Source organism: Phragmites australis, chromosome 10 (assembly GCF_958298935.1).
Source record: "Phragmites australis chromosome 10, lpPhrAust1.1, whole genome shotgun sequence".
Lineage (NCBI taxonomy): Eukaryota > Viridiplantae > Streptophyta > Magnoliopsida > Poales > Poaceae > Phragmites > Phragmites australis.
Genome location: NC_084930.1, coordinates 25,146,370 through 25,205,270, shown reverse-complemented (window position 1 = coordinate 25,205,270; position 58,901 = coordinate 25,146,370). Strand labels below are relative to the sequence as shown.

At 43.2% G+C, this 58,901-nt stretch overlaps 2 protein-coding genes and 1 pseudogene across 5 annotated transcripts; all 3 read right to left on the bottom strand.

Annotated features, from left to right (window-relative positions):
• Positions 1-8,786: 8,786 nt before the first annotated feature.
• Positions 8,787-31,922, bottom strand: LOC133930445 (uncharacterized). 4 transcript variants are annotated; one of them, XM_062377095.1, is made up of 21 exons: positions 31,709-31,922; positions 29,729-30,780; positions 28,076-28,727; positions 27,881-27,967; positions 27,472-27,518; positions 26,981-27,090; positions 21,839-21,939; positions 20,961-21,053; positions 18,887-18,970; positions 18,675-18,758; positions 18,470-18,538; positions 16,885-16,944; positions 16,286-16,357; positions 14,932-15,039; positions 14,096-14,172; positions 13,812-13,895; positions 13,535-13,646; positions 10,017-10,106; positions 9,851-9,916; positions 9,682-9,777; positions 8,787-9,442 (listed from the first exon to the last, which is right to left on the bottom strand). In XM_062377095.1, the coding sequence occupies exons 1-21, from the start codon at positions 31,802-31,804 to the stop codon at positions 9,320-9,322; spliced, it is 3,363 nt and encodes a 1,120-aa protein (XP_062233079.1). In that variant the 5' UTR covers positions 31,805-31,922; the 3' UTR covers positions 8,787-9,319. The 4 variants fall into 4 exon arrangements, 2 of the variants coding, with proteins under 2 accessions (XP_062233079.1, XP_062233080.1); XM_062377096.1 differs by lacking the exon at positions 31,709-31,922 and having other exon boundaries at positions 29,782-29,948; XR_009911764.1 differs by lacking the exons at positions 8,787-9,442; positions 9,682-9,777 and having other exon boundaries at positions 9,858-9,916; positions 13,816-13,895.
• A 19,424-nt stretch (positions 31,923-51,346) lies between these two features.
• On the bottom strand, positions 51,347-53,231 carry LOC133930444 (UDP-glycosyltransferase 89B2-like). The gene has a single exon (XM_062377094.1). It carries the CDS (start codon positions 53,060-53,062, stop codon positions 51,608-51,610), a length of 1,455 nt encoding a protein of 484 aa, XP_062233078.1. The 5' UTR covers positions 53,063-53,231; the 3' UTR covers positions 51,347-51,607.
• A 3,228-nt stretch (positions 53,232-56,459) lies between these two features.
• Positions 56,460-58,139, bottom strand: LOC133930182 (UDP-glycosyltransferase 89B2-like; annotated as a pseudogene).
• Positions 58,140-58,901: the final 762 nt, after the last annotated feature.

Here is a 58,901-nt window from a genome sequence, read left to right as displayed (position 1 = left end):
GGTTCTTCTTATGAGAAAAGCAAGTTTGTTGTCGGAGTCATCATTATCATCTTCTTCATCGTTTTCACTTGATGATTGGAGCTTCATCTTTTTCTTCTTTTGTCAATCATATTTGCCTTGAGAACAAGATTCTTCTTGGATGAAGACTCATGATCTCCAAATAAGAACATCTCATGAGCACATATCTTCCCAATGGCGTCAATGATGGTCATGTCATTGTTGTCCCTTTCATTAACAAGAAAGATGATAATGTTGTATTGAGGCTTGGAAAGCACCATGAAGATCCTACGAATAACGTCTCCTTGAGACAATTGAGTGAGTTCAAAAGAATTGATTTCTTCCACAAGCATATTCATGCGAGAATAAATATCATTGCATAACTCATTAGGAAGCATCTTGAATTGATTAAAAGCATTCATAAGCACATGATATCTTTCCTCACGAATTTTCCTAGAATCCTCATGAATTTCACAAAGAGCGGTCTAAATCTCATTAGCGAATTCCTTGCTCCGAACTCTAAAAAAAATCTCTTCACTAATTCCCTCAAATAGCATTCTTTGCATTAGCATTCCACCTAACTTTTTGTTTGGTAAAAGGTTGATCAAACCCAATGGAGGCGGCTAGCCAAACTTCGGGGGAAATAGCCTCAAGATAGCTCGCTATGCGAACTTGCCAATAGACAAAGTTCTTTACCTCGAACTTTGGCACGCTACTTCCACTCCCCGGGGCCATTGCTCTAGGATTTTAAGCCTATCAAGAGCACGAGGCTCTGATACCAATTGAAAGTATCGAATGGCCCAAGGGGGGTTGAATTGGGCAATCAAAAAACTTCTTCCGAAAAACTAGAACAAAAGCAACCTAAGCCTGGAAGAAACGAAATGCGGCTACACGAATAAGCTAGGAGAAGGCAACTAAACAAGCAAGCAAAGACACTAAGAAAATGCGGAATTTAAATCTTGCAAGAATGTAAATGCTCAAATTAAATTGCGTAATAGTGAAGAGATGGACAAGAGAACACCAGATTTTTTCCCGAGGTATCGAGGAGTTGGCAGTCCCCCTAGTCCTTGTTGGAGCATTCACCAAGGATATCGCTCCCCCTTGAGTCACCAAGACTCAAGTACTCCCTCATGATTGCCACTTATCCATCTTCGGATTGGCTGGCATCAAACCAAGTACAAAGCTCTTCCCGAGGCTCCCACAAGAGCTCACCGAGAACACCACCAATCACCAAGACTGGCTAGATGTTGCATCTTGGATCTTGGAGTTGAGGCCGTTTACAAAGCGGTATTGCTTCTGCTCATCGGTGCTGACCTCATCCTGAGCATATTGTGCAAGGTGGTTGAACACCTGCTCGTACTCCATCACTGATCTACCTCCTTGCTTGAGGTCCATGAATTCCATTCTTTTGATCTTCATAAGACCCTTAGGAATATGGAAATCCCGGAATGCCTGGAGAACTCCGCCCAAGACACCCGATAATTGGCGGGGTGCATGGCCAAGTAGTTGGACCACCACGCGCCCACTGGGCCTTGAAGCTGATGAGCAGCGAAGAGCGCCCTCTCGTGATCTTTGCATCTGAGGAGGGCGAGCTTCTGCTCGATAGTCCGGAGCCAATGGTCGGCGTCCAGAGGATCCTCAGCCCATGTGAAAGTTGGCTGCTGAGTCCGTAGAAAATCCGAGAAGTCATCTCGGCGCTCAGCCCCGCCTCCTCCATGAGGGGCCGTGTTACACACGAAAGCTTCAAGAAGCGTTGTCTGAGCTTGACGGTTTTACTCAATTTGCATTAGCACCTCCGCCATGCTCGGCGGTGGAGGCGGGTTATTCTCATTACAACCTTCAGGAAGTTCACCCAAACTATCGCGGGTTCTCATCCTATTAATGACAACAAGATAGAAGAGGGAACATCAAAGTTTGACTTAGTATAAATTAGCCGAATATCATTACTTGGATCTCATAATACCCTAAACTGGGAAAAAAAGCATATGAGTTATAGAAAATGAAGGTATGCTCGATTCCTATCTACACGTTTCTTTCTCAAACGTGTCTCTCCATATCAAACATCAATGCATTACACTTAGGGGCATAATATAGTGGTTTCATACATATTAATCATGAAGAGGCATAAAAGAAACTTTAGTGGGTTGCTTAGTGGATTTGACATTTTACTAACCCACGCTCTAAGCATTGTTTAGGCTACTTCATTAAACCAAGCTCTGATACCACGCTGCGAGAAACTGTTCAAATAATATTCTAATTAATCATCAGGAGGATCATTATTCATAATCACAACATTGATAATTAACCAGAATATCATCCCGGTAGTCCCGGCACGTGTTTTGTGCCCAAGATCGGAACACATACCTTCCAACATTTAGCATCACAACATAGCTTAAGAAAGAGCAATTAATTAAAGTTATATTACAAGTTCTTAAGCATGCAACCATTTCCAATAATTTACATCAAAAGGTAACAACAACTATGCAGCGGAAACATAAACCTATACAACAAAAGAGAGTGGAGCCACATGCCCTTAGGCTCCACCCCAAAAGTACGACCTCTGAGAGTAGGATGCACTACTCTTGCCCGCCACCCTGATCGGCAAGCACGAAGTAGCCAAACACTGGCTCTTCCTCACCAGCAGCACCTGAAAACGCAGGCATGAGTACGAAGGTACTCGCAAGACTTAAACCATATAGAGCACATATACATAGCTTGATTCCAAGGATTATGCATTGAGCCATTAGCAAGGAAAAGCCACATGGTTAAGTTAAACATAAGCGGTAAGCAACCTAGACATATAGGTGTGAGCAACTAACTTAACCAACAACAACATAACTCTACCCTGCCATACCAAGTGAACATAAATAATTGGAACCATTATGAACATACATGTAACAAGGAACAACTCAACTATCTCCCACATATCCAACCATCAACCACAAGCGAAAACTCCACGACCGATGTAGATGGATAGAAGCATGCTCATGACCGAGAGCTCATCATTTTAAAATATTTTTACACCCTACAGGGGGATATTCCTGGACCCACACGACTTGAGGACCATACGGCTTGCATGACCACATAGATCCATACAAGGGGGTACTCATGTCAACCTTTCCCAATAAGCCTTAACCATTTGGATCATACATCGCTCGACGCGGAGGTACTAGAACTACTCTCGGAGCAAATTAGCACCGCTTACAAGTCCGCCTGCTCACACTGTCGATGTTCACGCCCAAATTATCATAGCTACAGAGGTATTTGGCTCGCCTTACTATTATATCGGTATGTGGTGAGTAAGGTAAGTGCAAAAGTTGACTACACCGATGATTGGTACTTAAACGACGCAAGCGGTCTACGGTGTCCGTTTTCCTCTTCCGACCTACCCAGGGGAACTCCACATCCGAGCAGGATAAACACCTCCTAGCACCGCCCATGTCTTGTCTCATACTCACCACTCATATAACCATCATCAACCCATATCCAATATTGTGATCATTACGAAAGTAAATAACACCCATGCTCGCGAACGATGAAACAATTCACCGCTCGACTTCTACCAAATGACCTATGCATTGCTAAGCATTTCGATTTAACTCGTAATCTAGACACCAATAACATACTCAAGTCGACAAGAAAAGGATGGACAACAATTCAAGGTAGAAGTAATGCATTCGACATAGGATCTACCCACTTGTACCTGATCTTGACTTGACACATGCAAACATACATAAGCATAGGTTTATCAATTTTAGACTTCATTCAATTGAACAAAAGTGCAATATGCTTAGTTGCTTGCCTTGCTGCTTTGGTGGCTGCCTAAAATTACCCAAGCGACACTCGCAGAAATCCAAAAGATTAGAGGCATCTTCAACCATGGTTGTATCACGCTCCGGCTCCTTGTTCACTAAAGAAAAGCGCATGCAATGATGAGTATGAGTGAAATGCAATAATGCATGCTACAATATGCATATGATGAATTTCCATAAAATATGCCATATAAAGCATGAAAACATTTTTCCTAGATAGAACAAGTCATAAGAAGACAAGCAAAATTAGTTTCACCCATTTTGGGCTTGCGATGAATTAACGGTGAATTAATGAAGATTTAACCTAATTAATAAATCTCAGAAAATTAATTAATCATTTAATGTCTGGTGACATTTTTAATAGGTAGATTAGGTTATTATGAAACCAATAAAATTAGTTTCATAATTTTTGGAGCTACAGAGAATTTACTATGAATTTACAAGTTTCAGCCAACAGAAAACTGTGCTAAAACAGCTGACAGCGGTCAGACCGCAGGCATATGAGCGATCAGACCGCCAAGAGTCATGGTCAGACCACCAGAAACATGGTCAGACCGCCCACGTACAGAGAGTTTGGCCCCTGGCGGTCTGACTGGCCTGAGCTGGCAGTCAGACCGTTGTATATAGCTGGGGAAACTTGGCGAGCTCGCCGGCGATGATTCTGGTGACCTTTGGGGTGGGGATTTGGACCTAGAGCATCACCTTGACCTCCTCTACTGCATAGGATCACACGCATACGTCAAAATTGACCAAAACTTGACTATTGCTATCAAAACATCAAGAACTCATGAACTTCAACCCTAACTCCAAATTCTTGGATTTCGACCAACCAATTCGCTCATCCATGCCATGGGAGCCTAGGAGACTCACCCAAGATGTTTTGCCGAGCTTGAGGACTATTGGTTGAAGGAGGAAAGGCTTGAAAGATGAAAAACCTGGTGTTCTTCACGTTTCAACCCTAAACACCAAAAGACATCAAATCCGGCCCAAATCCTTCGGGAAAGAGCAAACAAATTGGAGGGATGGGAAGCTTATGAGCTAAGGATCGCGTGAGTACCACATGCATACCTCGAATCCTTCTCTTGAGGTCGGATTTTGGGCGAGAGGGAGAAAGAGCTTGAGAGGGAGAGAGGGGGTAGCTCCCCTGTGCTTAGGCCGGTTGGGAGAGGAGAGAGGCACAAGAGTGGGAGTGAGGGAGCAGGTGGGGCTGCTGCTCAATTGGAGGGAGAGATGGTGGGGCCAGCCGATGGGCCCACGTACAAGAGATAGAAGTCCGTTTGACTATGAATTCAATTCCTTTCTCTCCCGAATTTTCTTCTCTCATCCAATTGACTTTTAACGAAGTGCACTAGTGTGCCAAAATAATTTTGCCTCGAGTTTAATCATGATGCTAATAACACACAATTAAGCTTAATCATACGATTATGGAATTTAGGATGTGACAATGACTAAGCAATACTACCCTTGATCTCACCAAAACCGAGGCGACAAGGTAGTTGCCTATCATAGGTTTTCCACCGATAACTATAACCATGCAGTTTCGTAGACAGAAACATTTAGAAACATAGGATCAAAATGCAATTTCGTAGACGACAACTTGCCTTCACCCTGGTAGTCAGCAGGATCTTTGAATTCCTAATCCTGGAAACCCGCAAAATCTTCTTTCGGGAGGGCGGTGTCTAATCGCAAAAGAAAACAAGGCAATAAACACCAAGAATCCAAAAAAGAGCTAAAACATATCAAATAATTCAATTTATTATTTTTATGAATTTTAATGAATTATTACCAGAGGAAACGATTATATCGGAGTTGCGATGGTGGAGATATTGCTTTGGAAGAGTGAAAAAAGAGCGTAGGAATTTTTGTGATTTTCCGGAGGCTCCTAGTATTTTCTAGGAATTTTAGGAATTAAAGAAACACAAAAAAGGATTAAAATAGATTAATTGAAGTTATTTACTAAATTAAACTCATTTTTTAATTTTTCATAATTATTTCCTAATTTCCAAGAATCAAAAACATTAAAGAAACATTATTTAAACTTCAAAACATTTTCTAGAATTTTATTTATTATTTTAACAATAAATAGAATTGAAACCTTTATTTAATCATTAAAAACATATATAAAATATTATCAGGTTAAATAAATATTATTCCCAAATTTTGTATTAAGAAAAACTATTTTTCGGATTTATGAATTATTTTTCTACAAAGAAAGAGAATTATTGCGCAAGTTGATGTCAGTAGAAGAATAAAGTAAATGGATTATACTGACGTGGCATACTGACTGGGCGGGGGCTGCTAACGAGGCTTGCGATGTCAGACAACGTGCCCACATGGTATGCCTACATGGACGACAAACGTGGCTTACTTAAGCTGATTGGGACGAGGCGAAGGGGTACGGGGTGTTCTAATCTTGGCCGCACGTTGTCGATCAGACGGTGGAGGGTGGGCCTACCTGTGTTTCGGTGTGAGGGGGACGGTGGTGAGCTCGGACGACAGCGAAGGGTCATCGGAGGTGGCGGAAACGGCGTGACGCAGCTCGAATGTCGACTATGAGCGGCGGACGAGCACCGAGAAACGAAAGCAAGCTCATTTGGGGCACTCGTTGGCATCGAAGAGCGGTGGTGTGGCCTGAAGATGGCGGTGGGAGAGCTCTCGGGCGGCGCTTGCGCACGGGTGAGCGAAGGGAAAAGGGGCAGAGGGCTCTGGGATGCAAGGGAGGTCTCGGAGTGGGCTATTTATACCTAGGGAGGCGCGAATCGGGGGTTGGTTCGGTGTGGGCCGCCGGCGAGATTTCCGCATGCACGTTCCTTGCATGGAGCTTCAATCCCGGCGCGGTTTCGATCTTCTTCCCTTATTCTTGCTTGGCTTTTCACGTATGCGTTCTCCGGGGCTCTCCTTCCTTTCTTCGGGCATGCGATTTGAGGACCGGTCGGATTCGGCTGCGCGCGCAGAGATGGAAAGGGGGCGGCGAGAGGAGGAAGACGACTGACAGGTGGGGTCGAGCAGGGGCGCAAGAGAGAGGGAGAGGGGCGCGGGACGGTCAGGCCGAGACGACACGATGCGCGGAGGGAGGTGGGTTGCACACGTGACTGGGTCAGGGGCGCGGGAGGGAGAGAGGGGGTGAGGAGCGGGTTGGCTGGGTCGGATCGGAGAAGAAAAAGAGAGGGGGAGGATGTGGGCAGCAGGGAGAGAGAGAGAGCCCAACATGTTCTTTTTCTTTTTATTTGATTTCTTTTCTTTACTCCTTTCTTTATTCCTTTTATTTCCTTACAAAAATTTCTGGGCACAAGATTTTGGGTCGTTACAATACATTTACATGATGAGGTGATTGCTCTTTAGTATATTTTTTCTAGTTTTAGTTGGCTGATTTTTTACAAAGGTATAAGTATAGCTCAGCATAGATTCTCTCTCCAAATTCAGTGTGGTTGATCCCTCATGAGTTTGAGTATTATGTTAGATATATTAAATATCTTCGTGTAATATCCCTAGTCTATAAGGGGTTTGTTGCATATTATCAAATATACATATGTATATATATTAACTTAGTGTCTATAGGGAATATAAGTTGCTATTCCTAACAGAAGAAACATTGATAACTCTCCGTCAAACGAGCGTTTGGGGTATGACCAAAATCATTCTTGAGTCTAATGCGTCGAATCTCGTTGTTGCTATGATTTTCTCCAAGTGTTTTGGTGATGGAAGCGTGAAGTATGCTACTAATGCACTTCATTAAAGTCGGGATCATTTACTACACCCATGATTGTAATTCGGTAGTAGATATTTTAGAAAATTATGATGCTAGCCTAGTTGAGGATAATTCTCATCCATGAAGGGGTCATTTTTCGGATTTTGTAACTAGCCATGTGGCCAGCAATTTAGCTGAGCCAGGTATAATGGAATCTGTTTCCACTCAACAAAAAACACAAGATGTTGCCTAGAGCGTAAGATCTAATTTCCGACTATTGGGCTTTCAGCCAGGCAACACTGCACTTGTCACGTCAAAGAATGAATTGCCATCTTCATTCATTCATTCATTCATCACTCACCAGTAGTGCCATGTGACTATTTTCTGTTACTTCATTCTCATCACTGTATATCTCTTTTCCCACTACCTCGAACACAGGCCACCGGACCACCATTGGCCCCTAGCGCCCAACTGAGACTGCACACTGCGGAACAGATAAAAGTGTAAGGTTTCAACCCAGAATTGAAATCCTGCTAGTTCAAATTTCAGACTTTCAACTCCCAAGTCCCAGCTTTCAAATCGCAGAATTTAACTTTTACATGCCGTTGCTCTAACATCCAACAGTCCGTGCTGTCTCTACGCCGGCGTCCGTTGGACAAGCGGTTCCTTTGCTCCGGTTGGTGAGTTTCAATTTTTCACGGCGGTTACTGGGGACCACTAAAGACTTGCTTGGTAATCTAAATTTGAATTTGATCAAAGCAACCTGTTCAAATATGAAATATGTACAAGGTAAAGCCTAGGACGTAAGCCCGCACATACGTCCCCACATATTGGGCCTTTTTGGATAGGTTTTTTTTTTCTTTTTTTGCCTTTTTCTTAAAAAAACCAAAAGCTATCTAACCAGCTGATTTTTAGTCTCATTTTTAGTCTCGACTTCTGATGGCTTTTGATTAACTGAGAAAATAACTAAAAGCTAAGAAACAAATTAAGATAAACTTTTCTAACTTTTAGTATGTTAAAAAACTAAAAATTTATTATACAAACCAATCATCAAAATTCAATAGTCACAACCACTTCCTTAAACACACTTCCTTAAACAGCCAGAAGCTTATAGCCACAGCGTATTCAAACGCTTCCTTAGCGAGCCAAACTGAGCACAAGAGTGCACGGGCAACACCGCCAGTAATACAGCAAGAAATGGGGTTCTTTCCGTTAAACATCTAAGCAATTCAGCTGCAACTCCTAAGTAGTATAAACCCAGCCAAGGTCCTTTTCGTCAGTGAGTTAAATAGAAGAACAAAAAATTTCGTTTCCAAAAAATATTACATCATTCACCCTGAAAGAAAAGGGGATATATTCCAAAGGAACAAAAATGGGTGATCAAACCACCCTCTGATCTTTGCGGCAACATTAGCAGCTTAAGTTCACTTTAAACTGCAATTCGTAAAAACAAAACCTATGGGTATATAGTCTGGTAAGTTGTGTTCATGTGTTCTATACAACTGTCGATGATGACTAAAGAAAAAGAATGAAATGAAGAGATATGACCCGCAGTTGCTTGCGTATGTATCTTCTTGGCCAATACGGAGAAGTCCACCTTTATTACCAAATCATAGGGCATCAGCTTGTGAGTACAAGTTCCATATGCTTGTCGACCAGCCGCCCTTCATGAGTGGATCCCTTTCTGCTCTCATAACAAAGCACACAGAAGGCCGAGCCACTTTATCGAACAAATATTGACTTATGCTTGATGCTGACCAACTCTGAATTTCATACATGGGTATAATTCTCTAACCAACTGCCAAGCACACATGGTAGGCAGCTAATGCCATTCAATGGGTTCTTTTTTCTTAGCTTTCCCCTTTGGTCGACCAATTTTTTTCACCTTTTTACCAGTCAGAAGCTTCAGCGCACGCTCAATCGTAATCTGCTTTGGGTCTGCATTCTGTGATCAGACATTTTCAATATATATTATCAGCCTAGCAAGGAAATTTTCCAATTGTACTGAATATGCTTAATACTGCATGCACATGAACTCAACGGTAGGAACTTATGTAATTTTTTTATGACAGCAACTGCTCTAACATAAAGAACTGAACAGTTACAGGTGATATGTTAATATGTATACAATGTTAGTCTCGTTTCTGATATAAAAAAGTATAATTAAAAATTTATAACATGTACCTTTGGAACTGGAGCAAGACTTCTCCTGTGCTTGACGTTAAATCCAGCTTTAGAGTGTGTCATAAGTACAGGATGACCATCATCAGGATGTTTTCCCTGTATGCAAATATAACATCATGGGACATCTCAACAAACAGTGCGAGTATTAAAAGTTCAGAAAAATGCATACCAGAATTTTGGGATACTGCAATAGCTCAATTGCATCTTCTATAGTGATAGAGTCTACATCTTTGACCTGGAACAAGCATTAAACAAAAGCTGTGCTGAGTTCCTGAGAGGACGGAAATTGCTGAGTAGAGGCTGTCTTTCCACATAGAAAATAATGTAATAATTACCTCAGAAAGGGAAGCCCTTTTCGGAAACAGTCCTTTTTTATCCTCTCCAACCTGGACGTAGTAACCATACGGACCTTGTTTCAAAAAGACCTGCCGAAAGAGTAGCAAACTTGTTATACATATTTATTGATTCGAGACAAAAAAAAAAGTTGCATATTGTTATGGGCTGGGCATTGGGCCTGAGATATAGCTTGTTTGGGTCGGAATTACTGTTCAAGGTACGCACTGTAGCTGCACAGTACTGTAGTCTGGATTAGAGATTAGTTTAGATAGATAAGATTAGATAAGTATTAGAGATAAGATTTGTTAGTTAGGACTGCTCCTACATAAGGAGAGCGTAGCACTCATTGTAATCAAGCAAAAAAATAGATAGAAAAGAAGGTTCAAAGCCTCCAGAAAGAGGGTACACTCATCTATCTATCTGCTATCCCTTCTCATAGTCAACATCCATATCATTTGGTATCAGAGCCATCTCCTTGCGACCACCACTACTCTTCCCTACCATCACAGTTCCACTAGCCAACTCCCATCATACCCACCCATCATGTGAGAGCCGATCACCAAAGAGCCCATGAAGTTCTTCCAGACCTACGCGGAGTTCCTCAACCATTTCCACTTCGGCGCAACGCAAAAGGTGGACCAAATGGTGGCGGACAACGAGGTGGACCTTGGCGATTCCTTCTTCTGCGCGGAGCAGCAGATAAAGGACGGCACCCGTGACGTTGAGCCAAACAACGAGGGCCCATTGATTCCTGTTGAGTTGGCTGTTGCAAGCATCCTTCGCCTCGCGCTGCCAGTCTACGCGGCGCTGGCCTCCCCTGCCTGCCACCCATCAGGCCATCTCCCGCCCTGCTTCGCAGGATCTCCACCGACTCCGACCACCGTCGTCTCTCCTCCGCCCGGCATCTTCCAGCGTCACCCACCTCGACCCCGGCCGATCTACTCCTCTTGGTGCGGGATCCGTCGCCTCCGGTCGCCTCCTCGCCACTCAACCCACACGGGGCCGCCGCTCCTCCATCCGCGCCACCCGCCCCGTCGCCGTGCTTGGATCCACCGATGCCGGCCCGATCCATGTGGGGCTGCCGCTCCTCCGTCACGCACCACCCTGCATCGCATGGCCATGCAGATCCACACGGCCGCGCCTCAGCGCCTTGCAACAGATCCGCCCAGCCGCTCCTCAGCGCCCCACCCTCTGCTTGACACCGACTGCGCCACCCGGCCACACGACTGCCAACCGGCACCGCCCACTCCGCTCTCAAGCGGATCCGCCCAATCTGCTCATGTCGCTACTCGAATCCGACCTCCTGCTCGCCGCCGCCGTCTGCCCGGCGTCACCGCCCCTCCGAACGGCGCCACCTCCCGCTCCACTCGCAGATCCAGCAGGCGCTCCTCCGCCCCAACATCTTCGGGCTTGTCTCGATGCCGGATCCGTCGCCTCTAGCCACCTACTTGGCCGCTATGTCCATGCGCACATGCCTCGGTCGCCTACGACCTCTGTGCAGCACCGACCGCCCACACGACCCCCTTCCGTCGGACCTCCCAGCCCCCACTTTCCTCCGCCTGGCGCCGCCTGCGAGATTTCCGACGCCATCCACCCCGACACGCCTTTTCTCCGCCGTCGCCAGCCAGTATCGCAAGGGGCTGCAGCTCCTTCGTCGTGCACCGCTTGCGCTGCAGGGCCGCATCTGCCTCCAATAGATGTCTCGGCCGAGTCAGCGAGATGCTCATTGACTTTGTGCCAAACGTGGCCTGTCTCTCGCTAGTTGAGTCTGGCGGTTTCGTTAAGGCCCCCGGCAGCGTGCCAGCCAACGTCGCTTGCACCATCTCCAAGCTCGGCGGTTCCTCTGCCTGCCTCGGCAAGTTCGGGCAGATGCAAGTTGACATCCCGAAGCAGGACGGCGTCAACTCGGAGGGCTGCCTGTACGACCATCACGCGCGCATGGTGCTAGCCTTCGTCACGCTCAAGCGCGCCGGCGAGCGCAGGTTAATGTTCTACCGCAACTCCATCGCGGATATGTTGCTTACCAAGGCGGAGCTCGACCTGGACCTCATCCACCGTGCCAAGGTCTTCCACTACGTCTCCAGTCTGCTAAGTGTTCGCTGGCTGGCCTTTGCCTCTCCTTCCCTGGCTCTCTTAGAGCCAACTCTTGCTACCGCACCTGACATATTCATCAATGGGAACAAGCACATGCTGGCTGTAGAGGCAACTTCTGCATACCAGAATCCTGACAAGATCCAGGAGGCTATGAAGATGTGTCTTGGAGTGCATCACAACCTGCAGCTTGTTATTAAGGAGTATGGGCAAGACGTCACTAATAGGGGTGATGAAGGTGGTTTTCCTCCAAGACATAAGAATTCCTGGTCCCATTCAAATATTGTTGCCCAGTAGCTTCCAATGTTCTTGGGTGTGCCAGGGCTGCGCACTTTGGGGCCACTTCATGTGTTCTAGGCAAGCCTTGCCCTCATCCCTGTGGCCATAATTTTCTCCAGCTTTAGCACGGTTCTGCACAACAGCGATGGCACTGTTGTGCCCTGGAGCATCGTAAGGATTTCACCATGCCCTGGCGACTCCCTGCAGTTCGTCACATCTGTGGTCAGTAGCAATCTTCCCTCCTGATAGGACTGGCCCTAGTGGTGGTTTGCTCCTCTTCGGCACGTGTTTGTGTCAGGATCTTGTCGACTCCGGCTCTACACACTCCCTCCTGGCAGCCACAAAGGTCCAGCAGCTCAGCCTGCTGCCTAGCGCTGAACCTGGCCTCAAGGTCCACATGGTCACCGACGACAACGTTCCAAGCCTTGGAGTGTGCCCATCTGTCCAAGTTTCCATCATCGGAAAGGAATGTGAAGCCGTCTTGGGCATTCCTTGGCTTCGCTCCTTAGGACCAATGCTTTGGGACTTCACTCAGCTCACTATGTCATTCTGCCACGCTGACAGCCAAAGAAGCATCATCCATACTGCACCTCAGCTCCTCTCCGGCTTTGGAGCCATACTGACCAAAGATGATGGTGCTCCGTGGCTCCAGCACGCCAAGCTTCCAGACACCTTTTCGCACATCTCGCCTTCTTCAATGTCACATGCCAAGTACAACGTATTCTACTATCTTCATCAAAACCTGGGCAACATCGACTTTCCTCGGCAGCCTACTGAGCACGCACAAGAGACATCACATCCGTCGCCGCCTTCAACGCCTACAGCTAGGGCCACCACCACAGCTCGAGGACGAGCTGTCTTCGAGGGCTGGTGTAATGTTATGGGTTAAGCATTGGGTCTGAGATATATCTTGTTTGGGCTGGAATTACTGTTTACGACGCGAGATTAGATTAGTTAGCGATAAGTATTAGAGATAAGATCTGTTTGTTAGGACCGCTCCTATATAAAGGAGAGCATAGCACCCATTGTAATCAAGCAGAAAATAGATAGAAAAGAAGGTTCAGATCCTCCAGAAAGAGGGTGAATTCATCTATCTATCTGCTACCCCTTCTCATAGTCAACATCCATATCACGTATCATAAAATACCTTTTCGCCGGAATCTGGCATGACACCAAGTAACCTGGGTGTAAAAGACCTCTGAGTTTCCTCGGAGGCTTCATTTTCGTCGTCTTCCTGTGACAATGTGCGAGCAATGTACCTACAGTAATTAGTGGTCATTTGGTATTAATAACACTCATCAACGATCAGGAAATCATCCTGGAACTCATAATGCATAGCAAGTGACAGTGAAGAATATGGCAGAAGTTAAACTTCAAGGCATTCATTATTTATAATTGGTATAATGGGGGTAACAGGGTCATACTTGCATTTTGGATGTCGATCACAGCCTATAAAATAGCCTTCACCGTACCTACTAACTTTAAATCTCAGGGTTCCTTCAGAACAACTGCAGATATGGCAAACATTAAAGAAACAAGTTAAGAAGAAATAACATGGTGAATGCATCGCTAGTAGGATGACATTGTACATTAGTCATGCGAAATAAATTTGAATGATTATTGCAAAAAATCTCAATTTGCCAAGTAATAAAAGATGTACTTTCGACATAAAAGAAGATACCTTAAAAGTAAATATGACATGCATTACCTAGGGCAAATCCTACTATCACTGTCAAGATCAGGAAAGAGGATAGAACCGAATTTTTCTTCAAGCATTCTTTCTACCTGCAACGACGTCAAATATAGTTTTAATACTTCAGCGATTGTGGGGCAATAAGAAGACAGTATCCTTGCTAATTACTAGCATCAAGGTACATCAGAAGGATTAAAAATGGGTTGAGCTCAGATGGTACTTAATGCTCTAATAGAGCTGCAGAAACTCAATGCCTAGCTAGGACCACTGGACCAGTGAGAAACATTCTGGAACCTCAGCCAGTTGACTGCATCTTTTTTTCCCTTGAGAAGCGCTTCAATGCTCTCCCATAAATGTTTTGTACCCAGTTTGTGCAAAAATATGAGCTCGACTAGAACTGTGTAGGGTAATACAAACAAATAGTTTTCCAATCCTAACATTCCAGATAGTTTTCAATCCTAATGTTCCAATGATGGCAATATACTAGTACCAATTTTAAAACATGCATCTGCAGGAACATGGAAGTTTATTATAGCTCGCCATTTCTCATTTATTTTCCATGAAGCAATGCAGATTTGACCAATTTCAAGTAGCACAGGGTTATGGCTAAGATCCTACCAAAATGAAATCCAGAATATATCAACCGCTACTTTATATTTGAGAAACGGGTCTGAAATATTGAATTCAGTGTCATTAACAAGGGATGTGATCATGTGACACAAGAAAACTTGAGAATTTGAATCATCTAGGAACCAGTGTCAGAGGCCACACAGTATGTCCTAGGAAATTGAATTTCTGGGTTCAAGGGTAAACAAAATTTGCAGGTACCTCAGAAATTATATAAACATTACCTTTCTGACATCCAATTGATTAGCATCTGCACAATATTTACTGAACCGTTCCCAGTAATCTTTCAGAAGGCCCTTCCATTCAGTTGACCCAGCAGAGATATTGTCTAGCTATTAATGAGAAAAAGAACATCAATATGAATATGGCAACCAAATATTTCTTGTATTACTGAAATATTTTTTTGAAAAAAAAGGATAAATAGTAATGCAGAAACGCTGCTGACAGAAATATAGAATTAACCAGATAAAGAAACTTCTATTAATTTGTTAATTCCAAGAGTCATGCAGATATCAGAACTAATAGGAAAAGCCTTGGAATAATATAAAATCATAAGGAAAGCATATTGCCTTGTTTTAGTCCCATGTTTTTTTTTTCTCATTCATTAGCTTCTTGTTAGGGAAGTAGTGTGATTAAGAAACCATCAAGCATACTGTTTTTCCCAGACATTGCATTGCAGCCTGAAGAAAAGACATCACGAGGGGCATTTCCCCCTGCCAAAACAGGCCCAAATTTGGATGTCTCCAAGTTATATTTATATAGTGCAGTTGTGAAGAGCTCTCATTGTACACACTACATTTGGTAGTGACCATCTCTCAAATCAGATTTAGCTCCAATGGAGAACTGGAAAATGAAAAGGTGAGAGAGATGACACATGAAATGTCAATAATGATGCCTAGCGAAATATCATAAGGTTCTAGGGCTAGTTTGTAGTTGCTGCACTGGGCTAAACAGTCTAGTGTAATCTCACTGCTACCCTCCTATGCTTCTATATCTCTGCCACCCTCTCTACTCTCTGCATCTACCCTTCTCTGCTGCTATTTACGCCTTTTAACTTGTATTTGGTTGTTTAACTTGTTATTAAAATAGTTAGACTTATGGCAATAGCAGTGTTTATCTTGGGACATAAGATTAATTTGAAACATTATTATCCTTCTGTATCTCTTAATTTGTTTTCCTCCGAGCTTTATTATTAAAATTGGTGCTATATGAGGCATTAGAAGCAAGGAGTTATCAATATAATCTTCATCGAGTCATCACCAACTGTCACTGAAGCCGCCTGTCTAGGTGTCCTGGAGTCCCTGGATTTTTGTGATAGGCTAGAGTGCCATGACAATTTTTTTTTTTTGAATCATTTCCACAGTTCTTGATAATATTGTTGCTGACTTCAGTACAAGGATACTCATGACTGTGGTTTCAACCTTTCCATATTGTCTATAAGTATTTGCTGATTTCCTGAATCCTCACATTGGTTTAGTCTCTAGCAGTAATCAGCTGGCTTAAGCAGGTTTTTGGAACTCTTGTAAAATCTGGAATGAAGATGCACACACAAACTATAAACTGAGAACTGTTTACTACCTCTGTCTCCATGTTCGCAGTAAAGCTGTAATCAGTGACCTCAGAGAAATGATGCAGAAGAAATGCTGAGACCTAAAATACAGATGGTATTGAGCAAACATCAAAATTAGACACATTCAAATTAAGTTAAAATAAGCAACCTCAGCTATGTAAACTGAGTGCTGAGACCTATAAGCAAATGGCATTGAGCTGGGGCATTAAACATACACAACAAAACTAAATAATACAAGAATGCAAGGGAAATTATTGGCAAAATGTAATCAGACATTAGGAAACCATGAAACATACACCCTTCTGATCATTACAGAAAAGGTTTAACTTTAGATCATTGGGTGGATAACTTGTTTGGTCTTCAGATGATAATAGGAGGCATGTGGAAGAGCCTAACAAAGATACAGTTAAGAACTGATGCATTAATGCAATGAATATAAGTGCACTGGCAGAAAAAAAAAATGATACCAAAACAATGTATATAGATGGAATTATTATCTTTATTTAAACAGAAGTACTGAAATTTCAGATGATATCAGAATTAAAGATGTTTTGACCAAAGGGGATCTTCCAACAGGGAGAACATGAAATCAGGAACAATAACATACCATTCGACCACGGAATTCAGGGTGCAGAACTCGGCCTTTTATTGTCAAGTAGTTCCGGTCCTGAACAGCACAAGTATGGTAGACACTCTTATCCGATTGGAACAGGTCATCGCTAATGTTAATGAATGAACATAATATTTAGTTCAACATGAATTTCTAAAACTTTGTTGTTTCAGCCATGCGTTATTACTATCAAAACTCAAAAGGCATTTATGTGTACCAACAAAAATGAATGTACGGCATGCTTGATCCATGATTAATATCATGCTTGTGTTTTTTGGATTTGGTACAAAAGAAATATAAATACATGATTTCTCTGAGATGGTCTGGGATCCTACCCAATCCCAGCTCACTCGAATTGGAACTGAGATGTTTCCCGAGCCTGTGCCATGAGATCATATATTGTCAGACTCCATTGCACAAGTAGATATCTGATTGGGCCAATGACAAGTATGCCTTTTTTATTGCCACCATCCAATCTCACCCTTACACATGGACCCCATATGCGGACCAACACAACTCAACTCCCACTGCAACCAATGTCAAAGATGATGTGTGCCTATAACCGTACACTACGAGACCACATTGCATGTATTACGCTTTGTGGCATATCCATGTTGAGGACTCTTTCTTAGGCAGAGTGCGCCCAAGGCAGAGCTGCCTCTTCTATTGGTCAATGGATTTGGGGCAAAAGCAACAGGGGCAGCAGATCAGCAACATCAGCAGTGAGTCGTGGCGGGGTCAGCCTGGGAATAGGGATGAAGGGAGAGAGGAAACGAAGCCCTTCTTGGGGAGGGAGAATGCGATGATGTGGCAGTCTCTGGAGCCGGGGCCACAGAAGATGCCGTTCCAGGCGCAGGGGTTAGCAGTGGAGGCAGCCCCATCAACAAGCACACCCGTGAGGTTGCACACGATGGCTTGCATGAAGGCCAGGGAGCACAATGAGTAGAGCATCTTTGTCAGACCACCGTTATTGGAATCGACGAGACCCTTGATTCCACTTGGGTGGCCGAATTAGCTCGAGATAGCCAGAATCAGCCAGAATTGTGACTGATACAAGGTGTAGCTTCTCCTGTGCTGGTTTGTATGGCGGAACGAGACATTCCTGCCATTTTGGCCAGTACCCGAACGGAGTTTACAACATTGATCAGGAAGCCCTATTATATAGGGCCTACTGTAAACCGTTTGGCATCAATGGGAATAATCCTTCCCTAAGAGAGAGGGGGGCTCAGAGAATCTGCTCTGTAGCAGGGGAGGAGCATCGCCGTGCCCAAGAGAGCAAGCCAGGACATCATTACCCCTTAAGATCAAACCCTAATTCCTCCCTCCATCTACGTCCACCCCTTTCTTCCCACAAAACACAAGCCTGTAACAGTGAAGCACTCTGGAGGCAGCTACATGAGCCACTCAGCCCAACATGCTGTTGGGTACATATTGCTATGTCAATGATCCTGCTCAAAATCAACAGATCATTCCCCTCCAAAAAAAATCAACAGATCATATATGTCCAAATTAAGATAGTCAAATAGATATATTTTAAGCATATCATGATCAAAGATAGTAGAGAAGTTGAAAATTATGGTACCTGTAACACTTTCATTATAGACGCGTACGTAGATGGCCTTCCAATTCCAAGTTCTTCTAGCTTTTTAATCTGGAGACAGTAAGACACAGTATGAGAATCTTAAGTTACAGAACAAACCCAATACGAAGTTATTGTTTTATTGCAGGCATGGGCAATACTCAGAGCAAACAAGTAAAAAAATAAAACATTATAGGTTATCACTTACTAATGCACCCTCAGAATAATGTGATGGCGGCTTCGTAAAGTGCTGTGCAAGATGCACGTTAGCAGGAGACACCAAGTCCTTAACCTGGGAAAAAGGAGATGTAGCAATAACATACTGGAATAGTAGAATGATAGACAATTATCTGCAGTAGCTTGAAAAAGAAACAGGGTAGAGAAAGGGAATGGTCAAGAGGCGATTTGGAAGCTGCTAACCTCTAATTTGGACAAGGCCTCAAAGTGATCCTCATGCACAGCATCTGCCTCAGAGTTGTCACATGATGGACTTGCCTCGGTGTCCTAAAAGTAGCACATTTTTTTGTTATTGAGTTAAATAAGGTCATAAACTGAAAGGTCGTCATATAAAGTACAACTGTTCTTCCATACAAGTGAAGTCCTACTCCTAACAAGCAGTACTCTAAGGAAAAGTAGAAGCTTAATCAAAAGATGAAAATTCACAAATTAACACATTTCGTCAATAATATGAAAGAAATGTCCCATGGAAGAAAAAAGTAAAGTTCACTAGGGAATTAATGAAAAAATTTACATGGCTATACATAAGGCGAATTGCATTCCACACCAACAAATTTAATATTGATGATATATTAGGGGTGACGATGGATCAAGTGCACCTGATATTGGTCTTTCCATGTCCTAACTCCGAACCCATTTTTATTTACAAATAGAATGTTGAATCAATACAGATCGTTTGCATATAAATCACAAATAAACAGACGATCAAAACACAACTCAATAACAAAGTAGAAAACTAATGATCATGCCTGTTGACACGATAGTAATAGTGAATACTGAATATCATACATCACAAATTCACATATCAATGTTTCCTCTAAAAAAATTGAGTAAATTTCACAAAACTACACTATGATTGTAAAACTATCGCAAAACTACACTTTTACAAAGGTATTTCACACAACTACACTTTTCTTGTCCTTACGTATCAAAGAAACACACTTTTATGAAATGGAATGACAATATAAGTGTAGTTTTATGATATAGATTCTTAAAATGTGTAGTTTTGTGATATGAAATGACAATGAAAGTTTAGTATTATGAAAGTGTAGTTTTGTGATACCGAGTGACAAAAAAGTGTTCTGTGATACAAAATGCGATATAGAACGCCAGGAAAAGTGTAGTTCTATGAAAATGATTATTAAAAGTGCAGTTTTGCTATACAAAGTAACAACAAAAGTGTAGTTTTGCGGGCTTGATCTTTAAAAGTGTGGTTCTGTGATAGTTTTTACAATCTTAGTGCAGTTTTGTGAAATTCACTCAAAAAAAAATCACAAATAAATGAGTCGACAACCAAAAGTTGCTATATAGAGCATATTGTGCTTATCCTATTCAATTTGAACTAGATGCTCAATAGGGTAAAGAAAACTAGCACAAACCAGCCGTAAACCAGCCAATTTCTTGGACCCAGTCCAAGAATATTTTTCAAAAGGCCGGTTCAGGCCATTAAGCACACCCTATTCCCTATGTCAGGCATAAAATATGTTTTTTGTTAACTATTAAAAGCTGGTTTTGAAATACTAAAAAGAAATGATTTTTTTATAAAAAGACATTTTCCAGACACCAGCCAAAGTGCCAAAAAAACACAAACCACCCTCTGAAATACAGAAGCTGGCTTCCAAACAATAAAAATCCTGATGCTTAGCGAAAGCCTTTTTTTGAAAAAAAAAAAAGAATAGAAGCAGTACTATTTCATATTTTCAAGAAATTTCTGCATTATTTCATGTTCTAATTCTTATTATAATTAGAAAAATACATAAAAAAAAGGCAAAACAGAAAGAAAAAAGATATGGGATTGCCGGATATCCAATTTTACTTTGGCCTAATAGTCCTAATCCATATCTTCATCCACTCAGATATCTATGTTTATTGTTTATACGTATCTGGATAAATATAGCAGCACATCAAACAGAGATAGTATCTGACCCGCATGTACTCATCCTCCCATATAAATAGCAACCGTTTCAAGATTACGTAGATGATAAAAGCTACAGCAGGAACATGATAGCCCCGTGAACCATCAAACAGTATCATTGATACACTATTTCAACAGATCAAGGATGTCAATATGTCATAAAGCTACTCAAGGACTAACAGAAGTAGCGCAAGCTAAAGGAAGAAGGCCAAGTAGACATATTTCCTTGAAAATTTCAAGTAAAACAAAGGAAGCCATATGCAAAGATAACTGAGCTATAAATAGATTTTTGAAGTCATAGACGATGTATGAAGCTTGGATAAACGAAAATTTAAAAAATACCTCGTATACGGCTTGGTATCCTTCGAAGTCAAGTCTTGATGCAGCTGAATGAAAAATCATGTCTCCTTCAGGAGTACCAATATCAACTTGAATCTACAGATCAATTATAGAAGGACGTATGGTAAGCATGTAATTTGATGGGATGCTTACAATATTTAAATTAACACAACAAATAAATAGTCCATAGTAGAGAATGAGGATGTCACTTTCACTAACGACTATAACAACAAAATGTTTAAGCACAAGAGGAGAAAATTTGTTGGAGACACAACATCTGAAATGATGTTCCCTGGGCTGTATTCATAAAGTAGCAGGGCAACAATTGTGAAAAAGGGATATAAGTTACATAAAAGCAAAACCTAGACAAACAAACGTGGCTAAATTAAAGCACATTTTTTCTGTTATAACTTGAGTTTCACGCACTAAACAGTTAACCCAAAAGCTCAAGGTACTGAACAAATGTGGGCCTCCTACATGTATCCTCAATTAGGCCTGTGACGAGGACATGAGGACACAGAGTTAGCTGCAATTGCTTTTCTTATTGTGCCAGTATGACCTCTTGGCTAGTTGGCTTTAATACCACACTGAATTTATGCACCAACTAGTTCACCCAAAAGCCTAATGCTAATGATATGAGATGTGGGCAATATAACAAGAACTGTGGAGATGCTTCATTTATCTACCCAAAAGAAAAGTAAAAACGGACAACATGTTTCCTCATTTAGAAGCATCAAGCACTTGCTGCAAATCCTTCGATTTGCCAAGTTTCAAATCATTAAGGTTTCCTTAACAAATATAACTTTGCAGACACATTGCTAACAGCCATCCTTAAGAATAAAATCAACCATAGGGGAAAATGAAGCGCAAGAGCAACGAACCATCTCAGTTCTGGAAGCTTCCATTTGGCAAGCCATCGTTCTTTTCCATATTAGAGTGTACAGTTTTAAATAATCATCATCAAGTATTCCAACCAAAGATGCTACAAGAGATATCATGTTGCAACTATATATTAAAAAACAGAAACCAAAATTAAAATACTAAGTATGAATTAAAGAGGCAGAAGAAGATGGCCAAACTGAACATCCTTTTGTAGCAACCCATCACTTTCAAAACAAATAAAAAGCTATGGATATTTCAGGCGCTCATTCAATCCAATAGAAGATGCCGACTGAGGCATAGACATTGTAACTATCAAGCTACGGATATTTCAGGCGCTCATTCAATCCAATAGAAGATGCCGACTGAGGCATAGACATTGTAACTATCAAGCTATGGATATTTCAGGCGCTCATTCAATCCAATAGAAGACGTGGATAGGCATGGACATTGTAACTATGAAGCGGTCATTTATACAACATATTCACCACAGGTGGCAAAACACTGTTTGCTCAATAATGCAAAGATATTCCAAAGGGAAATATTGCTAATAGTGTTACTTGAGGCTCTCTGTGAAATAATCAAGGCCGTATCTGAAGTTGAATTATAAGGTATGACCTGTCCAACATATTGCTTGTACACGAAATATGAATTACAAGAAGCCAACCATACATAGTGCATACCATATCCTGTACAGTACTAACAACATTTTAGTGGTGATTGGTGAATACTACATCCGTTCTCAAACGGATGTTGTTTTAGAATATGTGCAATCAAACTTCAAAAACGTTGACTATTAATACACACATAATTGCTAGGATTCAACACATGCAAATGATATGAGTGGATTCACCATGAAAAATACTTTCATGTGATTATATGTTTAACAAAAAGAGGGGAGATTATGAGACCGTTGGAAGCCTCTGTGGCGATCCCCCGCTCCCCACCCAGATCTAGCCACTTCCCCCCAAATCCCCGCCTGAATTCCGTAGATCCAACCTATCTATCCTCTCCCCCGTTCCCTCCCAGTCGTTGTTCGCAGTTCTCTGCAGGTTCTAGAGGCTGTTCACTCTATGCCAACCCCTCCGAAAATGCAGAGCCTCCCCCTTCCTGCGCAGGGCAGAAGGCGGGTGCTCCCAGGAACGCTAGCGCTGCGGACACCAAATCGATGTCGCCTCTGGCGGGATCAGTGTCCTCGCCTCCGGACCTCTCAGGTGACACAACAATCGCCATGGATTTGCTAATCCTACAGTCAACTTTCAGATCCTCTTCCCAAGAGCTAAACGGCGCGTTGTTGCACCGCATCGCCATGGATGAGCTTCTTTTCTTGGAGTCGCAACACCCAAAGCTGGACTCGTGCGTGTTACGACCAGATCTTGCCTCCCTTGCGCCTACCATGGTCAATGCTGCCTACAAACCCGGAAGTATTGGCACGCTAGCGGCCAAGCCTTTCACCGCCGAAGTGTCAACCCCTCTGGCGCCCAAGCCTCAAGCTCTGATTGGTGGCTCACAGCGATGCCCGACTCCTTCTACCATCAACGTCAACTCTGGAAGGCCTCCTGCCATGGATTCGGCCTTTGCTAAAGGCCTCTCAGTTCAACAGCCTGATCCTCGACCAAACGGGGCTCGCCATCGTCATCCAGACCGGGGTCGACTGGAGCCACGCCGAGCTCAGACTTTCCAGCAACATTTTGGCAGCTCCAGTGCAATCAAAGGCAAGGATTTACTTGTTTCGTCTTCGCCCACGACAACAAACAATTTGTTACCAGGGATGACGTGCAGCAGTCAGCTCCAAGTCATCCAAGGCAGAGGCTTGGGCCAATGTGGCCGCATCCACAAGCAAGACATCCCATATGTTGAGACCTCGACTACAACAGAGGATTGGACTCGTGGAAATTCCAGCAACCTGGAAGGTTGGCATGCGGTGAAACCTCGTTTCTGGTGGCGTAAAGATAGATTGCATTCAAGACGAGCCCCTTCGGCCAGGCAAGCTGCTCGGCGTATCGCATCATCGGAACTCTTCAAAAGGAAGACAGAAGGCAGATGTTTTAACTACTTCGCTCAAGACCACACAAGATCTAGTTGCAGAGATCCAATAAGATGTTGGCACTGTAAGAAAACAGGACACCATGCCGCTGGTTGCAATCTACTGCCCCGCAAGACCAGCACCGGCCAGAGCATTAGGGGACCATCTGCCCCCGCCTGAAGCCAGCTTTCCTACAAACAAGCTCTGCTCGCTGACGCTGCGTTGCAGCGGCTACCTGAGGTTTCGCCCCTCGAAGGATGCTTGGCTTCTTTTCTGGGCGATCCAACGGCTCGACTGCTTCAGGATTTTGCGGTTGTCTCTGCCACCGGCGACGTCGCGTGCCGGCTGGACCGCCTCCTCACTAGGGCCGAGGTGTGCTGGCTGACTGGTGGGCGGCCGACGTCGATGACCAAGCCCCGCCACCTCAACGATGCGCTGACAGAAAACTTTAGCGTCCGCGTGCACCAATGCCAGATAGTCCAACATCATCCTGAGGACTTTCTGGTCATCTTCAGTGACCGGCGGACTCGTGAAGAGGTGGTGCGAAGATAGCGCCTCTCTTGAAGTGGTCGCGACTTCCATTTTGCTGCCTGGACAGACACAAGGTATGCAGACTCAACCCACCTGGGATTCCATGTTCGGCTCAAAATTGAAGGCCTACCACTATATGCTTGGTCGGAAGAGATTGTTGCCATGGTGGTAGGTAAGAGCTGCTCCTTGCACTACGTGGAGGAGCACTCGAGACGAATGGAACGCACAAGGACCTACGAACTATGGGCTTGGTGCAGCAACCCAAGTCACATCCCAAGGATCGTCTGGCTCACAGTCTCTGCGAGGGACAGCAAGCTTCCCCCCTCGTCAACTATGTTGCCAATGGTGCAAATTCTCATCCCCCCTCGTCAACTATGTTGCCAATGGTGCAAATCCACTACGAGAAACCAGCAGGACCAAAGAATGGCCAAACATACAGGTTGTTCATTCACATTGAAGTTGTCCATAATCTAACCATTCCCAATGATATCCCAGAGAACAACGACGACCCGAATAGGCACCGGGAGCACATCTTAGATTTGGCATATGGTGTCCCTGATGGTGGCATCGAGCCAAAGTGCTTGACGTCCGCCCGCATTGGCAGAGAAAGCAACTGGGACCGAAGGGACAGAGATGATGATGCCGGGGATGGCCGGGGATGGCCGTGAACACCGTGGAAGGCATGATTCCAAGAGTTGTGGGCACGCCAACCGCGGGGACAATTTTTCTCCTACTGCAAATCTAGAGCATCTCTTACGGCATGACGATCAGAGGAGTTCCACGCGCACCACCGAGCGAAGACCCAGGGTGTCTTTTGCGTCCCCTGTGGCCATTTTCTTTGCGCCTAATTCCAAGCATCGATATGTGACTTCAATCCCTGCGTCAAACCCAACTCAACTACGATCCCCTGCATCTGTCGGAACGCTCTTTTGCTGACCTTTCTGCCGCTATGCTTCTGCCATGTGACCCCATGATGTTTGAGCTGTCTACTAGCCAGATCTTCGCAAGTGACCACTCATCTACTCCGCAGCCACATAGCTCGCCCAAGCAATCGTTAGTCTTCTGCCCGGACGCTATGTTGGCTGCGCGGCCGTCAGAGGTTGACATCATCACCCCTTTGCCCCCTTGCCAAGATGCCCTAGAACCGGTGGGTGCGGCAGGGCCACAGCCGACCTTCTCTCCCGAGGTGACACCTCGCCCGTCCCTCTCCTCACGATGTTGCTGCCTCGATCCATGACATGCACCTTGACTCCACATCACCCCCCCTCCCAAGGGTTAATCACCCCTACTTAGATTCGATTGTGGTGGCGGCCGGTTCGTGCGATGAGCTCTGCAGGCGCACAGAGGCCGAGGCCGTAGCTGTTGCGTCTGGTGGAGCACTTACCGCTGGTGATGTGGACGCCACCTCTGGGAGCGAGGCTAGGACGTCCACCCTTTTGCGGGCCACCCCTGATAGTGGCCACCAAAACAGATACAAGTCCAAATCTTGCGTCATGATTTACTCAAGGAGGGCCAGTGGACAAAAACGTTCCTCTGCACTCACGCAACAGGGCACCACGCTATCGACCCAGCCTGCTGAAACTCCGGCAGCAGATTTCGTTAAACATCTCACTTGCCAGGTTGATGGCCTGCTCAAGCGCCCTTTGACCCGTGGTCGTCGATGTTCGCCTAACTTCATCTTGCGCTAGAATAAGCGACCAACGCATGGTGCGACTTCCTCGGATGACCATCGCACAGTGAAGAGGATCATGAACAATTGAACATCCTTGGGATTCTAGCTGACGGGGAGCAGATGGACGACCAGGCGCAACATCGCTATGCCAAGCTTTTTGAACAACAGCTTTCACGACGGCATTTAGGGGCCCTTGCAGCACTCTTCGGGTGGAGGGTTCCCGAATTGAGTCAACTGCTATCCGAGACTGAACCAGAGTCCCTATAGGTGGGAGTTTCTCTTATCCCCTCGGTCGGTTTTGTTTCTCCTCAAATGAGTATCTCTTCTATTTTGATCTGGAGCGTTCGCGGGCTTAATATGCGTGCGTGCTGCGACTCTATCCGCGAAATGGTTCTCCTTAGGGCTATTAGAGATGAAGCCTTGTTTTAGTGTGCAGCAGACACTAGGTTTCCGACCTTGCTGTGGCCATAGGCGTTTTAGGTTGTGGACGCTCCTTGAGTTGCTTTAGACGCGCTGGTGATGAGTGCTTGACTTTGTAGTGTGTGTGTTTTTTTCCTTCCTTTTTTCCTTTAGTTCATGTTGTTTGCTCTTTGTTGCAGGGTTTTCCTGTTCGGAACCCCATCCCTCTCTTAATATAATGACGGGCAGTTCTCGAACCGGTTCGAGAAAAATATGTTTAACAAATTTCACCAAGAAATAATTATAAAAGGTAATGTTAAAACATGTGTATTGGAGACTGTGTCGATGTCCTAAACGACAAGTAAAAAGAACGGAGGTAGTATGACATAATGGGATTGTAACCCACAAGACAATATGCATGTACCAAAGTTCATCCAAGAGAATTTACTAGGTGATGGTTAGCAGCTGTAACTGAGAAAATGCAATAAATTAATAAAACTACAGGTGAGTCATTACATGGTAATCTCCTTATACTGGTGGGCCTTATGGCTTCATGGGCTTCTTGAGCGTTTTTCACTTTCTTTAAATACTTCCTGATGTCCTCTGAAGCATACTCCTGACCATATCTGAAGGAAATACTAATTAACAAGAAGAAAGCAGGCCACAAATCATATACAGATACACATCAAGTGCTAGAGTCACAAAATACTATCCTCTAAAACTAGCCAGTGGAAGACAATGAATAAGACATGAGATGAATCAATCAACAACTTGAAACCCTCTTACTCTGTCATCTGAAAAATGTGACTTACAGTTCATCTATAAGTTTTGAACAAATATGAGAGAATTTGTAGATTTCCACTTTTACAATTGATCACTTAGGAATTAAACCAAAATGCTACGCTGGGCAATAATGAGAAGTTAAAAAGTGAAACAAGAGAAAAATAGCACCATGCATAAAAAGAGTAAACCAACTTAGCAGCTACTTCTAATGGAAAGTTTTGTACCTTTCTTTGACTAATGAACGGATATCTTCTGCAGCCCCATCAGAAATCTTCAAGAGGAAAGGCAGAACAAACAAGTCAAAATGTTACTAAAACAATTACAAAATCAAGCATATCTCAAGAAATCTCTTATTGACAACTGTCTGGAAATTCCCACATCGAAGGATAGCCAGAAGTGTCCATCATGCATCATTGTATCATACAATTAGACTTTAGTAATCTAGCTTTAGTTCATACGGCATACAGTCATAAAATGTTTCATACATTTGAAGTTAAGATTACCATTAAAATACAAGGGTTTAATTCGAATTAGCAAGCACAGCAGAGGAAATAATAGTTATGGGCCCTATACACACCAATAAACAAGGCGAGGCTACTCTGGTCATCTATGGAAATTAATTGTAGTACTTACATGGAACCCATCTGTTCTTATGTACGTTATTAACCCAGTTGCTTCTTCTGATGAAAGGCTTACACCTTCATAAAGCTTTTGGGCAACCTGCAGTAATATAATGAGCCACGTGAGCCAATAGATTACTACATAAATGCAGTATTGTAATATGAAAGCATGAAGTGTGCATCTGAACTTTAATCAAGCAGAAACAACCTTCATGGTATAACCTGCAGCAAAATGTAGTTTGTTTGATGCATCCTGTTGAAGGCTGGATGTAATATATGGCATTGGAGGATTCTTGTGCATTTTACTTCTTTTAACACCTATAACCTCGAACTGAGAAGAATGAATCCTCTTTTCTATAGCTTGGGCTTCTTCTTGAGAACGTATGGAAAGTTGATCCAGCTTTTTTGAATTCAGATGCTTTATCCGGGATGGAATGCATGTGCCATTTGAAGGGTCTGCATATTGGGTTTTGAATTCTGTCTGTACTGTCCAATACTCTTGTGGCTTAAACTGTTCTATTTCAGCTTCCCGATCACATACAAGTGCCAAAGCTGCAGATTGTACTCGTCCAGCTGACTGGCAACCAGGCAACTTCCTCCAAAGAAGTGGCGATATGCCGAAGCCAATCAGATAATCAAGAGAACGGCGTGCAAGATAAGCATTAACTAAGTTCATATCAATATATCTTGGGGACATTAAAGCTTTTTTAATAGCATCCTCCGTTATTTCATGGAAAACAACTCTTGCAACAGTCACATCGCAGCCCAACGCATTTTGCTGTTCAAGCATTTCCTTAATGTGCCAAGCAATTGCTTCACCTTCACGGTCAGGATCAGATGCAAGAATCAAAATTTCTGCTCTGGAGAAAAGAAAAAAAGGCATTGGTTAAAAAAACAACCAGCGATATGTTATTAACTTCACAATGCAGGGGGGAAGAGGGGCAATCAGCAATATGATATTTACCTTTTTAGACTACCTAAACTAACTCAATTTATGGAGAACATACCTTTAGTAAGCAGAAGACCGCTATTAAGGAAAGGGGTTAAATTAACTAGTTGTATATATCATGTGGACAAAAGATATAATTAGAGCTTCAGTTTTAAGCCGTTTCTACCATCTTGGCGAAAGATATAAAGATTAATAATAAACACACGTAACTGAATCGCCATCACTGTAAATTTCTACATATGGGCAACTGCAGACTGTTACTAAAGCACATACAGTTTGATAGATTTATTTCATATAATATCCATCAAACTTACAAAAACAACCAAACTAACAAGTAATGTGCAAGTGTACCTTAGCTATAAATACACAATTGCTGATAGTGATACTGAAATTACGAGTTCAATGTGTCAACATACACAGCGGGTGATAGTAATACGTGCATATAAGAATATCCAAATAAGAAAACTGAGTACTCAAAGTCTCAAACTATCTGCAGGGAAACCCTAGCTATAGAATCTGTATTACCAGATGAAGCAACCAACAACCTATTGTTTTAATATTTCCTAGCCCAATGCCAACGGAAAGCCATCAAGTTTAGGTACAGCATAATAATCAGGAGAATTAGGACAAATCAACTGTTTTTCCACAGACATATGGCTTTTGTAATTTGCAAATTTAGTATATGCTCACATGTATCAAAAAGCATTAGCAATCTTAATTCCAATAAAGCTAAGAATTATACAATGGAAAAAGGGGACAAAAAGATCTTTTGTTGGTCACTTGAACTTGCAGAATGTTGAGGTTATGGACTCATGGACAAGTGATATTATACATAATCAATAAGTACATATTTTATGTAAGTGTAAAAATGTGAAATAATGTAACCCATACAACATGCTTCAAATTTCATACTCTTTCAATGCTACTTTAATGCTCTTAAGGTGTGTCCAGGCAGCAGCAGGCACCTCCCAGACCATGCTGAAGTCATCATCAGGGCAGACTGATCTTGATCTACCTGATAAATCCCTCACGTGACCATAGCTTGGTAACACTTCATACATGTCCCCAAGGTATTTTTGAATTACTTTTGCTTTCGTGACTGATTCCACAACAACAACTGATTTGGCTGTGGGAGGATAAAGGGGCATAAGTGGCTTTCTCTCACTGCCAGAACCATCAACAAAGGTCTTCATACAAATCTCAGCTTCAGCAGGAGCAGTAGAAGCAACGGAATCCTTTGCTTTTGACTTCGACCTGTTATTCACCTTTTGCTCTTTAGAACTATCAGCACCCTTTTTTGATTTAGAGTTGTCAGCCTTCTTGTCCTCTTGGTTCACACTAATACCCTCAGTTGTCTTTGTTGCAGCTTTACGAGTTCGACCAAATATCCTCTTTTTCTTGGTAGATACTTTCTTTTCTTTCATATCTGCATCAACTTCTTTTTTGCTTCCTGTAGAACTCTTCCTCTTGGCACTGTCCATCTTAGTATTGGTAACACTTTTGCTGCTGTTACTAGTAGATGTTGAAGCCTCATCAACAACGATGCTACATGCAGCTAATGTGCTTTGTCGTTTCTCATATCTATGAAACAAATTATTTGCTACACTTCCACTTCCATCCTCCCTTCTCATATTTGGATTACCAAATAAACTCTTATTTTTAATGAGAAACCTTAGCTTTTTATTGCATCCAGTTGAGAAGGACCGTGAATGACCAATATTATTAGCCTTTAAAGCAATTCCACAGGTATCAGTTGCCCTGAAACTTATAGAACTACACCTGTCTAAAAGGCCAGTAGTAAAAAAGGTACTACTTTTGAGCCCTAGGGCAACCCGGGAGCTAATCTGTGAAGACATTTGCCTAGCTGAATTACTCCTGAATGCAACTCTGCACATTTCACAAGGACGGAAGGGTGAAAAGGGCAAGGAGGTGCAAGAATATCTGTGAGACACCCCAAACTGAAGCTGCAAAGGTAACAAATAGACAAAGCATAAGGAGCAATCAAACCCAAATGAAATACTATAACAGAGGCATAACGCGGCAGAATCATGGAAAATCATTAATCATTCACTTCCAATCCAATGCATGATCATAACAAGAATCTGTTAAAAGAATAGAAGTGCAAAAAAAAAGCATTTTCTTCCTATACATTTCCATTAAATTGAACAATTGGATCATGCTACAATTGCCCTTAACTTCCAGCTGCATTCCATTCAATTATGTTTTTAGTTGAGTTAAGTCTACGACAGTGAACTACTAAGGCAACAAAAGAACTGGTGACTGAAACAACGTTCTGTTTTTATTCCTTGCCAATTAGGTTTTGGCATTTTGTTGTGCAACAGGGGCCATAGCGGAGGTGCAACAGGGCCCCCCAGCATTTTGGCCAAAAACAAATTAGCACTAAGTATGCAGCCATGCTGGTACACATAATACTCTATTTTAGAGTTATTTTTATTAATTATGATCTATTAATCTCATTTGAATATGTATTTTAAACCCAAGTATGAGAAATTTCAATGTATTGCTCTTTGATGGCTATAAATTATACCATAAGTTAGTATTATGATTTATCACTTGAATGTTTTTCAATTTTCTTTGTTCTTGGTCCCCCTTGAAATTTTGGTCAAGCTCCGTCACTGTATGTCCACAAGATTTATCTACACCGCTGCTTGGCAAAGCTACCACCCGCGCCTGACGTGCAAAACAATGAATAGGTGGCGCTCCTGACGGGCAAAACAATGAACAGGTGGCGCTCTCACCTCACCACGACGCCGCATCAATACGGGACGGCGCCAGCACTTCCACACTCGATAAATTCTCGGCGTTACAGGCAGCCCGCGCCGCGCGGCAAGGCAGGGCGCGTGCGGAGGAGAAGCGAAGGGGGTCACTTACCATTGCGGGAGGCGGCGGCGGCGCGAGCGCGTGGGTAACGGCGCGGTGGCGGCGCGCGTAGCCGTGCGGGAGCAGACGGCGGAGCTGGAGCGCCATGCCAGAGAGGGGCCGGGAGGTCCGGCCGGCGGGCGCGGCGCTCAGGCAAGGAGAGCCATGGGGAGGGGCTGGGGTTTAGCTAGGGTTTTAGGGGAGGGGAGCCCGTGGGAGTGGATACTGGATTGGGGGAGGCGGGGATAAGGTTAAAGGTTATCGACGGGAGCTCGCGGTAATCGAAAATTCGTGGTAACGATTGTTATCGGTTAAAAATTTTTAAAAAAATAGAGAAAATTTATTTGGTAAAATTTGAAATTTGGAAAAAAAAATTACGATTTTAACCGTTCGGTAAACGGTCGGTTTGCACGGGTTATCGAGCGGTTTTTGCGATTTATCGAGCGGTTTTCTTAAATTTTTCGTATTATTGGTAACCGCTCTGTTTTGTCGGTAACGGCTCGGTTTTATCGATTTATCGAGCGGTTTTCTCGATTTTCAGTGAAATTCAGTAAAAAAATTCAAAAATTATCTCAATCTTGTAAAATCAATAACTAATTTATCTGAGCTTCAAATCAAGTGAAGCAAATTCTGTTGGTTTCCTTGTAACATGATTTACATGATAAAAGTATTTATACTCATAAAAAAGTTCAAAATTTTCTGTGAGAAATTGTATTTGTTAAACCAAGTTAAATGTATAGTTTACTCTTTGCTAATCCAAAAATCATGAAACTAATTTTGTTAGTCTTCTTACATGATCCTATGTCTTTTAAAAATACATGAACTTATGAATTAGTTATTGCAACATGCATGATTGTGTAAATATGTTGCGACTAGATTAATTCATAACTGACCCATCACACCTCAAAAATTAGTGAAACCACTTTTATTAGCTTATTTATACTATGATTTGCGTAGAAAAAATAATAGTAGACATGAAAAAGTTAATTACAATACTGTTTCTTAACATATTCACTTTATGCTTGTGAACTTTGTAAAATTCATAGAGAAATTAATAAAACTCTAAATAAAGTGAAATTAATTTTAAAGATTCTCTTAAAATACGTTTTACACAAGAAAAATATGTGTTTATATGTTAAACTTTTCGTTAACATGAGTTAATAACTGAGCCACACGCTTCAATTTTTTTCATTTTTTTTAAACTTCCTCCCTATAGAATATGATGCAAACGACATTATTTTTAAAAACTTTTTTCACAGAAGGTCTTAGAATTGTGTCTAGTTTTTTTTAAGATTTTGCTTGAATTTTTTTTATTTTTTTCGAATTTTTTTAATTCAAATTCGGTTACCGTTCGGTTTCTGAAACCGGACCGGACCGAGAAGGTCAGTTATCACGGTTTTTGAGCGGTTATCATCGGTTTTTTGAACCGTGGGCGGGGAATGGTTGGGGCCGTGGAAATATCTGACGGTCTCGGCGGTCAAGTTGTTGGACCGTTAGGGTACAAGGTAACCCTGTGGGCCGGTAATAGGCTAAGGTTGGGCCGGTAATGTTTCTTTTTATTTTATTGATTATTGAAAAAAGGCAACCTGATCCTATCAAGTTTGATGCTACGGCCACATAACCCTATGAGAAAACAAAAGATCTACCCAACATCCAAAAGTTGCAAAACCAGGTAAATGCACCCCATATATTGGTTTTGAAGGTGATTTCGCCACCGTGGTAGCTGACTTGGCTATAATTCCCTAGAAGTCAAAAAGTCTTTTTTTGGCTTCTTGTTTCGTTTTTTAGCTTTTTTGACGAGTCACAGAAAGTGAAAATAACTTGGTAAAGTATTTAAAATAGAAAGAAATATTATTTGGGCTAGCTTTGGATACCATCCAAAACCTTTTTCCCTCTCTTAGGCCCAACCTAGACTTAGGTCGCTACCACACTTTTAGCCGAATACCCAAACCAACCCCTTTCCCCTAAGGTTGGCTTTCTTTCCCCCTCCCTTCCCCCACCTGGCCGCCACACCCCTGCTGCTACATGCTACAGTACCATGTGCTACGGTACCGATCAAGAAGAAGGAAGAAGAAAAGGAAAAGGAGAGGGAAGGAGAAGAAGAGGAGGAAGGAGAGAAAGGAAAAGAGAAGGTTTTGCTGCCCTAGGTTTTGGGGAAACTCAAGGTGAGATGAAATTCATCTTCCCTCCTGCAATTAGATGTGTTGTGATGGCTTTTAGACGGGGGGATTAGATGATTAGTGAAGGGATTAGTAGTTTGATCTTGAGTTAGGGTTTTGTTGTTCCGATAGATGGTGCAACGTATGTTCGACATTAGTTTTGATGATGTTACAGGTCGAACTAGGGTTGGATATTATAGAGTTTTTTTTAAGGATTCAGACCTCTATATTATGTAAAATTTCAAAAAATTTGTCCACATGGTAAGAGTTATTGCTATCTGAAGTTGACAGTTATTTTACATAAATGTTCTGGACAATAATAGATATATTACGCTTTTAGTATACTAGAAGCTGAATATGGTTTGGACATTATAAACTTTTTTTTAGATAATTCAATAAGCTATCATCTATATAAATTGCATAGTTTTTCCTTCTATTGTTTGTCAATTATGAAGTTCCGAAGTTGACTGTATGGAATTTCAGGCAGATTCTAATGTTAGTTTTCAACTGCATTTGACCCCTACTTAACTTCAGAAGAAAAATATAGTGTCATAATGAAAGTTGTAGATCTCGTTATGTAGGTTTCATAAATGTATTTTTTTTTTTGCTATCATATCTTATTTAGATTAAAAGATATGAAAAGGACAAGCCGTATTGTTGTTGTTAAACAAACAAGGTGTTTGTTGTTTTGTTTGTTCGATGGGTTGCCAAGCGTAGAACTGTGTTCTTTGCTGTTAGTATGTTGCTTGGTGTGTAGTGGTACTGATGTATGAGTGCTTGAGCGCCAAGGCGTGCATAGCTTGTCTTCATCTTCGGTAAAGGCAAGTGAATAGCGGTTGTTGCTACATTCTTTAACTTGTTATTTTCACCACCTCCACCCATAAAATACAGTACGCATATTTACACTTAATAATATGAATGATGGCGAAGTGTTGTTTTAGTATCGTTAAGATGGTCGAGTATGATTTTGGCAATGTTAGCATTATGAGAATGGGAGGTCTTATGCTTTACATAGATAAATATCTAAGTGTGATGTTCACATGGTTATTTTTATAATGCTCATACTTGTCATATGCTCATGTAGATTAGTGTTGCTATGGTTTATTTTAGTTATATTCATGAATATGATGGAATGTTTTGCAGTAGAGATGTTATTTATTTGTGGTTTCTAATTGTGTTTAGCACATTCATATCTTTTATCTTTCTATGGATAGAATACATAAGGATAGTAGTGGGGAGTATGTAGAAGCATATAGAAGTGGACATATTATGACATTTGATGGGTAGTGAAGTAGAATTAGTAAACCATACTATATGGAACAAAAAATAGTGAATGTACGAGGTGTCACCTAAATGGGGGTGAATAGGCGTTCCTGAAAATTAAAATTTTTGTACCGGATTAAAAGAATATGGAACTTTCGGGTATTGGAAGTTTCGAGTTCAATCCGTACTTTCCAGCTAAACAGAATAAAATCGAAAATGAACAACGCGTAGGTACTTCTAGATGAATTTAGTTGTTACCACATGTTTCAAAGTAAGTAAAGAGTGTATTTCACCTTTCACCTTTAGCCACAAACTCACAAACACGTAGATCGGGGTAAATCGCCCAAAAGTCAACTAGAACAACAAAGAACACAAAGACAACAAAGGAGACAAGAATTTATTTCCCAAATTTTGGATCCAACGATCCTACGTCTCCGTTGAGGTGCTCACAAAGAGCCAGGTCTCTTTCAACCCTATTCCTCACCAAGCGACCACAAATATCGAGCTTGGGCTTACTCAAACCTTTTTTTCTTGAGGAGGTGAGTAAGAACCTTCACAAACGTCCCGCGGTACTCCACAAGCTTAGGTGCTTGACGGGAGATGCCTAGCCGTCTAGGAGCTCAAGGGTCCAAGAGTGACAAACGCAAAATAGACTAGCTTGACGACGAACTCAAATGCTCAAAGGTTTGAATGTAGGTCACTAGAACTCAATCACTAAACCTAACTCTCAAAACCTTGTAAGATGTAATGTCTAAGAGAGTGGGAGAGCTATTTAATGGCTATGAATGCTTTTGTATTCATGGTTGCTCAATAGCCAATGAAGGGAGAGGATGAGGGGGTATTTATACCCAACCCTAAAAAACTAGCCGTTATATAGCTTTTCTGCACTAATCCGGAATTACCGGGTTAGCTTGAGACTTAGTAACCGAGGACCCCTTCTCTCACCTCCTGGGTTAAGCACTAAGGTCTTAACCGAGAACCCGAGCCCGAACTCAATCTGGAGGTTCCAGCTACATGGAACTTCTGGGCCAGTCTGAAACTTTCAGGTTGGTTTAAAAAAGCAAACCGAGCACCCTTGCTTAGAGCTCCACCTGGAGGTTCCGGCTACCCGGAACTTCCGAGTTGCACCTGGAACTTTCAGGTACACAGAGCAACTTTAAAAAACCCGGTGATCATGGGGTGGTTTATATCTCTCATCTTTTGGATAAAAGAATGCTTTGAGCATAGAGACATCCTCAAGACAATCTAGACACATCCCTCTTGATAGTACGACATACCTATACTCAAATTCAGAAATAAAATTAATTAAAACTATTTTGTATCCATGTGTCGTTTCTCTTTTCCTCTTTGAGGGACACTAACGTTGTTAACATTTTTAACCGAACTAAAACCTGTTCATAGTATCATTAAACTCATTAGTCATTTAATCGTTTGTCATCAATTATCCAAAACCCATATAGGGGGTTTAGATGCACTTTCTATCTTCTCTTTTTGGTCATTGATGATAACACTATTAAAGCTTATAAAAGATAGTTGAATTAAAGATTTTGAATCCTTAGATATATGGTGAGCTCCCCCTAAATGTGTGCATTGATTAAATTTTGATTTTGACATCAAATGCACATATTTAAAAAGATTTTTGCGAGAGCTCTCCTTATATCTTAGCATTCATGGGGTGTAATTAGTGTGAGTGAACATAAAATCGTGATGCATATGACAAGATAGATTACACAAAGAAGATAAAAATGACATTACACCAAAGCATCACATGACTTAGCATCAAATAAGTCTCACACTAACAGAAATAAGTTTTTACAAATTTAAAGTTCATCTAGCACACCATATATAGTTCATTACACCATTACATTAAATAACCTTAAATATCCAACAACAGAAAAGATAAAGACAAAACTTAAAATGAGACCGACACTGCCAGAACCCGAAACTTCCAGGTTCAGGCCAGAAGAACAACAGACATCAGATAAGATCTCTCCCCCTTTGGCATCAAGACACCAAAAAGGAAGGAGAAGCTGAAACGAAGACTCAGTCATTGTCCTCCTCGTAGTCATCGTCGCCCTCTCCGCTATCACCATTGTTGTCATCATTATCATTGTTGGAGCATTCCTCGGATCCTCCAACATATTCCTTTTCTTCTTCTTCTTTGGAAGCTTCCTCATTACTACTAACATGAACATGAGTAGAAGCATAAGTGCCGGTGCCGGTGGCTATAGCTTGGGCAGCATCGTACCAAGCTCAGTGGTCCTCAAACACCTCAGGCTCGTTCTTCTCTTCCTCGGAGGTTACTGGAGAGCAAGGAGGCTCAGTTCTCAAATGAGCATGAATCTCCTTTTGTCTCGCTTCAAGCTTCCTTAGTCTCATGTTAGTGCGACCCTTATACTCTTTAATCTTCACTGTATTCCTAGTGCATACTTTGAAAATAGCCTTGAGCATAGCATGGATTGGTGATGAAGATGATGAAGACCGACGTGTAGGAGGAGAAGAAACTCTCCTATGCGTTGCTTGAGAAGGAGGGGGTGGCATAGGAGTTGATTTTGAGCTCACTGACCTAATCCTCAAAGGTTCATGCTTTACTACCTTGAAGAACTCTTTCTTGATCACTTTCTTAATCCTAAACATGATGTAGGGAGCATATGCACAACTGTTGGTGATGATGTGTGATGTAATGTGGATCTCTTCCCAAATAAAATCAACCATACTAAATGGATCACCTTTATTTGCCATCCTAGCAAGCAAATTCCTCATAATTGTTGCACATTGGCTGCAGCACCACTTTTGAGAGTTAGAGTGGCACGAAACAGAGAATTGAGATACTTGTAAAATGGCATCATGCCCTTAGCTGTTCCATATGTCACTTCACTAAGATGATAATCATATATGAAGTTTAATTCATCGGTGGAGAGCTGTTCCTCATTGTGAATCCTTGATTTGCTAGTATCACGAACATCAAATCCAAACAAGCAAACAAAAGAATTATATTTGATCTTGTATTTTTCTCCTTCAATCATCCAATACATTGTTTGGTTCTCATCATGATCATAGTGGAGTGTCGCATAGAATTGAACTATGACTTCTTCATTCCAATCATACTTCATCCTCATGATTTTTTTTACCCTCTTGTGCTCACAAGCTGCTATAACTTCATTGAAAGTTGAATAATTTTTCTTGATTATGTATTCTCAATCTATCCATTGCATGGGAGTGACGTGCTTCTTTTTTGGAAGGATCACAGTTTCATAGAAATTAGCTTGAAAGTCATTCCAAAACCGGTGATCCAAAATATTCTTCTCATACACGGAAGGATCTTCATATCTTTTCTTCTTTCATTTGCTGGACTTCTTCATGTAATCTACCACTTTTCTGCCCTACCCACCTATACTCGTATATGTATTGTAGGGTCTGTGGAGCTTCAAAGGTTGCACAACGGTCCTCTCTTCTTGTTCCCACACATCCTTTTCAATCTCTTTATCATGCGCTCTAGATCCAGAGGCCGTTGCCTTTCCTCTGCCTCTGCCTACTACCATCTTTGTTCTCCTAGGTGGCAAAATTGCGACACGAGGCACATAAGTGGTTTGGACCGTCTCATCAATGCGAATGCCGCCTGATCGAGACAAAGGAACCTTACGAATGGCTGTGCGAGAATGACCATCGCCACTACCACTACCACTAGACTCAGGTTGCTGCGATAGAATGTCGCTTTGCGCTCGAGGATTATACCGAGTCTTTGTTCTCCTTTGATAAGTTTGAGTATCAAACTTGTCACGCCCCATCTCACACTGCCCTAAGACACACAAGAATGATATGATCAGATAGGGAAAAGATTGAAAAAGATTTGGATTTGAAGAACATGATCCAGAAGAACTGGTGTTGGACAACCCGAAAGTTCTGGGTTGCCTAACCACAGGCAAGAATTTTAGGGTATGAAAGATTTATCCAAAGAATTTGTAAATCTTTATGAGACAAAATTACTTGATAGATAGGGAGCAAATGGACCAAAAGGAATCGATTCTAGAGCTTGGCATTGGGGGATCGAGAAGATTGATCTTTAGGTATACCTTGAGTTCCAACCGACGATCCCGAAGTTGATTTGGAGGGAGGGTCGGAGATTCCGACCATGGGGGGAGTCAACTTGGTGAAGAACTTGGAATTTCGACGGTGAAACTTTGAAATCGCTGGAGTGCTCCAGAGGATGTGAGAGAGAGGTTGAAAGGAATAGAATGAAGAGATATCTCTCTGGTAGGAGTAAAAAAAACCCTACAACTCGGAACTTTTAGGTGAAACCCGGAACTTCCGAGTTGAGGCAGAGATGGAAACCAAGAGGGGTCATTCGGAGGGAAACTCGAAACATTCGGGTGTATTGACAAAATCCAGAACTTACGGGTGTACCTAGAACTTTTGGGTTCTGTCAACTTGATAGAGATAGACCGGGGGTTCAGGACTTCCAGAATCCGGAACTTTTGGGTTGAGGCTGGAACTTCCGGGTTCTGGAGGCTGAAAGAACTAGTTTTGAACATGAGATTCGAATTGGATCTTTGAGAGATTGGAAAGTTGGACATATAAGAGGCTTTACTACTTGTGATTAACCAACAAACAACAATACATAATAATGATCATAAGTAACAAAATATAATTATAAGATTAAAGAATCACAACTTTTTAAAAGTACCACTAAAAGTAGATTTTCGCAAACATCTAGCTATCAAAGCTACTAGACTAAAACAAATAATTGTATGCAACATATCAAGCCATGTTGTGAGAATCTAGCATATTTAGCTCACTTCTTAACTCGCAAAATCTTTGCTCGTCTAGTGGCTTGGTGAGGATATCGGCTAGTTATTTTTCGGTCTTATATGGCGAATATCGATATCCCCTTTTGTTGAGTGGTATCTCAAGAAATGGTGTCAGATGTCTCTATGATTGGTTCTTAAGTGTTGTACAAGATTGTTGGTTATTTTTATGATACTCTCATTGTCACACAAAAGTGGAACTTTGGTCATGTTATAGCCATAATCTCTCAAGGTTTGCATCATCCAAAGTAGTTGAGCACAACAAGCACCCACTGCAACATACTCAGCTTCGATGGTGGATAGAGCTACGGAATTTTGTTTTTTAAGGACCAAGAGACCAAGGACCTACCTAAGAATTGGTAAGTCCCCGAGATACTCTTCCTATCCACTTTGCAACTGGCATAATCGGAATCTGAATAGCCGATAAGGTCAAAAGTTGAACCTTTAGGATACCATAAGCTAAGGTAAAGGGTATGGACTAAATATCTAAGAATTATCTTAACGGCTACTAAATGACATTCTTTTAGAGCAGTTTGAAATCTTGCACTCATGCACATACTAAGCATAATATCAGGTCTAAATGCGCAAATGTAAAGTAAAGATCCAATCATAGAGCAATATACCTTTTGATCCGCGACCTTTCCTTCCTCATAGGTTGAGATGTCCATTGGCTTGCATGAGAGTCTTGATAGGCTTGGCATTCTCTATTTTAAACTTTTTGAGCATATCTTTGATGTACATGGTTTGACATATAAATGCTCTTTTCTTGAGTTGTTTGATTTGAATCCAAGAAAGAACTTCAACTCCTCCATCATTGACATCTCAACCTCTTCGTCATAATACTACTAAATTTTTCACAAAACTTTTTATTGGTAGAACCAAATATATGTCATCGATATATATTTGGCAAATTTATAAATCATTATCAATATTTTTAATGAAGAGAGCAGAATCGGCTTTGCCTATTTTAAAGCACTTTTTGTTGAGAAAATCCATAAGACATTCATACCATACTTTAGGTGCTTGCTTAAGCTCATAGAGCACCTTATGAAGTTTATACACATGATTAGGGTACATGAGATCTTCAAATCTGAATGGTTGCTCCATATACACCAATTCGGAGATTGGACCATTGAGAAAAGTGCTCTTTATGTCCATTTAATATAACTTGAAATCATGGTGAGTAGCATAGAGAAGTAATATACAAATTGACTCAAACCTAGCCACAGGAGCATAAGCCTCACCAAAATCAAAACCTTCTATTTGTGTGAAGCCTTGAGCAGCAAACCATGTCTTGCTTCTTGTCACGATCTCATTCTCATATTGCTTGTTGCGAAAGACCCATTTGGTGCTAATTACATTTTGATTGGGTCTTTCCACCTATGACCAGGCTTCATTTCTCTTGAAGTTATTGAGCTCTTCTTGTATGGCCATCACCCAATCCGGGTTTCTAAGTGTGTCATCTACCTTCAAAGGTTCCAAAGAGGAAACAAAAGAGTAATATTCATAAAAATTTGTAATTCTTAAACGAGTGGTTACCTCCTTTTATATATCATCAAGAATATTGTCCAGGTGATCTCTTTGAATGCTTTAATGAACTCTTGGATGTGACACTTGGGATTAAGTTTGAATGTCTCCCACTTGATCATCATCATCAAGGAAGTCGTTGGAGTCACCATGAACTTGATTTTGACTTTGGTCTTGATCTTGAGTTGATATAGATAGCTCCACTTAAATTGATGAAGATGACTGATCTTGATTGCTTTCGGGCATTTACAACTTTTGGGGCTCTTGAGGCTTGATTTCACCTATTGCCATCCTTTCGATTGCCTCACTTGGAATTTCTTCATCACCTAAAATATTATGATTAACTTGCTCTACTTGAGAGTTGGTAGTCTCATCAAATGTCATATCAGGCGTGATTTCAACACAACTGGTGAATTTGTTGAAAACATGGTATGCATAGGCATTTGATCCATATTGAGGCAAGAAATAATCATCAACTTTATGCACAAATTTAGAACTTTTGGTCTTCTTATTTAGAATAAAATGCTTAATACCAAAAACTCTAAAGTATGATACATTAGGTTTGTTACTGGTTAGTAGCTCGTATGTAGTCTTCTTCAAGATCTTGTAGAGGTACAACCGGTTGATGGCATGGTATGTAGTGTTCATAGCCTCCGCCCAAAATTGATCCAAAACCTTGTACTCATCAAGCATGGTCTTTGCCAACTCTATGAGAGTCATATTCTTCCTCTCAATGATCACATTTCATTGAGGTGAGTAGGGTGCCAAAAATTCATGTTTGATACCTTCTTCATCAAGAAAGTCTTCAATTTGAGTATTCTTGAATGCACTTCCGTTGTCATTTCACACCCTTTTGATCTTCACGTCAAATTCATTTTGAGCTCTTCTTACAAATTTCTTAAAACGGATTGTGTTTTACATTTATCATGCAAAAATAATACCCAAGTGAAACGAGAAAAATTATCAACAATGACTAAGCTATATTTGTTACCACCAATGCTTATATAGGCGATTGGTCCAAACAAATATATGTGGAGAAGCAACAATAGTCTTGTGGTCATCATCATATTCTTGGTAGGGTGAGGAGCTCCAAATTGCTTTTTCACTGGATATGCACTATAAATTCTATTTTTTTTCAAAAGAAACATTTATTAGTCCTAGGGTGTGCTCTCTCTTAGAAGTTTAGAAAAATTTCTCATACCAACATGGGAATCAAACTAGACTTAGCAATCAAACAAGTCTTAGGCCTCACTTCATCCGTTAAAATATCAAAAAGATAAAACTTGCCCTTCAAGCGATCAATGAAAGCTATTGCGGAGTCTTCTCTTCTAGAGACAGTCACACCCTCATTAGTAAACAGACAATTATAGCTTATTTCACAAAGTAGTGATACCGATAACAAATTATAGCTGAGAGATTTAATTAACAAAATATTTGAGATAAAATGATCATTTGAGATAGCAATTTTAACTAGATCAGTTACCTCTCCTTTTCCATCGTCTCTAAATACAATGTTCTCGTGTAAACCTCCATTTTCTTTGAATAATGAGAACATGTTCTTCTCTCCGATCATATGATTTGTGCATCTACTATCAAGCACCTAACTTGATCAACCGGAGGAGTATACCTACAAAATAAAATAGACTTTTGTTTTAGGTACCCAAATTTTCTTAGGTCCATTCACGTTAGTCACAAGAACTTTTGGCACTCACACATTTTTTTACAACACGATCTTTTAAACGGACACTAACATATAGAGCAACCACTTTACCAAGGTGGTTTTCTTCAAAATGTAAGAGGCATAAAATGTAGCTTGTGGTGGATGGCCAATGGGTTGTTTTGCTTGTGTAGTGGAATCAACTTGCTTGCCTACTTTGATGAATTTGAGGCACTCCTTGTCATTTACCACCACACACTCATTTGGCTTGCTTGTATACATATCAAATCCAAGCCCTCTTTTGCTTGTTATCTTTGACCTCCATGATCTTTTATAGGGCATCTTTGGATCTGTATGTATTGATAAACCAATACTTGACCAAGATATTTAACCTCTCATTTTTCTTTTGTAATGCTTACAAAGATTGAGCATTAGTGGCACAAGCATTGATATCAACATTATAGCAGTAAGAGCAACCTTGACTAGTGGAAGCATTAGAGAGTAAGATTGCATCATTAGAGTGGGAAGTACCATTCTTAAAGGCATCAAATTGCACTTTAAGAGATTTATGAGTTTCATCCAAACATTTGATATTATCTTGAAGTGTGACATTGTTACCCTCAAGATTAGCAGTGGATTCATTTGTCAATTCCTCAACATTCCCCTTCTCTTAAGCAAGGAGCTTCTTGAGTTCAAGGTTTCTCTCCTTTTCAACGATAAGCAAGTCCTCTTGCTTCTCGAGAATCTCCTCTTTACTCTCTATTATTTCTATTAGTTATTTTATTTTAGTCATGATATTTTTACTTAGACCTTTTAGAAAAGATTCACAACCACTATCACTATCGCTATCGCTATTGCTATCTAGGGGCTTAGGTTGTGATTTTACCTTGGCGCCATTTTGCCATAAGGCGGTTGGGAGTGTTGTCATCATCGCTCATGTCACTAAAAAGTGAGCTTGTCAGTGGAGTGGAGCAGATGATGATGATGATGGTGGTGGTGACCCCTTCATCATCGGAGTTAGAGTCAGAGTTGGAGTCCCACTCCTCTATGATGTGAGCTTGACCCGAATAGATCTTCTTGTGGGTCTTGTACTTGTCCTTCTTGTAAGGCTTGCCCTTCTTCTCTTGTTCTTATTCTTCTTCTTGTTAGGACACTCGACGATGAAGTGGCTAACCTCGCCACACTCATAGCAAGACCTCTTAGATGATCTTCTTTTAGACTTTTCTTTCTTGTACTTACTATAACCATCTTTCTTCATGAATTTCTTGAACTTCTTTACAAAGAAAACAATTTCTTCATTATCGGAACTTCCTTGCACTTGAGCTCGATTCTTCACTTTACTTGATCTTACTTGCCTTCAATGCAACATCTTCAGTCTTTGAGGTTGAGCTTTGCTTGACAAGGTTCTTTACTTCATTTGCTTCCTCCTCTACGAGCTCATGAGTAAGAATTCTTTCGAGCACATCACTTGGAGTGAGTCTTTTGTAATCCCTTCTTTCGTAGATGAGTGTTACCAAGGTGGGATTCCTTGGTGTGAAAATTCTCAATGATCTTCTTACCACTTTATGGTCATATAACTCTTCACTTCCAAACCCTCTAATCTTGTTCACTAGCATTATCATGCAGTCATACAATGCTTAAAGGGTTTCATCATCTTTCATCATAAATCTTCCCAATTTCTCTTCAAGCAACTCTATTTTTGAGTCTCTAACACTTGTGGTGCCTTCATGCGCGACTTGAAGTATGTCACATATCACTTTGGCCTCCTTAAGCCCATCCACCTTGTTGAACTCCTCAGAGCTCAAGGCACCAAGCAGCACGCTTGCGGCTTGTGCATTGCGGTGAAAGTTTTGCTCTTGTTCAAAAGTGAGCTCTATGTCTTCATCCGGTAGTTCAAAACCTATACACACAATTTTCCAAATACTTGGATGAAGAGATATTAGATGCAATTTCAATTTGTATCTCCACGCGGTATAATATGTGCCATCAAAATGTGGCGCACGCCTGGACGACACATAAATGTAAGAGTGAGATGCATTTAATTTATCATAATTGAAACCGATCTCAACTCCCTTGTTCTTATCATCGCCCGATGTATCATCCTTAGGATTTTTCGGGCTTTTCTCCTTGGATGTCAACATCTTTCAAATTCTCCAAGCGGTGAAGCCTTGTAGGAGATTAGACTCTGATACCAATTGAATATATGAGATGTTAACTAGAGGTGGTGTGAATAGACGTTCCTGAAAATTAAAAACTTCGCATCGGATTAATAGAATCTGAAACTTTCAGGTTCAGTCCAGAACTTTTGGGTTTAGTCCAGAACTTCCGGGTATCAAAAGTTTCGAGTTCAACCCGGACTTTCCGACTAAACAAAATGAAATAAAAAACGAACAATGCCTAGTACTTCTAGTTGAATCTAATTGTTACCACAAGTTCCAAAGTAAGTGTAGATTGTATTCCACCTTTCACCTTCAGCTACAAACTTACAAATACATAGATCGGAGCAAATCGTCCAAAAGTCAACTAGAACAACAAAGAAGACAAAGACAACAAAGGAGACAAAAATTTATTCCCCAAAGTTCGAATCTAACGATCCTACATCTTCGTTGAGGTGCTCACAAAGAGCTAGGTCTCTTTCAACCCTATTCCTCACCAAGCAACTATGAAGATCGAGTTTGGGCTTACTCAAAGTCCTCTTTCCTTGCGAAGGCGAGGAAGAACCTTTACAAACATCCTGCGGCACTCCAGAAGCTTAGGTGCTTGGCAGGTGATGCCTAGCCATCTAGGAGCTCGAGGCTCCAAGAGTAACGAACGCGGAATTGACTAGTTTAACGACGAACTCAAATTCTCAAAGGTTTGAATGTAGCCCACTAGCACTCAATCACTCAACCCAACTCTCAAAATCTTGCAAGATTTCATGCCTAAGGGAGTGAGAGAGCTATTTAATGGCTATGAATGCTTTTATCTTTGTGGTTGCTCAGTAGCCAACGATCCCACACCTGTCACCCCGAACATATCATTGATGAGTCGTCATTATCATAGGTGACGGGTCATAACTGAGACCCGTTACTGACGTGCGTCTCCTATGTACTTGGGAGGAAGACATAAGTGACGGGTAACCTTGTAACCCGTCACTTATGTGAATACATAAGTAACGGGTAATATTCTTGACCCGTCACTTATGTGTAAGTTGTCTTGCAGGTTTGTCCTGTTTCTTGGCTGCATCCTGGAGCATAGCCAGGATTTGACAGTCGTCTTCTTCCTGCAAACAATAGCAATGCATCCAAATCTATATCGATAAACACACTTATATAAGAACTCACTTCATCATAAAATCTCAAAGGTTACAAAGTTCCAACCAATTCATCACAGAATCACAAAGATTACAAAATTCCAATCAATTCATATTACATAAGACATCACAACATAAGGTTTCTATAGTGCAACTCGCCGTGTGGGTTGATGACTTTAGATATTATAAACTCGGTGATCCATTGTCGAATCCCTAGGAATGCACAATCGTAAAAAAGAAAACAAGTCTGATAATCTTGCAGTGTGGGTTGATGACTTTAGATATTATAAACTCGGTGATCCATTGTCGAATCCCTAGGAATGCACAATCGTAAAAAAGAAAACAAGTCTGATAATCTTGCATAATTTGACGCCTAACTAATGTCATATTATCATAGAATTAAACTAATTATTAAAATTAGTTATGAATAATCTTGTATTGAACTTGCATTAGGGGATTTGATATCCTTTGCTCGGATCATGAGGAGCATGTGGTACACAACATAGAATCCACAGACATTGCCCAGTGGTTGTTGGTAGCACTGCAGAAAAGAAAATTTACGTTTAGATCAAAAGGAAAAAAATTGCAACAGAGAGCATTTGGTAATTTGTTTGGTAGCACTCACCGCAAACCCGGTCTTGTGTGTCAGTCTGCTGTTGCTTTTAGCGTTGTAGTCAGGATCAACTCGAAGGTACTTGTCAAAAGCTCAGTATAAAGAGGGACCGATTAGGGAACATTTGAATGTTAGAAAAAGCATAACAAAATGTGCTTGTTACACATGACCTTGGAAAGAATATCGCTGGGGAAGAGTGCCGATGGTGCCGGCAGGCTTGACGACGATAGCGAGGGCGGTGGGGCTCTAAGAGCGGCGGGGACCAGAGGGAGGAGGTGCTCTAAGTGCGGTGGTGCACAGAGGAGATGACGGCGGGTATGAGCACCTGAAAACGTAGGTATAAGTGCGAAGGTACTCGCAAGACTTAAACTATATAGAGCACATATACATAGCTTGACTCCAAGGATTATGCATTGAGCCATTAGCAAGACAAAGTCACATGGTTAAGTTAAACATAAGCGGTAAGCAACCTAGACACATATGTGTGAGCAACTAACTTAACCAACAAAACATAAATCTACCCTGCCATAACCAACTGAACATAAATAATTGGAACCATAAGAACGTCTGAGTAACAAAGACCAACACAACCATCTCCCACATATCCAACCATCAACCACAGGCAAAAACTCTACGATCGATGCAGATGGACAAAAACATGCTCATGACTGAGAGCGCGGTATTTCGAAATATTTTTACATCCTGCAGGAGGATACCCCTGAACCCACACAATACGAGGACCATATGACTTGTGCCACCCGCTAAAGTGCACACAAGGGGGTACTCGTGTCAACCTTTCCCAATAAGCTCCGATCATTTGAAACATGCATCACTCAGCGCGGTGGTACTAGAACTACTCCTGGAGTAAACTAGTACCACTACAAGCCCACCTGCTCACACCGTCGATGTTCAGGCCCCAAAATGACCACAACTACAAAGGTATTCGGCTCGCCTTACCATTAGATTGGCATGTGGTGAGTACGGTAAGTGCTAAAGCCAACTACACCGATGATCGGTGCTTAAACGATGAAAGCGGTCTACGATGTCCGGTTTCCTCTTCTGACCTACCTAGGGGAACTCCACATCCGGGCAGGATAAACACCTCCTAGCACCGCCCACGTCTCGCCTCATACTCACCACTCATACAACCATCATCAACCCATATCCAATATTGTGATCATTACGAAAGTAAATAACCCCTATACTCGCGAACGATGAAACAATTCACCGCTCGACTTCTACCGAATGACCTATGCATTGCTAAGTATTTCGATTTAACTTGTAATCTAGACACCAACAACATACTCAAGGCAACAAGGAAAGGATGAACAATAATTCAAGGTAGAAGTAATGCATTCAACATAGGATCAACCACTTGTACCCGATCTTGACTCGACATATGCAAATATACATAAGCATAGTTTATCAATTTTAGATTTATTCAATTGAACAAAGGTACAATATGCTTAGTTGCTTACCTTGCTGCTCAGTTGGCTGCCAAAAATTACCCAGGCAGCACTCGCAGAAATCCGAGAGGTGGGCGTCGTCTTCAACTGCAACCGCATCACGCTCCAGCTCCTTGTTCACTAAACAAGAATGCGTGCAATGATGAGCATGAATGAATGCAACAAGGTATGCCACAATGCTTAACAACATGCTAGAAGTATAAGACATATGAATCAATGCAATACTAAACGATCTAAACGAAATTTGAAAAATAACAGCCACCTGGAGTATCCGGGTTGGTCCAGAGTATTCATGTCTGGACCCTCTGGGTGAACCTCCAGAAGAGGCGCTCGGTTACTGCCTTTTTATTTGACTGGCCCGGAGTATCCGGGTCATCCTCTGGTGAAGGTGCTCGGTTAGCCACTTTTCTAACTTAACCCGGAACCTCCGAGCTGGTCTGGACTATCCGGGCTGTGCCGGACACTCCGGGTGAGGCTCTGGGAGAGGCTCTCAGTTAATCGTTAACACAATTACCCGGAGTCTTCGGGTTTACTCGGATTATCCGGGTGAGGCAGACTTAGATTTTTTCACAAATTTTTCCTCGTTCGATTCGACTCTCTTTACAAATTTGTGCTACACAAACGTGTATATGCCCTATCCAGAGGATTCTAAACCCATCTTTCACCCTAAACCCTAACAGATTTTGAATACAATTCGATGGATGATTTCTGCTGAACCCGGAGTATCCGGGTGAGGCCAAAGTATCCGGGTCAGCCCAGAAAAGCTATTCTCGAGTGGATTTTTGGTCGATTCGAGTTGCGATCTTCTTCAAGCCTAAAGAGAACATGTTAGGGATAGTCCAAGGGTCCTTGAACTCACTCATTAACTAGCAACATGACTCTATAGCTCAAATTTGTCCAAAACTCTATTTTTGCTCTAAAAAGCTTAAGAACTTCAAGAACTACTCGATTCTTCCATGAAACGAAAATGAATTGGATGGATGGATAGTGTATGAGCTAAGGATCGCAATGGTACCACATGCATACCTTGATATTGCTCCTAGAGAGAGAAATCCTAGGAGAACGAGGGAGCATGAGGGAGAGTGAGAGAGAGCTACTGCAGCAGCTATACTGCTGGGTGGGAGGCATGGGGAGTGAGGGAGGAGAGAGAGGGAGCAGGTGGTGCTGCCCCATTTGGTGGTTGGGATGGTGGGGCCACTTGTGGGGTCCACGTGTTGGAGAAAAGGGGTATTTCCAATGTGGTGTCTATTCTTTCCTCTCTCAAATTTCTTTCTCTTATCCAAATAATTTTAAGCTCCGGGTGGCAGAGAGGCGTGGTGCAGTGAACCCTAGCGCAAGCGGGTGTTGCGGGCGAGCGGGAAAAGACTTAGGCAAAATGACATGGAGGAGGGCGAAGACTCAACCTATATATACATATATGATCATAGGTGATGAGTGATACTATGAACTCATCACCTATGACTCATAATAAGTGACGGGTGAAGAGTATCACCTGTCACCTTGTACTTATAATAAGTGATGGATGAAAAGTATCACCTATCACTTTTTCCTTATGATCCACTGAGGAGGAAAATGAGAGCGCCGGACCATCCGGTGAAGAGAAAAAAATATTTTGCTAAACTAAAATTCAAATAACTTGAAACCTAAAATACAAATTTAACATTAATATTACAAATTCAAATAACTTGAAACCTAAAATACAAATTTGTCATTAATATTATAAATTCAAATAACTTGAAACCTAAAATTCAAATTAGACATTAATATTACGAATTTGACATTAATATTACAAATTTAGTATATAAAAATTCAAATTTGATATTTAAATTCAAATTTGCTGTTTTTGTGCTTTCTTGATATGGATCCCTTCGTTATGGTTGGCGTGTAGGTATGGAATTTTCTCAGTCGATGAAGTGTGTGGCACGATTGCAATAGCAAAAGGGGGGATTTCATCAAATTGATTGAACTCCTGCTCATCAACGACGGTTGCAACTTCCACAATGCATTTTTTTCCAGTGAGAACCACATGATATTTTTCTTTGTTGTGTCTGTCACATAAAAGACTTGACAAACATCTTTAACGAGTATGAAGGATTCAAACTTGTATCCGACATGTTTGAGATCAACATTAGTGAATCCATACTTGTTATCTTGTCATTAGTGACACCATTTGCCCCATGTACCCAATGATACTGAAACAGGATACCTTGAATCACAAGTAGTTCAGCTTCTATTTGATTGTAGTAGGTGCCCCTCTACAAGTTGTTATCATAAGCATATATACGAACACCATTGTTCTGGTATACTTCACAATATGAGACTTTGAGATTTATTAGGAACTATTATATGGATCTGCCCCAATAATTCTAACAATTTCGATTTAAATTGAGAAGAAATTTCATCATACAAAGGTAAACTATCACGAATATCATTCTATTGGATTCACATCATACATGGAAATTAATTTGCTTGTTTTGATTCTTTTAAAAATGTTCAGAAACTACATGAGATCCATAGCAACGCACGGACACCTTGGCTAGTATTTTCCAAATTTACACACAAATCTCGAACACACACGTGGGTTTTAGCTTGCAAAGCTGTCGTCAGTGGCGAACGCAGTGAGATCGAGTAATGGAGCTGAGCTTCTTCTTTATCCTCATGCTTCATTTCATCTCACAATTCTTCTTCTTCTCTTGTAAAAAAGGGGAGAAGAGCTTAAGGGGCTACAGGGAAGCGGCAGCCGCCGCCCTGGCAATCGTCATGTATACTAGTTGGACTAGCCAGTAGGTACGCATCGCTGGGCATCCAGCTCGCAACATACATAAACAAAGTCACGGAGAGGAATCATAATTCGTCTCACCGGACATGTAAACCCATAATTTGTATTTTAATTACGTTTTATGATCACGCAAAGTCCATCCAAATCCAAATTTATAGCGGGGAGTGCCTAGCTAAATTTCACGGCGGAGACTTTGAGAAGTGCGACGTCGTGATGAACACGAGTAATAAATCATTTCTGCTGAAACAAAGCCAAATTCTCATAATCTGCTTGGCCGTTGCTACCATCGGCCGGCAACGACCTGTCGACACGAAGACGGAAGCAGTTTTGACTCTCGCAGCTGGCCCCACCTAGTGCTTTGGCTCGCTCCCAAGCTCGCGCAACTCCTGCACCAGCTCATCCAGCTCCCGCCGCGACCCGCCGCCTTCGCGCACCGCCGCTGCGGCCTCTTCAGCGAGCTCCTTCGCCCGCGCCGCCACGTCGCCCCACTGGCCACCATCCTTCCCGCTGACGGCCGCGTCCAGCACCCGCGCGACCGCGTCCGCGTCCGGCGCGGCCTTAAGCCCGCCCCAGTCCACCGGCACGGCGGCTCCCAGATCGTCCACGAGCAGCCGCGCGTTCACGAACTGGTCCGCCGTCATGGGCCACGCCAGCATGGCCACCCCAGCCGCTGACGCCTCTAGCACCGAGTTCCACCCGCAGTGCGTCACGAACCACCCCACCGCGCGGTGCCGCAGCGCGGTCACCTGCGGTGCCCACCCGCGGATCACCATGCCCCTGCCGCCCGCCGCCGCGCGCTCCTCGAACCCTTCCGGGAGTGTCACCGTTGGCCCAGCAGCCCACACGAACGCCACCCCGGTGCGCTCCAGCGCGGCGGCCAGCGCGGCCGCATGGAGCGGCTGCAGCACCGCCATGCTCCCGAAGCTGATGTACACGACGGAGCCGTCTGCGAACTTGTCGAGCCAGGCGCACAGGTCGGCCGCGGCCACGGCGGTCTCCCCGCCACGGTTGCCCGAGGCGTCGGCCTCCGGAGCCACTGGCCCGACCGCGCGCACGCTCCTGAGGCCCAGGTCCGCGAGCGGTGCGTCGAGGTACCTCTTCTCGAGCCGCCGGAACGTGTTCGACACGAACGCTGAGCTCTCCAGATTCCAGAGGAAGTTGCGCTTCACCCCCTCGGAGACCTCGTCGCCCTCGATGAACGTTCGGTACAGCAGCGACATCTGTCGCCACGGGTACGCCGGGGCGCCCGGGATATCCGGGAAGTCGATCGGGCTCTCGTCGTCGTCCTCGTCCTCGCGCTTTGGCTTCCGGCGAAACACCGAGTGCAGCACGGCGGTGCCGTACACCGCGGACGGCGAGAACGCGAACCGCGGGATGCCGAGCTCGGCCGCGAGCGGCTGCGTCCACCCACAGAAGAAGTCGGAGAGTATGGCGACCACACGCTCCGGGCCGTCCGATCGGGCGCGGACCCAGGCACCGAGCGGGCCGCGCAGCCCCGCGAAGGCGACGATGAGCGCGCCGAAGAGCGAGGGCGGCGAGCCCTTGGCGCTCTCGATGCCCGCTGGGAAGGCGGGGTGGGAGGGAAACGGGAGGATGAGGGCGCGGGCTGCGCCGGCGGGGCGCGCGGATTCCAGGAGCGGCGCGAGGAGCGGGGCGGTGGCGGGCGTGGCGACGACGGTGAGGCGGAGGCCGCGGGAAGCGAGGAGGCCAGCGAGGTCGAGGAGCGGGATCATGTGGCCCTGCGCCGGGTAGGGGACGACCAGGACGTGCGGGCGGTCGGTGGCCGTCGCCGCCATGGCGGACATGGTGGTGGTGCTGACCGGGGAGCGGCGCCCGCGGCGCCGCCCGCGAGCTGGTGTTCTGTTGGTGGGTGGGTGCGTGGGAGTGCGAGGGAATCGCGGTCCGCGAGGGAACTTGCACTTTGATTCCGCGGTGCCGATCTTGACCTGTGGGGCGAGTGGTTGTAGGTGGCTTTGCTTTGGCGGATCCAAGGAAACGAAATGGAATTTTGCATTTTGGATTCCAGATTTAAACAGCACTAGGCACTAAGCATTACTCCTATTTTTGAAGCAGCGACAGGATTTGCCATCCGGCTTGGGGCGGGAACACGGCAAAATTACACAGGTTGGATGCTGGCAAGTGACAACTAAAATACAGGGATGGAGGCGCAAACAAATCTTTGTAAAATCACGTGACATTTTTTTTAGGAATTGGGGTTTGGAAGCATTTCCTCCGGTCATAAATAAATGATGTTTTAAATATCGATACAGTTCTCAAAATATATCTTTAACTATTTATTTTATGGTGTAATATGTTTATAGAATACATCAAAGTTATATTATTATAGAATTATTTTTCTAAATAAATATACCCATATTATTTTTAAATATTCAAACTCAATACATAAAAATAAATTTGTAAGTATAAAAATATTAACTGCACGTAATCTAAGCTAATATTTATTTATGACTTGAGGGAGTATGAATTTTGAACGGAAGTTGAAACAAATGGTAGTGACATGCAGACGTAGTGGCGGAGAGTAACGGCAACTAACCTAAGGGTCTGTTTGTTTCAGGTGGAGATTTTGAAAAGCAGCTTATAGGAGCTGGATTGTGAAAAGCTTTTAGATTGTAGATTCTAAAAAAAATTTGATAGACAGTTTAGTAAAATGGACTTTCATAATCTATCAAAAGCTGAGATAAACTAGCTTATCAGATTTCCACAATCCAATCAGCAAATTTAAAAAAGCTATAACCAAAAACTGTCTGTTTGTTTCAGCTTCAGATTGTAAAAGCTGAAAGCCACATTCCAAAGCTGAAACAAACAGACCCTAAGTTGAAACTGAGCCATTCATCTGCTTGTTGCTTCTCGTGGCAAGTGTTGAGCATGTATTTTTCTTGTTTAAGGATCATTGACACAGGGTTGTGTAACAAATTGAGGGTGAATGTTTTTTTTAAAAGAAACAAGATGAAGGTAAATTCTTGACAATATAGCATGCTACTAGTACACTGAAGGTGAAACTCAAGCACACTACAGTTACAAAGATAAGACTATCGATTTCAAAAAATTACATCACCCTACGATCATACGTATTTTTATATTTTCCTTTGCCTTTTAAAGTACTCTTCTGCGAACAGGGTATGGATTATATTAAGATGCAAAAGTGATTACAACCCTGGTTTGACAACAAACAGCCTGTAGATTAAGGAAATTACACAAACATAATCATCGACCCATATCTCCAAGTCTAACAACAATTTCGACCAATGGTGAACCTCGCTGGAGCATCACAACATGCAGAAACGAGGAACACCCTGACCGAAGCACACCAGATTTACCAAAGCAAGGCAAAGAGGCTCCACTCATAGGCAAGCCGCAAGAGATGCGTGCAGACGAGCTCGGCCACGTCGTCGACCAACTTCGGCACGCGCAAGACTCATTGATTGAACATTGGCCACCATCTTTGCTATCGGGCTACGTAATTAAATAGTAAATAGGTTTATACAGCTTAGATGAGAAGGGAAACACGCGTGGCAACAGAATGATGTTGGAGCTAATCCACTTGATTAGCACCTCTCTCTCCTCTTCACACAAACACTCAAACACTCACGCATAGGCTATTGTAGAAAAGTCAACACTATTTATCTTCCTCAACACAACAGAGAACAAACACACACGAACACATGCACTTTTCTTCCTTCTTTCACTGCACAACACATACACGGAGACTCACACCACGAGCACTTGGCACCACAGGCACCGGCCATGGCAACTACTAACTCTGCTGGCACCCCGGCAGTCCTACGGCTACACCCACACCGGAGACTACATCTTGGTCTACTTCCCTTCAACTTCTCTGTCCACTGCTCTCACAGCACTAGATGCATGATTAAATAGCCACTTATCACACCACGGCTAACCACACGACTCGGCCAACTCACGTACATGCAGCGCCCAACTGATGCATGACTCGGCTGCCCACGCACACACAGCCGCACGACTGGCCCACTAACATAGCACCTTGGGGCCACGTTCTCCACGTATAGGTCAAGATTACTCCTAACATTTCCCCCCTAATCTTGACTAGCTCCAACTCACCATTGCGGAACACCGCACCTTACTTGTAACCACACAACGTTCGCTTCATGGATGACGCCTTCACAACGCCGATCATCACTTCATCTTGCCGCACACAACGGCTCCTGTTGCCACATGCAACAATAGCTTGCGCGACACACGCGCCATCATCGGTATCACACCGACTATTCTTATGCTCACCATCAGTTTCATGCCGATCCCTTCTTATGACGATAGCCTTGGCCACCTACACCAGCCTCCATCCTATACGGAGTCTACCGCCACTTGCAGCCTCCATTTCTCATGGAGTCTGCCATTGGTGTGCCACCGCTGCTCTCCTCATCGCCGAGCCGCATCACCTTCCCGCTGGTGCGCACGTTACCTCATCTTCACCTCCTAGCAGCTCATCATGGAGCCACCTGCTTGTCGCGCGCATAACGTCACAGCGCGCCGCCGCCGCGTCTGCACTCGCTGCGGACTCACCACGCGCTGCCATCGTCACAGTCTCTGAATCTCAAGGCTCTAATACCAATTATTGGAGCTAATCCACTTGATTAGCACCTCTCTCTCCTCTTCCCACAAACACTCACGCACAGGCTACTGTAGAAAAGCTACCACTGTTCATCTTCCTCAACGCAACAGAGAAGAAACACACACGAACACATGCACTTTTCTTGTTTCCTTCTTTCACTACACAACACATACACGAAGACTCACACCACGAGCACTTGGCACCACAGGCACCGGCCATGGCCACTACTAACTTCGCCGGCACCCTGACAGTCCTACGGCTACACCCACACTGGAGACTACATCTTAGTCTACTTCCCTTCACCTTCTCTGTCCACCGCTCTCAGAGCACTGGATGCATGCTTAAATAGCCATTGATCACACCACGGCTGACCGCACGACTCAGCCAACTCACGTACATGCAGCACCCAACTAATGCATGACTTAGCTACCCACGCACACACAGCCGCACGACCGGCCCACTAACACATGCACGTTGGGGCCACAGTCTCCATGTACAGGTCAAGATTACTCCTAACAAATGAGCAGCCACTAGGCATAGTCTGAACTCTAAAGATTAATCGATGATCATGGTGGCTTGTCCCATCTCCCGCTTCAAAGTTCCCATAGATACTGCACCAGCCAATCAAACTCCTGCTGCGAGCTGCTACCTTCAACGACCGCCTCTGCCACCCCTGCAGTGAGCTCTTCGGCGCGCACCCTCATGTCGGCACTCGCCTCTCCTATGATCTCGCCCAAGCATGCGCGAGGTGTTCCACGTCAGGGACCTTGCGAACCCGGCCCAGCTCGCGGCCACGCCCACGCGCGCCTCCTCCACGACCAGCCACGCGTTGAAGAACTGGTCTGCGGCCATCGGCCATGCCAGCATGGGCACCCCCGCCGCCGTCGCCTCTAGCACCGAGTTCCACCCGCAGTACGTCATGAAGCACCCCAGCGCGTGGTGCCGTAGCACGGCCACATGAGGGGCCAGTGGTGGACCTACGTTGGTGAATGGGTATGCAGTTGCATACCCAATTTTTTTTTTTTTGGAAAAAATCGATTATATGTAGTATATATTAGACATATATGTAGTACACAGCTAATTGGATCTAAAACTCACAACCTTAACCTTCTATCAGGCATTCGCTGTTAGCCCATCCTCACTTCCGCATGCTCCCATCAGCCTACGACCCACGCACGCTCGCACCTAGTCACCCACCAGCCCAATTACCCTTCACTATTTCGTTTTCTCACAATCTTGCATACCCAGCCCAGAAATCCTGGGTCCACCACTGTGAGGGGCCCACCCACGGAGCACCAGCCCCGTACCCACCGCAGCCGCTTGGTCCTCAAACCTGTCCGGGAGCGTCGTCGTCGCTGCGGCCCAGTGCGGCCGTGAGGGCTGCCATGTGCGGCGGCGGTGGCACCATCATGCTCTTGAAGCTCATGTATGCTACCGGCGAGTTTGAGAAAGCGTCCAGCCAGGCGTTGACTTCTCCGATGGAGTCGTCCATGGTACTATTCGGCGCCACCGATCCCACCACCCAGATGCGCTTTCTGGACAGGTCCTCGAGCAGCTGTGCATCCAAGTACCGTCCCTCAAGCGGGTGGCAGGTGTTTCACACGAACGCCGAGCTCTCAAGGTTCCAGAGGAAGTTGTCCTTAATTGCCTTGGAATTCTCGTCGCCGTGGCCTTCCACGTAGCTCCTGTACATCCGCGAGAGCTGCCTCCACGGGAAGGCTGGTGCGTCAGGAAGCCCCTGGAACGAGACGGCGTACTCGCGCCTAGCGTGGCCTTTAGGGGGCCTCGGCGTGTGGCGAAACAGCAAGTGTGTGGCGGCCGTGGTGAGCACACCGGAAGCATGAACACCAGCCGCGGGACGTCGATCTCCGCCGCCAATGGCTGTATCCACTCGCAGAAGAAGTTCGAGAGCACGGCCATGCACGATCGTCCACGCCGGAGCAAGCGCGGGTGCGGGACTACAGCCACTCACCGAGTGGGGCGCAGAGCGCGGCGGGGAGTACGTGGATGTCGGTGCCGACGGAGGTTGGGCCGGAGGTGTCATGGTCGACGGACGGGAACGAGAGGGGCCGCATCGAGGACGGGTGCGAGGCGAGGAGCGACGCAAGGACATGGAGCATGGCAGGCGTGGCCATGACGGTGATGCGGATTCCACGGGCGGTGAGGTGCATGACGAGGTGGAGGAGCAGCTGCATGTGGGATCGCGCCAGATAGGGGACGGCCAAGACATCGGGTGCGGTAGCAGGATCGACAGCTTGCGTGGCGGTGGCCATGGCGGGGTGTTCAAAGGCTCAAGCTTGCGGTCGCATAGTGTTTATGGTTGTCGCCCTAGTGTGCTGCGGAAAATAATGCTAGAGACTTGGTCTTTTCCGGTGTGCTGCTGCTTGCGGAGTTGCAGGAGTGGACTACCAATAGTAAACTTTGCCGTTACGTGGGATTTTGTTGACTGTTGTCTTCAGTCTAATGCTAGTAAACTCTGTACAGTCTTGTTGCCGGCTTCAAGTTGCACGTTAACTATGTTGCGTTGAGTGTGATCGTCGTGTGGGTAGGTGTGCTACCTTTGTACACAACCCAAGCCGGCAAGCCCCAAATGGAATTTTCGTTTGCTTAATCAATTGAAAATACGTATTAATTATGAGTTAGCTATATAAAGATTAGGCACCAAGCCATGTATTAGATTGCCTGTTTTCAGTTTCAATGTGAGTGAACTGTGAAGCCACGAGTCCGATGAACTTTTTATATACATATTTTAATATTTTAAAAAATACACGGTTATTTTAAAAAATGGTAGATATAGGAGAGGAGAGGGGAAGCGAGGGGAGGAGGAACAAGAACAGGTGAAGCTCCACCATAAAAAGGGTAATTTTTTTCTTTTGTTTTTTTACAAAGCTGATAGGATAGTCACTAGTTCTAAGTTTAGACATAGGTTAGATGTTAGATCTAGGGTTTAGACATAGATTAGAATATCGATGTATGTTTAGAACTAGGTTTAGACATAATTTAGCAATTATATCTAGTATGTAGGAATCTGTTAG

Coding starts and splice junctions, on each gene's coding strand:
- LOC133930444 (XM_062377094.1), bottom strand. CDS start 53,062: ATGTCCGCCATGGCGGCGACGGCCACCGACCGCCCGCACGTCCTGGTC.
- LOC133930445 (XM_062377095.1), bottom strand. CDS start 31,804: ATGGCGCTCCAGCTCCGCCGTCTGCTCCCGCACGGCTACGCGCGCCGC. Junction 18,759..18,886: donor AGGCCTTGTCCAAATTAGAG/GTTAGCAGCTTC, acceptor CCTTTTTCCCAG/GTTAAGGACTTGGTGTCTCC. Junction 14,173..14,931: donor ATCAATTGGATGTCAGAAAG/GTAATGTTTATA, acceptor ACGTCGTTGCAG/GTAGAAAGAATGCTTGAAGA.